The sequence below is a fragment of the Pteropus medius genome, unplaced genomic scaffold (assembly GCF_902729225.1).
Source record: "Pteropus medius unplaced genomic scaffold, Ma_sr-lr_union100, whole genome shotgun sequence".
In the NCBI taxonomy this organism is placed as follows: Eukaryota; Metazoa; Chordata; class Mammalia; order Chiroptera; family Pteropodidae; genus Pteropus; species Pteropus medius.
Genome location: NW_024347420.1, coordinates 13,297 through 81,621, shown reverse-complemented (window position 1 = coordinate 81,621; position 68,325 = coordinate 13,297). Strand labels below are relative to the sequence as shown.

Sequence of the window (68,325 nt, the reverse complement as noted above, 5' to 3'; positions counted from 1 at the left end):
GATCAAAGTGTTCACAAATAAAGGAACCTCAAGTGGGAGCTACAGTGCCATCTTTTAGGAAAAAAAAAGGATTTTCCTGCAGCCAGCTTGGTGAGTTATAAGAATAAAACACAATGGTTAGGAATTCTGCCATGAGAAGGAACAAGAGGAACGAAGCAGGCCTATTCATACTAAGCCTAGAAAATCCCAGAGAGGCCACAGCAAGGAATAGTGACACATCTGAAGATAACAGGTAAAGATACTTTAAATGCAAAGCAGCAATGCAAAAAGAAGAGAAGCTTTAAAAATCAGGGAAATATATTACTGTTAAAGATATCAATAATTTTCCAACAACTGAACCCAAAGACATAGAATACTGTAACCTAGCTGATAAAGAATTGAACATAGCTGTATTAAAGTAACTCAACATGCTATAAGAAAACTCAGAAGGACAATTCAATTTCACTAGGAAAAAGTTACATAACTAAATGAGCTCTTTGCGAAAGAGATAGAAATCATAAAAAAAGGAACAAACAGAAATTCTAGAGTTGAAGAATTTAATAAATGGGGTGAAGAGTATAATAGAGAGCATGTGAAGTAGAGTAGAGCAGATGGAAGATGGAATAAATGACTTAGAGAACAGGAATTGTGGAAAAACATAGCTGCAAGAGAACAAAGAAAAGAATGAAAATGAGCAAAAAGCCATTTGATTAATGAGATTCAACCAAAAAGGCAGACTACAGAATAATCAAAATTCCAGAAGGGGAAAAGTGGGAGGAGGGGGCAGAAATTTTATTTAAAGAACTAATAGATGAAAACATCCCTAAAATGGGAAAGACTTGGACATCCAAGTTCGATAACCTAATAGATCACTCTATTATCTCAACCTCAAAAGATCTTCTCTAAGACAATTACAAGAAAACTATCAAAAACCAATAGTAAAGAAAGAATACTAAAGGTCACCAGGGAACAAAAGAGTATAATTTGCAAAGTGACGTCCGTTCAGCTATAAGTGAATTTCTCAGCATAAACCCTACAGGCCAGCAGAGAGTGGAATAACATATTCAAGGCACTGAAAGCTGAAAACTGCCATCCAGAAATACTCTACCTGCCAAAGTTATTCATCAGGTTGAAGGAGAAATAAAGGCTTTTCCAGACAAACAAAAGCTAAAGGAGTTCATTTCTAGTACATCTGTCCTGCAAGATAGGCTCAAGGGAGTTCTTCAAGGTGAATCGAAAAGGCACTAAGCAGCGATGTGAATACTTATGAAAGTATATAATATACTGGAAAAGGTGAGAAATATATTGTCAGATTCAGAAAAATCCAATTCTATAATTGAATGTCATATTAACCACTGAACTATAGTATAAAGGTTAAAGGAAAAGAGTGTTAAAATACTTATAGTTACTATAACTCGTTAATGAATGCGTAGCATAAAAAAGTAAATTGTGACATTGAAAATATAAAATGGGAGGAGGAAAAGGGTGGGGCCATTATTGGCAAGTGAAGATAGGTTGCTATTAGCATGAAATGGACTATTTTATCGATAGGCTGTTTTATATAAGCCTCATGGACCTCAAGGAAAATCTCTAGTACAGATTTATGACACATAAAAATGGGAAACAGTATACTACCATGCAAAACTACCACATTACAAAGGTTGGCAGAAACAGAGGGAAAAAGAAACATTAAAAATAAGAAGCGAATGATAAGGTGGCAAAAGTACGTTCTTACACATCCATAATCATTCTAAATGGAAACAGATTGAATTCACCAATCTAAAGTCAGAGAGTACATGGATGGATAAAAAAGTAAGACTCTACTATATACTGCCTATAGGAGACTAATTTCAGTTCTAAGACATACATAGACTCAAAATAAAGGAAAGTAAGAAGATATTCCATACAAGTGGAAACTAAAAGAATGTGATGGTAGCCATACTTATAGTAAAGTAGACTTAAAGCCAAAAGTGGTGATGAGACAATGAAGATTATTATGTAATAATAAAGGGGTCAATACAATTCTAAGGATATAAGAAATGAAAATATATAGGCACTCGACATCGGAGCACCTAAATATATTATACAAATACTAACAGATCTAAAAAAAAAAACCAAATAGACAACAATTAAATAATTATAAGAGACTTTACCCCACTTTCAACGATGGTTAGATCATCCAGACAGAAAATCAACAACAAACACTGGAACTGAGCCATACGTTAGTCCAAATAGACTGAACAGACATATATAGAACGTTCCATTCAACAGTAGCAGAATACACATTCTTTACAAATGCACAGAATATTCTCCAAGATAGATCTTAGAATAGGACACAATTTCAGTAAAGTTGCAAGACACAAGAACAATTTACAGTTTCATGCCTATGCAATAAGGATGAAACATCAGAAAAAGAAATAAATAAAACTATTCAAGAATTCATAATAGAATCAAAATCAATGAATGCCTAGGAATAAATTTAACCTAGGAAATAAAGGATCTGTATGACAAAAACTACAAGACTTTGTTCAAAGGTATTGAAGAAGACACAAACACAGGGAAAGACATCCTCTGTTTAGGCATTGAAAGAGTTAATACTATTAAAATGTCCATACTACTGAAAGCCATGTATAGATTCGAAGAAATCCCTATCTAAGTTCCAGTGACATTCTTCACAGAAAGAGAAAAATGATCCTAAAATTTTCTTTGAATTGCAAGAGACCCCAAATAGCCAAAAACAATCCAGGAGAAAGAAGAGCCAGACCAAAAGCATTATATTTCTCCATTTCAAACTATACTCTAAAGCTATATTAATTTAAACAGTATGGCACTGGCATAAAAATAGACACATAGATCATTGGAATAGAACAGAGAGCCCAGAATGAAACCCTGCGTATACACAGTCAAGTAATATTTGATAAATAGCCAAGAACACACAATGCAATGGGGAGAGAATGGTCTCTTCAGTAAAAGATGTAGGAAAAACTAGTTATGCATATGCAGAAAAATGAAATTAGACCCTTATCTTATACCACTTACAAAAATTAATTAGATATGGATCAATGACTTAAACATAAGATCTGATACCATAAAACTCCTTAAGAAAATGTAGGGAAGAAATTCTTCGACATTGGTCTTGGCAATGGATATGACTCCAAAATATAAACAACAAAAGCAAAAATCACCAAGTGGGATTTTGTCTAATTTGAAAACTCTGTACAAGAAAAGAAACAATCGACAAAATGAAAGGCAATTACAGAACAGGAGAAAATATTTGCAACTATATATCTGATAAAATGTTAATATATAAAGAATCCATACAACTTAACAACAAAAACACCAACGCAAGAAAACCTTACAACTTGATTAAAAAAAGGGCAGAGGAAGTAAATAGATATTTTCCTAAAGACATTCAGATGGCCAACTGATACATGAAAATTGCTCAATTTTCATTAATCACCTTGAAAATGCAAATCAAAACTACAGTGAGCTATCACCTCACACCTGTTAGAGTGGCTATGAGGAAGAAAAAAGATAAATGTTGGCAAGGATGTGGGGAAAAGGGGATCCTTGTGTACTGTTAGTGGGAATGTAAATTGGTACAGCCACTATGGAAAATAGTATGGAGTCTCTCACAAATTAAATATAGAACTACCATATGATCCAGAAATCCCACTTCTGGGTATATGCTTAAAGTAAATGAAAATAGGATGTCGAAGAGATATATGCACTTTCATGTTTATTGCAACATTTATCACAATAGTCAAGATATGGAAGGATAAAGAAAATGTGATAAATTCCACACAATGGAATATTATTCAGCCACGAGGAAGAAGGACATCCTGATATTTTGCAACAACATGTTTGTACCTCGAAGACATTATGCTCGGTGAGTAAAGTCAGACAGAGAATGACAAATACTGTATGATTTCACTTACATGTAGAATCTTGAAAAAAAAAAAACAAATTCATAAAAACAGAGAATAAAACGGGGGTTACCGGGGGCTCGAGTTGGGGACAGATGTTGCTTAAGGGTACAAACTTGCAGCTAGTAGAGACATAAGTCCTGGAGTTCTTATGTATAGCATAGTGAATATAAACAATAATATAATAATCAAACTTGCTAAAAGAATAGATCTTAACTTTTCCCACCAGAAAAAAAGAAATAATTATGTGATGTGATAGAGTAGTTATTGCTACAATGATAATCATATTACAATATATAAATGTATCAAATCAACAGGTTGTACACCAAATTTTCCTAATGTTACATTTCAAATATATTTCAATATACAGAAAATAAAATACATGATTAGCACAAGATATTCCTCCCATTTCTTGCAACTGGTAAAAATTGAGAAATTTTATAACATGCCTGGTTATGACATAATGAAAAAAGTACTCATATATTGCTGGTAGAAATGCATAAAACTAAAGACTTTTGGAAAGCAATCCAAAAGCATTTATTTAAAAAAATTGATGCAAAAATTCTATTCCTGGAGTTTTATTCCATGGAACTAAAAGCACCAGTACCTAAACCTATGAGCTAGAATTATCACTGTAATTTTACATACAGCAGCAGCAATAAATAAATAAATTCAAAAATCAAAAAGTTAATGCTCATAAGTAAGGAAATGTCTACACAATGATATATTCTCCAAATTGAAAATTACACAGCTGTTATAGAGAATAAAACAGAATTATACCAGATAACAGAAGGATTTCCACAGGTATTGCTGAATAAGAAACTCAAGTTGGGGAAAGCTTCATAAAATTGTATTATGTTTACAAACAATACCGATTGTATATCTATTTATAATAGGTGTGGATATAAATCTATGTATCATCTATTTATCTGTAGCATAAGATTAATATATAGAAAATGTGAAAGAACAAACATTTTTTTTTAATACTGGTTTCTTGTAGAAGCGGTGATAAGGGGAGAGAAAATCAAAAAGAAAGAAAAAAATAATTATCAGAAAATTGTGATAACATTTTAAAAGCTATGTAAAATTATGCTTGTAAAAAAAGGAAATCAAACATGCTAAAAATATATTCACACTATCTGCTTTAATAACTAGAAAGTACCACCCAATACATTAATATATAATTTGATCTTCAGAACATGCTTTTCCCTTGTTGGATAGCATATAGACCTGGTACTGAGATGATCACAATTGCTCCTGAGTATTTGGAAATCACAGAAATATTATTCTCCTCCTCAGATGTCCCCAGTGATGAGAAAATTTACTGAGAGCAATCCCAGGCCAATGTGGCCTTGCTGTAACCCTCACGATACCATTGTACATGAGGAAAGTTAATACTATTCAAACAAAGTTGGTCTCAAACTAATGTTACTGCTCAATGAATCAGACTAGGGCACTATGCACCCCGACTCAGCATCTTTCAGGTGCCATTTAAATATTTTAAATACTTGGCAAATATGCCACATTTTTGCTCCCCAAGAATTCTTCCGATTACCGGGTAGCCTCCACATCACTATCTTAATAAGACAGAATTCATGGACCAGAGTGTCATATGTCCAGCTCTCTAGATCATATATGTTTTATTGTAATGGATACAATTTCCTTCCTCCCGCCCCTGACACTCTAAGTTGGGTGTCAGACTCCCTGGGTTTAAATCCTAGCTGTGGCACTTACTAGCTGTGTGATCTGTGGACTATTTTCTTAATCTCTCTGTGCCTCTTTTTCCTCATAACATGGGATGGTATGTGTTTCTTACTAATAGTAGTGTTGTGAGGGTTACATAAATACATGTTTAGAATAGTGTGTGGCACATAGAATGAGGCTATTTGTTATTTGTTATTTGTAATTTGTTATTATTATTTTATACAGCACTTGATGTGGCATTCTGGTAAATGTGCCAGACTCATGAGCTCTGTCAATGAGAAAAAAAATGACAAATTGGACTTCAGCAAAATCATAAAATTTCTCCTCGCAAAAAGCTTGTTTAAGAGGATGAAAACATAAACCCTTAATTAAGAAACATATTCGCAATCCATATTTGACAAAGGACTTGTATCTAGGCTATATAAGGAAACTCTCAAAACTCAACAATAGAAAAACAAAAAATTTAATTAGAAAATGGACAATAGACATGAACATATATTTCGCATAGGAAGATATATGGAAGGGAAATAGATGAATATATAATAAAAGATTCTATATCAGTAGCCATTAGAAAAATGAAAATCAAAGGCATGGGGAAATATCACTACATGCCTACAACAACTAAAATAAATAATAATAACACAAATAATGGTGGCGATGCACAGAATCCAAGTCTCTCATATATTTTTAATGGGAGTGTGAAATGATACAGCCACTCTACAAAATTGACAGTTCCTTATACACGGTTATTATATGACTCAGTACTTGCATTCCCCTAGGATTTATCCTAGAGAAATGAAAATTAAATTCACACAAAAAACTGTGCACAACTCTATTTGCATTTTTCTTTAACTGGAAAGAACCAAAATGTCCTTCAATAGGTGAACGGTTAAGCAAACTGTGGCGTACGCATATCATGGGATACTATTCAGCCATAAACAAGCAAACTTTTGATACGTGCAACAACTTGGATGGATCTTGAACATGTAATGCTGAGTGCAAAGAGCCAGTCTCAAAAGATCACACATTGTTTGAGTCCATGTATACAAAATTCTTGATATGACAAAATTATTGTGATGGAAGACAAGTCAGTGGTTTCCAGAGGTTAGGAACGGTGGGGAAAGGGAGGGGTAGCGTGAGGGAGATCGTTGTGGGGATGGAATGGATCCGTATTTCAATTGTGGTAGCAGTTACAAGAACCTGTGATAAAATAGCAGAGGATTACACAGACATGTACTGAACCCAATTTCCTAGCATCATATTGTACTAAAGTTATGTAAAGTATAACAATTGGTGGGAAAAGCTGATTTTAATGTAAATAAATGTGTTTCATAAATATTTTATTGTCTGTAACAGAGAGTACAGAAAAAGAGGAGAAACAGACAGAGAGAGACAGAGACAGAGAGAGACAGAGACAGAGAGAGACAGAGATAGAGAGGAAGAGTGAGGATGAGAGGGAAAGGAGAAAGATATACTGTGTATATTTTTTGTCTACCATCAAGAGTTTGATGCCATAATAAAAACATGAGATAACCCTTGCCTGTCTTTGATGCTCAAGGAGTCTATTTTGAGGTCATTGATACTCCCTAGCGCCCTCTGCTGTGCTAAGATGAGATCCGCTGTCTTGACAGTGGAGGTGAGCCTGCATTGAAATCCCAGGAGAGGACTTTTACGTCAAGAGCCATAGCTGGTGTCTTGACAGACTGAATGATAGGACACAATTTCCGTAAAGACTACTCAGTGAATCAAAAGATTCACAAATGGACATTTGATTATTTTCAATATTGAATGTTAGTAGATTGTAAATGTTCTCAGCACACAAACAAAAAATGGTAGCTGTGGGAGGTCATGGATGTGTTAACTAACCTTATTGTAATAATTTAACAATATATATGTATATCAAATCACACTGAACACTTTAGACTAACACAATATTATATGCCAATTATATCTTAACAAAGCTGGAAGAAAGAATTAAAGTTAAAAGGGAAAGTTAAATTTTAAAGGTTCTCTTGCAGCCGTAAAATTAATTTAACCTAAATTATAAAGTAGTTTTTCTTTATTACCATGAGCTTCTCAGGAGGGCAATGAAGATATGAGAATTTTAAGCAGGGACATTACTTTGACCCAAAGCAGAAAACATTAGTTCCAAAATTATATGTCAAAAGTGGATTTTTCTCCCATTCTTCACTGAACTACAATGTAAAATTTAACTGTAGGCTCTTAGAGTTGTGTTCTTCAAAATGAACAATATAAAAGACAAAAATATAAGGAAAGAATACATAAAAATTATAAAATGCCTTTGTGTATAAAGAAAAGTATTTGAAGGAAAGAGTGATAGTAATGAAAAATAAAATCGCAATATACTTATTTAATAAAATATTAAATTACAATGCATTTGTTTAAATACGTTATTTTCATCCATATGTATTTTAATCATTTATATTTTTTCCTGCCTTTTTAAAATTTAGTTTCAAGTATACAGTTCATATATATAGTTCATAAAACAATCCCCCCCATTACACCCTCCCTCCCCTGACCCTCCAGGAACCAATGTATTAATGCTAACTCCATTCCCTATGCCGTGCTCCTCATCCCCATGACCATACATCAGCTACTAATTTGTACTTCTTTAACCCTTCATCTCATTCTCCCAGGCCCCCAAACCCCTCTCCTCTCTATCTGACACCAAATTGTCCACTATATTTGTGAGTCTGTTGTTGATTAGTTTGTTCTTTTTATTCCTTAGATTCTGCATATAAGTGAAATCATATAGAGTTTATCTTTGTCTGACTTCAATACCTTCTTGGTCCATCAAAGCACTATCTTTTTCCATCCCCTTCCTTTTCATATGTACGGGTCTTGTTTTCTTATTCTTTCAGCCACTCTATCTTTTGGTTGGAGCACTTAATTCTTTTCCATTTAAGAATTAAGAGTTGTTACCATTCTTTATTTCTGTGTTTGATATTTGTTTTTTCTACTTAAAGAAGTCCCTCCAATAGTTCCTATAATACTGGTTTGGTGGCGATAAATTCCTTTAGCTTATTTTCGTCTGGGAAGCTCTTCATCTGTCCTCCACCTCTAAATGATAGCTTTGCTAGATATATTATTCTTACTTGCACATCTTGAGTCTTCATCTTGTTGAATATTTTATGCCAAGCCCTTTTGTCCTGCATAGTTTCTTTTGAGAAATCAGCTGCCAGTCTCATGGGTGTTCCCTTATAAGTAACTATCTGTTTTTCTCCTGCTGTTTTTAATATTCTTTCTTTGTATTTAATCTTTGGCATTTTAATTATGATGTGTCTTGGTGTGGGCCTCTGGATCCCTGATTTTTGGAATTCTCTGAGCTTCTTGAGGTTTTATGTTCGTTTTCTTCACCAGGTTGGAGAAGTTTTCCATCATGATTTCTTCAAACAGCTGTTCAACATCTTCATTTTCTTCAGTTACGCCAATCAGACAAATATTTGGAGTCTTGATAGTGTCCCATATCCTCCTTAAATTATTTTTATAGTCTTGGCATCTTATCTCTTGCCATTCTGATTGAGTGTCTTGATTGGCTTTCCTGTCCCCTAGATAGGCAGAGGTAGGGTTTCAGGGAATCCTCTGGGTGAAGGGACCTCTGTTACCCAGTTTGGTTACGTCACCGCTATGGCGGTGCTGCGTCTGCCCACTGGAAGGATCCAGGGCTCAAAAGGAAATGATGAATACTTCTTGTACTTCTGTACAGAGCGAGTTTCGCCTTGGCCTTCACTCCGACAATGTCTCCTTGTAAGTCCCTGGTGCCCCCTGCGTGCAGCCCAATCGGCACTGGTGCTCACAGCGAGCAGGTCCATCTCCACAAAGATCTGCTCATGGACGCGGCCCCTTTAAGAGGCTTCTGCCACTGCCACTTGCCACAGCCTCAGTCTCATTCAGCCGCTAGGAACTGGGCAGCCCCACGTCCTTTCCCCGTCCTACTTTCTGCCGTTGCAAGGTGCTTTCTTGGATTTCTCCCTAGATGTATGGCTTGCTTGTTCCTCTAGATCCCAGGTGATTTTTCTTTGCTGCTGCTCCTTGTTTCTGTCACAACTTTGATTTGGTCATCAGAGGAATGAACAGAGCCTCTATCATCTATGCCATTTTTTCCCCCTAATCATTCATAATTTTTAAATGTCATAAATCCTGAATTATATTTTACACTGTGAAATTTCACTTAAAAATTTTTTTCACTTTTTAACTCACAAGGTATGCTTTAAATTAGTATCGAAAGATTGCTTTCTTATAACTTGTGATGAATTTTTATATAATATATCTCTCCAATTATTTAAAACAAATAATTATGTAATATTTATACCGCAGTAAAATTTACATCCTAGTACTTAAGGATTAATCCATAAGCTTCTTTAAAAAATTAAAAATTATTTTATGAAGTTTGGATTTACATATATCCTCTTAGCCATTATGTTGTCAATAACTGGTAAAATTTGGAATAACAGGAAATGAAGATTCAGCATCCCTCTAACTCCAGTGTCATTAAGACTGGTTTGCTTCCTAGGAAGAGCTATAAAAGTAAGTGTGTCTTTTTCTTCTTTTTCTTTTAATGATGAGGCTTTATGTCCATAATGCTTTGTATTCTTGACATATCTGCTTGAGATTAGAAAACGCCAGCATCATATGTAAAATTATTACTGAACATATTGAAAGATCATATACTTAACTTTTTGAAACATTAAAGTTTCAAATTTAATGTTCTATTAAAGGAAATTTATGCATTTATTCTTTTGTTAGTTTACATGGCAATAGTTTGATTTGTTTTAAAAGTTGATGAAGGGGATATATTTAAAAGAAACACAGTATTATTTAAGTAAATGACTTCTACTTTATAGCAGTAGGTAATTAAGAACATTAGGATAAGTACTAAAAGGATTTTAAAACAATAAATATATTTGTGGAATAATAATTTTTTTCTTTCTGGTAATCTCACTTTCTCCAGGTGGAAATTTCTGCAACATGCTTTAAACTAATTTAATAAAATTTTCTATTTTTGTTAAAAACAGAAGTAAACCAAATCTAGTAGCCACGTGCAAAAGCTGTGAAACATTAAAAAAGGAAAAGATAATATGCTAGCTATTAAATTCAACAAACAGGAGATCCCAAGAACCAGAAAGGGTCAAGACTGTCAGCTTAGTCTCATTTGCCCACAGAGAAGAGATACTCCAAAATCTTTACAGTAAAATGGCAGAACATTGTTTATCATTGGCCTTTGAGATGAACTGTAAGTGGTAAAGAGAATACCTACTGCTTGAAAGCACCTCTTATTATCGAGTGATTCAGTGAGTTTTGTATATTGTCATTCTATGTCATTGTACCAGAAATGGGCTGTGTAGGTAAGATTTCAGTACAGTTATGACAGGTTCCCTAGCCTGATGTTCACACGAGGAGGTTAGAATTCTGAACGTAAGGTAGCATTCCCAACCTGTTGTGCAAGTATGTTATTGATTAGCACAAAGATTTCACAAAAATGAATGTTTAATGTTTCAGTTAGCCTTAATAGTAGGTACCAATATTAAAAATATCAGATAATATTCTAACAACCACAAAGAGAATAACTCTCCTTTTATGAAGTGGCTTCTGTGTTATACAAATGGAATAACAATCATATGTTGCTTCAGTGTTTTTTTCATTGTTCACACTGCCATTTATTCTTTTTACTCAAAACACTCTTGTTGTGACAATATGTTACACAAGTTAAGTATCTGTGTTTTTCATATCTTCACATGATAATAAATTTCAGTTTCTTAAAAATTATCAATTAATATTGTTTTAGAAAATGTTCTACAGAACCCAGATCAGTAGACCATACTACTATGGATTTTTACTTCATATTTTATAGATTTCTTTCTTTTTTGACTCTATTTTTCCAGTTTCCCAGGCCTGTCACATTTCTTGGCAGTTACATTTTCATTCATTTATTTAATTCATTCAAATGCTATTTTATTTATTTTGTTTCAGTTATCCACTCATTCATTCATTCTATACGTTTTAATTTTTACAGGGTGTTCAGTTATGTTGATCGACAAATAGACATTTTACTTTCACACACAATCCTTACAGTCTAATAAGGTAGATAGATACTGACTCAAAACATAACACATTTTGTGGTTACAGTTTGCTATTAATAATATAAGTTTTAAATGTGTTCTTTTAGACAGATAATTAAGCTGGTTAGAAATATATGCGAAGTAAAGTAATAAGGCACATTATATTTCATATGGGTTTATTGTGACAGGTCCTTTCATTGCACAGAGTCGATGATTAAATTATTCTCCACCTCACTTTGGAAACACGAGATTGTCAAATATGTATGGCACCAGTGTATTTAAGCTTTGTGGTAATTTCCATTATGAAACAGTTGCTTACAGAAAAACAACATGAGTTTGAAAGTTAAAATCTCTCAGGAAACACATATATGACCTACTCTTCCATAATTGTCGAATATGATGCCCTTTATCTGTAAAGTTTCTTCTTCTCCCACTATGGGCATTGCTCTGGCTTACCCTTTAATAGATTTCAGGAGAAATAAGCTCTAAAGCTTGTATGATTCTGGGTAGGGAATGCACAGCAATGGGAAATCCCAATCAACTTCTCCAAAAAGAAAAAAGTACAAATACTTCAAGCAGTATTATTTCTCTGCTCTTTCGTAAGCTATGTAGCATATCTTAAGCTGTTTCTCAGATGACGTTTATTTGCCACTGATCGAGGCGAGTAGTCTTGCTGAAAACACAACACAACAAAACAAAACAAAACAGAAGTTCAGTAAAAGGTTAGGGTAATAGCTGTATTTAGATACTGGCTTCAAAAATCTAAGAACCAAGATTAAACTGGCTGGAATAATAATAGACTGTCAGACTCTAAATACCAACTAGACCAGTTCCTTCATTGACCAAACACAGAAAATGAGTTCAGATAAATAACTTTCCCACGTTCACTAAGACAGGCCAGAACAACAACCCTTGTCTCTGTTGCACTCAGATGTCTTCCTTCAAACTATTTAATTTTGTCAGTAGATATATTATGTTCTCACTGAGGGAATTATTTTATTTATTGCACTATGTGGTAAGTGGAAATGCAAGGGGAAATATATATGTTTATTTATACATTAGTAATATTTAATAATAGGGACTATGCTAAATGCTTGAATATATTACCTTAAGAGAATACAATTAATTTGCAATAAGATTACATCTCTATTTAATAATAAATAATACAAATAAATTTAAAAATAAATTTATGAAGAATACATATAAAAATATTTTAGTATGACATATTAGATGAAGAGTGTGTGGCTATTTCGGATATTTTATTACAATTCCAATAGGAATAGAAATATATGGGAAAGAAAACTCATGAGATAATTGTGATATAATTGTAAAATAGAGGTATTTTATCAGCATTTATATTCTGCTGAGAAACAAGAATATTCAAGGAGTTTAAGGCAGTTTCTTGAGTTAAAAAGATTAAAGCAAAGAAAAATAAACATAGATACAGACCTTACACAGTCACAAAAATAGACTCATAAGAAACTTAGAAATAAAACAGAAAAGTATAAAATTTCTAGAAGATGAAATAGAAGACCTAGGTGACCTTGAACTTGGCAATGAGTTTTATATAACATCAAAAGTGTAATCCATGACTGAATAAACTGATCAGTTTGACTTCGCCAAAATTAAAAACTTCTGCTCTGTGGAAGAATGTCAAGAGAATGAAAAGACAAGTCACAGACCCAGAGAAAATATTTGCGGCAGACATATCTGGTAAAGGAATTTTATCCAAAACATACAAATAACTCTTAAAACTCAACAATAAGGTAATGAACAATTTGATAAAAATTGGGTGAAAGAGTTGAAAAGACACTTCACAAAAGAAGGTATGCTTATGGCAAATAGGCCTATGAAAAGAAGCCCAGCATCAGATGTCATTAGAGAATTGCATATTAGGAGATACCCGTACACACCTATTAGAATGACCAAAGTCCAAAACACTTGGCGACACTTAATGCTGGTGAAGCTATGGAGCAGGAGATCTCTTTCATTGCTGGTGAGAATGCAAAATGATACATTCACTTTTGGTAGACAATGTGGCACTTTCTTATAAAGCTAGTCTCTACTAAACAATCTAGCAATTGCACTCCTTGGCAATTACTCAATTGTTTTGAAAACTTACACAAAAATGTCTATAGTTTTATTCACAATTGGAAACACTTGGCAGCAACCAAGATGTCATGTCCTTCAATAGATGAGCAAATAAACAGACTGTGTACATCCATACAATGGAATATGTTCCAAAGAATAAAAAAAGAGCCACGAAAAGGCATGAAGAAAACTTAATTGCATTTCCTAAGTGAAAGAAGCCACTCTTAAAAGGTTACTTAGTATATGATTCTAAGTGCATGTCATTTCCAAAAGGTAAAATTGTTGAGGCAGTAAAAAGGTGAGCGGCTACCAGGAGTTCAGGATGGGCAAGCAAGAGGGGAGAGTTTGAATAAAGAGCACAGGAGATTTGTAGGCAGTGAAACTATTCCGTATGATAACGTAACGCTGGATATCATGCCAGATGACATTATGCATTTGATAAAACTCATAAAACTGTACAACAGAGTGACTGCTAATGTAAACTATGGGCTTTAGCTAGTAATAGTATATCATCTACTACTTTTTCTGAATATACCACACTAATGTAAATGTTAATAACAGGAGAAACTGTGTGGGGTGATGAGAGAGGGGTACATGGGAACTCTGTGCTTTCTGCTCAATTATTCCATAAGCTTAAAACTTCTCAAAAAGTCTACTAGAAAGCATAATTATGTTATTGTCCATATGTCTCAATTTGATGTGTGCGCACATTAAGTTTCAAAGAAAGTTTACCTATGGAAATGCGAAATCGACGCAATAATATTTTTCTTATTTCCGATTGTATATATTTTCATGTATGACTTGTATAATTTGAACCAAAGTAGATTATTGCCTCCCCCGCCCTGCTGGTCACAGATGTTCCTCTTTTGATGTTAATGCTGGCACCACATTGTCGTATGTGTTCTATTTCATAGCTATGAAAGAGACACTTGTGTGCACCTTTACTTCTTTTGGCAACTTGATTTTAAAAGGTACACTTCTGGAGCGGCATTAAACTCCCTAACCTCCTTTCGCCCTTCCCACCCAGCACAAGTCTTTTATTACGGATTAAAAATAAATTCAAACACTCCGAATAGCAGACATAGTACAATGAGCATCATACACACATATTACACAGATTTAATGAGTAAGCCCTATTTGCTTTCTCTTATTCTTTTGGTTAATTTTTAAAAATAAATTGCAAATACACGATTTCATAATTTTAACTATCTCATTAGATAGCGTCAAAAAATAATTTCCTATACCTCCAAATATTATCTCACTAACCAAGGTAATGGCAATTTTCTTTAATATTCCTAATATCTAGTTTATCGTCATGTTTCCCCAATTGTCTCTTGCAGCTGTTGTTTTTCTAGCCAGGATCTGATCCATAACCACGTTTTGCAATGTGTTTTTAGGCCCTGACACTGAAGTTTAACCCCAAACCTCTGGGTAGTCAAGAGTTTCCTGGGGCCAGGTCCAATTATCACGTCTTCCAACTGGTTAATGAAGCGAAAACGCTTCAAAAAATTACGTCCTGCGGTCCCAAAGCTTCATGGGAAACGTAGTCTTGAAGGTGTGGGGCTACCGCGGAGCCCTCTGGGAACGGGTCTTCGGCTCTCACTTTGCGCATGTGCCTACCCCGATCCTCCCGTCTGCCTCCGGTCTGAGAGGGGCGCGGTCACAGCGTCGCTGGGAGTGTGCGGTAGCCGAGACTGCGCGCCCCGCCCAGAGTGAGAGCACTGGGCCCCCGAAGGTCATATAGGCGTCTGTCTGAGGTGCGGGAGCAGGAATCCGGCGGACGGCCAGGTAGGCCCTCCCCTCCTCCAGTCCCGCGTGCGTACGGGATCCGCCCCTTCAGATCCCGCGGCGCCGGTGGGGCTCAGTCCTGGTCTGGAGAGGGTGCTCCTTGAGGCCTGGTGCGGGGAGTGCAGGTGGCGGGAGGAGAATGCATCTTTATGACGTTCACAATGAACCTGAGGCTACTTGGTAATGGTGGTTCGTGCAGTTCTTCTGAGAAATAAGATGTCATTTGCAAAACATTTTGTCGAATGTTTGTAATCACTGTAAGCAGCTATCAAAAGACTTTGTTCCCTTCGTTTATTTCACTTAATCTTTCTTTTAAACCCTCACATTTAGTTTTCGTTTATTCATTTAACAAGCCTACTTGTCGGTCTAAACGCTCCATTTCCAAAAGTGGAAGAACTTTCACGGGGCAGAATGATATACCCCAGGGCACAAGCTGGTAGGTGAGAGAGGTAGGACGCCAGTATAGATTTTATTCCCTATCTCTTTCTCTTCTAAATCCTCCCTGTCCCAAATCTAGAGTTGCAACCTTTGGATTAGTTAACAGAGCCTGTCCTCAAATTCCCAGAGATATATGTGTGACGTGAAATATATCCTGGGATTTGTGGGTTTTCTTCATAGCTTCTGGGTCAGACTGAGGCTCTTGCACCTTTCTGCGCTGTCCAGGCTGTCTCCATCCTCAAAGGCCCCATCTGATAATCTATTGCAGTTTTGGGCCAAGTCAAAGGTAATGCAAATATACAAAAAATATAATTAAAAAATTTCATTAGCAATAGTAAAAATTAAAGGAGATGAAGTTCATTTTACCGATATATTTAATTCAATACATTTAAAATGTTATTTTGACTTGTGACACTATCCACACTTTCGATGTAGTAGTTGCATGCAGCTAATGGCTACAGTACTGGTTAGTACATTTCTGGTGAATTCCAAAAGGTTTAGAGTGTGGGTTGAAAGTTTCAAATGAAAGAAAAGACCCCTCACCAGAGTTTCAGAGCAGAGGCAGAAGTTTCTGGAAAGGAGCAGGTACTGATTTGCCCCACCAGAAGCAGGTCTTGATTCCTGTATAGCACGAATGAGACTTGGTGATATCGACACTCCCAGAAGCCACCATAGACTGTGTGACAGTGGATACTGTGGACCAACTTGCAGAAGGCAGTAATCGAGAGAGATGGGTGACTGTCTCGCTACATAGGAAAAGGTACTTCACTGGGTGGCTAGTGAGGACTGATGTCCAGGAAAGGTATAACCAGCAGGGCTGATGAAATCCTAAACAGCATCATTTTTATTTTGTTTTTGCTTCGACTCTTCCAGATTCTGAGCTGCTCTCATACCATGTCCATCACCACATGTGAAATTTAGAGTTATGCTGTTGCTCCCTCTTTCCTGAACAAAGAGATAGCAAAGAGATAGTAGAAGAAAGATTTTCTATATTGGACATCTTAGGAAGCCCAAAAATATTGGGCCAAAAATTAATGATTTTTGAAGTCACCCAGAGCAGAACCAAACAGCAGAACAATGCTGTTTACTCACAGTTAAGTAATATAAACATCTTATTAAGATATCTTTTTTAGAAACTGCAACCAACTTGGGACAAAAAGTTAAATATATTTCTTCCATAAAGCATCCCATCTTAATTTCAGAGTTTTCTGTGAAAACTCTAACTCAAACTGTAAAGATAACAAGAACTGGATTAACAATATAGCCTGAGTAGTTTTTTGGCATTAGTTTTTTGGCATCCTCTCTCATTATTTTTTTTAATGAAAGTAGAAGGTTTCACCTCTGGTGTATCTAAATTTGTTTAACCAATCCTTTGTTTTACTACATATTTTAATTTTTTTGTTTTAATTAGTCAGAAGGCATAAATTGTTAATTTGTTGACAAAAAGCAGTTTGCCTTACTCAGTGAAAATGCAAGGTTGAGCCCACATAATCATATCAGACATGCACATGTTTAGGTGGTGCTGCCTGTGTGGTTCTTCCTGTTTCGTCTCAAGAATGTTAAAGGGACGTTATCCCATAGGGAAGCTTATTCTTCAGCTGTTATTATGAGATTTTTAGGTTGATGATTATAGGCAGTTTAGTCTTTCTTATGATCCCATTTCTCTTTCCTCCTCTGCAGTGGAATCTTCACAGTTTTTCACCTTCCAAGAGCAGTAGAAAATGAATATAGCTCAGGTGAGTTCAGTTTTTTAATAACCTGTTTATTTTACAGTGGATTTTATAAGAACTTAAGCTTCTCTGTGTTAACATGGAAAAGTAGATCAGATGAATTCAGAGAACATGTAGAAATACAGATGAATAGCAGAGCAAAGGTGGCTGTAGATATATGCAGGTTCTCATATTACAAATTTACCAAATTGGAGCTCCAAGTTTATTTCTGAGGTTTTTGATATCCATGTGAGAGTGTCAGATAGTACTTCTTTAAAGACCGACGTTGGTGAGAAGATAAAGCAAACTTCATAGAATGTAAAGAGAATTGATGACAAAAATATCTTTGTTGTTTTCAAGTAGGTTATCTAGTTAACATCTTTCCATTGATAACTCTAAAATAATATACTTGTTCTGCAGTAAAAGCAGAAGACTTAATGCTAAATGTAAACTCTGTCAATACTATATTTTTCAGAAACTCAAACATAGCGGTTGAATTAAGACATTTTCCTGATAAATCAACTGAATATCCATAAAATTACTCTGCATAAGTATTTTGAGTACCTATGATATTCAGGTTGTTCATCTGACAGTTTAAAATTCTATTTTCTTTCAAATATTTCAACACTTTACATTCATAGTTCGAACCTCTGCGTGATGCCTTAGTTTTTCTCCCCATGTGCCTGTGATCTTGAGATCAGTCTTGATTATAATCAAATCTAGTGGGTCTCATCTCATCCTTTCTTTACTTGACTTTCCTGTATCACTTGCCTCTACTTCTCACTCTGTCCTTCAGGAAAGTTTCTCTGTTAGTGTCTGTGACACCTCCACTATGTCTGTCCTTCCCCTGTTGCTGTCTTTATGGCATCACCTTCTTTCCCTTGTTCTTTCATACGGCTCATCCCCATTTTCATCCTTGGCCCTTTAATCTTTATTGTCTTGTGATAATTCATCCTCTCTCATTATTTTAAAACAGCCTCGTTGAGATTGAATTCATATACCATGATGTTCACCCATTTAAAGTGTAAAATTCAACGATTCTTTATAAAGTGTATTTGCAGATATGTGCAAACATCACCGTCAATTTAGAGCATTTTCTTTCTTTTTTTACTAAAAACAAATTTTATTTTATATATCACTAGCTATGAATTTTTTTCTACCTAGTGCCATTATCCAAGTAGTCTGACCATTTCGTGTTTATAATTCACTTCTTTATTTACAGAATTTTCATGATTTACATAAGTACATCTGTCAGTGAAGGTTTAACATTGAGATGCAATCTAGTATCCGTAATATCTGATGTTTTGCAGATAGCAGTGTAGAAGAGCTGTATTTTTATCCTTTTCATTTGGGTCACCTTATGCAAAAAAAATAATAATTTAGACATTTAGATATCAGTGCATTCTAAATCTCTATCTTTAGAGATTTTCCAGTGCACTCATAGAAATGGTTGCAGGCAGAAAGATTTTCAGAAACAACTTCCATGTCCACACCTTGTTGTAATTTCTGTACCATTTTGTTATCCAGCTGCTTTCCTTTGCATGCAAAAGGGGCCCGGATGAGAGGAATGTTTTGTTTGATTTCTTTGATGTCCAGAACTTGCTGCTGTTCTTTATTTTTTTTCAACCTGTTCATTATAAATTTAGCTTGGCATTTCTGTTTGATCTCCTTGACTCTCTTCATACATGAGTAGTTTGATTCCACAGCTTCACTGGTATCTTAACAGGTTCTATGTTTTTCAAATTAAAATGAATTATCCACTGTAAGCTTTTTATCAGCTACTTTACAGAATGCTTTAGTCCACCTGAACTTCTGAGTGTTGCGCTCCTTTTTAAAGTTTTTATGACACTTGGATTTACAGAATCTGAACAACTTGTAGTCATTGTGGAAGAACATCATGCTGTGGCCAGGTATATGGGCAGCAAACAGAAATAACACTTATGGATTCTCATGTGAATACCTGTGCGGACCTATCACTGATATGCTGAGCAATTCAGAGCACTTACATCACCTTAAAAAGCAAAGCAACTCTGTAAACTTTAAGTATCCCATCGTCCCATTCCCCCCAAGCCACTAGCTACTGTTACTTTACTTTGTCTCTAGATTTGCTGAATCACTCCCTATAGTATTTCTTGTAGGGCAATTTTGCCTTTGATGCATTCTGTTTTTGTTTATCGTGGAAAGTTTTAATTTTTACATATTTGCTGGGTATTCTTGGTTGACAACCTTTTTCTTTGAGCACTTTGAATGTTGTCTCACTGCTTCCTGTCCTCTGTTTCCTGATCAACTGTTATTGATGTTGCACATGATGAGTCATGTCTTCCTCTCTGCTTTCAAGATTGTCTTTTTGACAGTTTGATTATCATATTCAGGTGCAGCTCTCTTACTCCAAGTTTATCCTTCTTGAAGTTCATTGAGTTTTTGGTATGTGTAGATTGTTTTCATCAAATTTGGAGACTTCTTGGTAATTATTTTTTCAAATATTCTTTCAGAGTATGTCTTCTCTTTGTCTGGGACTCTCATTATGCATTGACTTGTAAACTTGATGCTAACTCATAGTTATTTTTCATCATTTTTTCTGTTTCTCACACTGCATAATTTCAACAGACATATTATACAGTTTGTTCATTCTTTCTTCGACTTGCTCAGATCTGTTATTGAACTCCTCTGGTGAAAGTTTTGTTTCAGTTATTGTACTTTTCAGCTCTTGAATTTCTCTTTGATTCCTTTTTATCGATACTCTTTACTTAGTGAAATATTATTCCTATGTTTTTCTTTTATCCTTAGACATTCTTTCCTAGGGGTCATTGGCCACATTTAAAACAACTGATTTAAAGTTGTTTCCTAGGAAGTCTAACATCTCCTTCCTTAGGAGCAGTTTCTTTTGATTATACTTTTTCCTGCATATGGATCTTACTTTCTTTTTTTTCTCCCCCTTGTTTAATAGTTTGTTGTTGTTGTTGTTGTTGTTATTGTTGATAACTGGACATTTAAAATAACATAGATGAGGCAGCTCTAGAAATCAGAATGTCTCCCTTCCATAGGGATCATCCTTGATATTTATTTGTTCAGTGACTTTTCTGAACTAATTCTGTAGAACCTATATTTTTTGTGGTCTGTAGCAGTAGAAGTTTCTTCAGAAGTTTCATTAAATGCCTGGAACCAGTAGTCTCCCAGTCTTTGCTTCAGGGCTCTGTGCATGTGAAGGCATTCCTTCAACGTTCAGTCAGGCAGTTTATAAGCCTGTAGTGGCCTTTACTTCTTTCTTATGCCAAACCTCATAGTCACCTAGAGGTTAGGGCTTTCCCATGTCTTTCCTGAGCATGCCGTCAGCCCTGGGCCTATACATAGTTCTATGCATGTGGGTAGCCTTTTAGATTCTCAGGAGTATATCAGAGCTTTTCAAAATCTTTTTTTGCCATCTCATTCTTCAGCATTTCCTATTTTAAGCTTCTCGATCAGGCCATTGTTTGCTCCTGCTGTTATCCACCACTTCAGTTAATACCCACCACATAAGTTAAACAAATGCCTTTAAATGTTTGGCCAGATGCTTCTGAGGATAAGACTTTTCACACACTGTATGAGCTCCAAATTAGCACACATAAAGATATCCTTGTAGTGGGGTCATTCATTGAACTACCAAACAGCCCAAATGATGACAGTTTTTCTGGCAATGATACTTTGATGGAACTACAACCCATCATGTAGTTGCCAGGCTGCAGGTTGGAGCCTGTGGATTCTCAAACTGTGGCAGAGTTTGAGAGGGATGGGAACAGGGTATATTAAAATGATACAACATCACTATACTTAGAGTGATTCAGCCAATTTTCTTGTATACTTCCAGAAATTATCTTTGTTAACTTCTATAATTTTCGCCAGTTTTTTCATTGTTTTTGTGGAAGAGAGAATTTTCTGGGGTTCCTACTTCACCATTTGCACTTCTGTCATTGTTAGCTTAATTTTTTTTTTATCCAGCTGTTTATTAAGTCACATATTAGAGAGATTGGCAGAAACGAATAAAAAACAACAGTTTTCTCACTAATGTTTTAGTTTTGGAAAATATAGTTAAATTTTATTTTATTTTTTATATTAAGATAAACTTAATGAGGGGAGTTCTTCATCTTTTATTCATTTGTTTAAGTTCCCAGCTACTGGCTCTGAACTTCACACAAAGAAGGTATTCACTCAGTCATACCGAAGACATGAGTGAGGATATAACCGGATACATAATACTGGAAAAAAACGTGTTTCTGTCCTCTTGTCTCTTAATCTACTTCCCTTTCTTTCTACTGTTTACTTGCGATAAGAACACTTAACATGGGATCTACCCTCCTGACAAATTTTTACATGTACAGTGCTGTATCATTCACTAGTGGCATCACGTTGTGCAGCTGATCTCTAGAACTTAGTATTTTGCACAAGTGAAACTTTATACTCATTGAACGGCAACTCCCCCGGCTCCCTCCTCCCACCCCCTTTAAAGTCTTTGTTGTGGAAACTTTCTCTTTTTTCAGTTTTCAATACTCTACTCCCTCATGATTCCATTATTACCTTCAGAAAAGTTCTTCTCTGGCTTTGTGGCCTCTACTTTTTCTGCCAGCCTCCTTAATATTCACGGTGCCTCAGATGCTGTTTCTGGTACTTTTTTTTTGTCCAATCCCTATGTGCTCAAGTTGTTGTCTGACTGCTTCTGTTAATTTCCATGACCACCTAAATTGCTAGTGTCTCCTTAATGCTTGTCTTTGTCCTAGAGCACCCGTCTGTGTTCTAAAACCATGCGTAGTTTAAGGGACAGTTCCAGCTTTTTGTTCTACAGACTAGTCAGTAGCAGCATGAACAGGTCTGTCTCATGAAAACTTCTAAGATATTTTTTTTTGTATGTCTTAAATATCGGTATTTGGCACCAGCATTCAAGAAGCTGCTCATACTGCTAGATTGGGTAGCTAATTGGTTACTGCTTCTGCTGATTAGATCTTTCTATTTATATCTGTCGCTGTTACTTCAGTGTAGGCAGTGTTCTCATACTAGTCTGTTTGATTCCATCTCCTAGGTAAGTCATCCTTTGTTCTCCATGAGCTCTAGATTTATATATCTTTATACGTTTATTGATACATAAGTTCAATCATGTACGGGATCTCCACAACTTACATGTACTGTTTCCTTGGCTCCCATTATTTATGGTATTGATGTCCTTGGAGGGATTGAACATCTTAGGATTCTCTAGAATTCTCTAGACTACCCAGGGTAATCCCTCGGGACGTAGAAGAGTTGTAGGAATTCTTTACACTGAAATTTTTCATAAAAATATATGAATGAATTACAGTACATTACAAACCCTTTTAACTAATTGAGTAACTCCAAAGTTAAAGACAAATTAGGGCACGAGTAGACATTCTTTATAGCTATTTGTTTTAGAGCCTTAAGAGTAAACAGGAAAATAGTAGTTCTCAAAGGTATTTTCTTTGTCACTTAATTCTGAACTTTGAACAAAATGTATCATTGCAGGGATCAGTGTCGTTCGAAGACGTGACTGTGGAGTTCACCCCAGATGAGTGGCAGTACATGGGCCCTGCTCATAGGACCTTGTACAGAGACGTGATGCTGGAGAACTGCAGCCACTTTGTCTCCATGGGTGAGCAGGTCTTACTATGTGACTCCCCTTGGAATTCAAATCCTTTTTGTTGTAATCATCAAAACACATGGACCCTTTGTAGAGATTAATGTTGTTCAGGCTTTTAAGAGGCCTGGGTAATTGAAACCTTTAGAGAAACAGAAACGATGTTTGTGTCATTGCTTTCCCATTGAAAACTGCAAATGGGTACTTTCATTTTGCTCTTGCTGCTATATCTTTCTCCACCTTCAGAATCTAAAAAGCACGTGGATCTGGTCTATATATAAAGTCTTTGTTGTGGATTGTTACGTTCACAGGGTATTGCATTACCAAACCCCAGGTGATCTTCAAGTTGGAGCAAGGTGAAGAGCCCTGGTCCTTAGAGGAAGAATTCCCAAACCAGAGGTGCCCAGGTGAGTGAGCACGGACAGAAGGAAACTCCTGGGGTAGTTAGACTTTAGAGGGAACCACTTTCGAAAGTCGTTTTTCCTTTTAAACAGCTTTATTGAGATGTAATTCACATATCATACAATTTACCCATTTAAAGCATACAGTTTTGTGGCTCTTAGTATATTCATAGATATATGTAAACACCACAGTCAGTTTTCTTCACCTCAGAGGGAGAAACCCCATGCCCTTTAGCTATTATCTCCTTATTTCCTGCCGCTTTAGCTCTGGCAACCACTAATCTACTTTCTGTCTGTATAGATTTGGGTATTCTGGACATGTCAATGGAATCACACATTATGTGTTCTTTTGTGATTGGTTTCTTTCACTTTGCATTACAAGGTTCATATTGTAGCATGTATTAGTACTTCATCCTTTCTTTGCGAAATAATATTCCTTTGTCTGGATATACCACATTTGTTTGTCCATTCATCAGTCCGTGAACCTTTTGGCTGTTATTGAGTAATGCTGATGTAAAACCCATTTACAAGTTTTTGCATGGACATGTGCTTTTATTTCTCTTGACCATACAGGTAGGAGCGGAATTTCTGGCTATGTGATAACTCTGTAGAACTGCCAAACTGTTTTCCAAAGGCGCTGTATCATTTCATAATCCTAATGATGGCATATGAGGGTTCTAAATTTTCTACATCTTCACCAGTACTTAATTATCTCACTTTTTGATTGTAGTCATCTGAGTGGATGTGAGGTGCTATGTCATTGAGGTTTTGATTTGCATTTCTGTATTAGTCAGCTGGACCGGCATAACAAAATACCATAGCCTGGGTGGCTTAAAAAACAAATTTATTTCTCAGAGTGCTGGAGGCTGAAAGTCCAAGAAGAGGGGGCCAGCAGGGTTGATTTGTGGTGAGGCCTCTCTTCCTGCCTTGCAGATGAGCACCTTCTCACGGTGTCCTCACCGGGCCTTTCCTCTTTGCATTCATGGAGAGAGAAAGGTGTCTGATGTTTCTTCCCGTTTTTATAAGGATATCAGTTCTACAGAAATAGGGCCTCTCCTTTATCACGTTAACCTCCGTTACCTCTCTAAAGGTCTTATCTCTAAATGCAGTCACATTGGGAGTTAGGGCTTCAAAATATGAATTTGACTGAGACATAATTTAGTCCTTAACTATTTTCCTGATCACTAACGATGCCAAGCAGTTTTTTCATGTGCTTTTTGGCCTTTGTCTAATCATACTGATTGGCTAAAAAAGATATCCCTCAATAGTATGTTAGAAAGGTTATAAAATAAAAGATTGGTAAAGTTGTTAAGTCAATAAAAATAAATAATTTAGGGTCTAATATTCTGTTATCATTCAGGTTTATATTTAGGCAATAAATTCATTATCTTTAAAGAAATCCTGATAGCGCAAGAGTATTTGAATAGCTGCACTAAGCAATATGATATCAATGATCATAAAACAAAATATGAATTTCTAAGACTTTAAGATTCGCTGAAGATTATGAGATCATAATTCTTCACTTAATGTTGTCAGTAGGTTCCTGGAAATTGACTTAAGTGAAATGAACTGTAATAAAACCACCTTTATTACAGTCTTCACTGATATAAAGAAGAACTGAGTTGTTAGGGCAGAAACATCACCAAACTTCAAAATAAAGATCCAAAACACTTCTAATATCACCATTGATGTAAATCTGAGCTAGACATACATTTAAGAAAGATTAATCATTATTATCTAACCCGCTTATTCCAGTTCCGTTTTTCAGGTGGCCATATCCCCGCAGCTCAGCTCAAGGCAGAAACCCACCCTGGGCAGGATACCATTCCATCTCAGGGTGCATTCACACACCACGCGCACTCAGACATGGGGTTAATGTAGACACACCAGTTCACCTAACATGCACATTTGGGATGTGAGAGGAGACTCGAGGACCCAGAGGAAATCCACACAGACGTGGGGAGAACATGCCAACTCCACACAGACAGTGGTCCTTGTAGGGAATTGATTTTTTTTTCTCATCAACGTTGTAACTAAATGACATTTAATGAAAGGAATTTATTTGAGGACCTGCTGTACCTCATCTGATGAAAGAATAAATCCTGTGGCATATTTAATAAATATGGCTATAGAAGACATAAATGATATTTGTATTAAAGTGGACCACATAGTTGCATATGTGTATGCTGAAATTAAAGGACAAGCCTTTCAAGTTCCCTTGGAATTATCATAAGACAGTGAGAATATAGTTTTATTCTAAACACCAATAAATTCAACTAATTAGAATCACCACAAATAATATTCTCTCAACATAGTTCGATAAATGTAGAAAGTAATGATAAAATGAGTAGACAAAAAACCTTGATATGGAACTTTGGAAAATTATCTCTATTAAACAGTATATTAAGAAGGAAATCAATTTCAAAATTGCGTGACATTTAGAAAGTAATAAAAATAAATGTGCATACTAGAAACTTGTAGTTATAGCTGAATTAGTGAACAGAGGTAATTTGTAGTCTCATTTATATTAAGAAACTAATCAAGAGCAATAACAAAAATATAATAATGAAGAATTTAAAAGTGAAATTTAAAATTGATCAACTGGAAGACAAATTATAGACTATATCTTAGAATAAAGCAATGAAATGGCTGCAACTTTAGTTAATCCTAAAAAAACCAAAAAGCACTTTTCCATAAAAATTCATGTGGAGACATACTTGTAAAGATGTAATATCAAACTAAATCCCTTTAGAAGAGCACTGTGGGAGGACTTGCTTTAATAGATATGAAGGATTTATGTAAAGCTCTGAGTAGTTAAGTAGTTTGCAGCTGGAGGTGGGATAGTTTAATAAATTAGTGAAACAAAAAGTTCAGGGAAACAAATATGATCCATAGACAATTGGTTTTGACATGTCCACTGTCCTATCAGAACAGTGGCTAAAGAATCCTGAGGTAAACTTATGGGTCAAAACAAAAAATCGGATTCAGGTGGCTTAGAGCAGAACTAGATATAGTCTATGTGATGTTAAGGAAAACATGTTCATAACTGTGCTTAGGAAAAGAATAAGATAGAAAGCATTAAATGAGAACGATGGCATAAACATTCTTTCCTATTCACTAACTACAGTTAAATACTTAAAATTATACATAAAAAACCAATAAGATTCTGAAAAATGGAAAGAAGAATGAAGATGAGGTAGTATTGCTGGCACTTAATGGAATACAGGGTGGTTAGTACAAGCAGAAGGCCAGTGAGAGTCCGATCTCTCAACCCTGCCCAGTGTTAACCTTCTCTATCTCTCCCATGGGTTTCAGTGGAGGTTTAGTGGGCAACCTCTCCCCACTTGACAGTAGTGAGCTGCGCTCTACTTCTGTTGGCATGGTTTCAGAGAAGTCTGGCTGAAACTGAACATTAACATTAATAAAGTACAATTTTTAATTTTCCGTAAGGACTATGCTTTTGTCGTCCTGTCTAGAAATGTCAGAACTCTTAACAGATTTATTCCTGTGATTTTTTTTTTCCTAGAAACTTTTAAATTTCACATTTTACACTTTGTGTTCCATTTGGTATTAATTTTTATAGAAAGTATGAGTTATATGTCAAGTTAAAATTTTTGAAAAGGGAGTCCAGTTATTCTAGCACCGTATGTTGAAAAGATTATCATTTCTCCTTTGAGTAACATTTGCATGATCTTAGAAAACAGATGAGTGTATATTTGCATTGCATTTCAGTATGTGTGTGTCTAAGATTGCATTCTATATGTCTGAGATTGCATATTTCTGTGGCGTCTCTATTTATCTCCATATCTTTCCTTATGCCAATACCATATTAACTTTCTTACACTAGCTTTTTAATTTTTGACATCAGGTAGTACTGAATCCACCGGAATTTTATGTTCAGATGACTTTATGAAATTTAAAACAAGCTTCTGATATTTATAAAAATGTTGGAATTTCAGCTTGAAGTGCATTGACTATAAATCAAACAAAATCAGCATAAAAAAATATAGTTTTCTAATTCCTAAATAACATGTACCTCTCTATTTAGTATTTCTTTGATTTCTTTCATCAATAGTTTTTAGCATACAGATACCAAGTGGCGTGTATTGGTGCTATGGTAAATTATGTTGTGTATTTGATTTCAAATTCCAGTTGATCATTATTTGTATATTATTGGCTTTCATGTATTGGCTTTGTATTTTTCCTTTGCTGAAAACACTTATTAGTTCAAGGAGCTTTTTTAAAGATCATTTTGTGATTTTGCTGTGTAGGCTTACTCTGTATCTTTCATTTTCATTCTTGCCTTATTGCATTAGTTGGAACTTACATTGCTGTCTTGAGTAGAAGTGCTGAGAGTAAACCCCCTTGTCTTTTCCTGAGTCTTAGGGTTAAAGCATTCAGGCTCTCACTCTTAGATGTGATGTTACCTGTAGGCTTTTCGTGGATTCCTTTTATTAGGTTGATGAATGGATTTTGAATTTAGTGAATTTTTTTTTTTCTGTAATTGATGTGATTGTGGTTTTAATCTTTAGACAATGAATATGGTGAATCACATTGATTGATTTTTTTGAATGTTGCAACAGTCTGCATTCTTGGGATGAATCTCACTTGGTCCTGATTTATTATTTATTTTAATATAGCACTGTGTCCTTTTGCTTACTGTTTTTCAGTATTTTTACATTTATGTTATGAGAAATATTACATAGGGTTTCTTCTTGAATTGTCTTTGGTTTTGTTATGAAGATAATACAGGCCTCCTAAAATGACTTAGGAAATATTCCCACATCTTGCATTTTCTTGAAGAGATTATGTAAAATTGGTATTATTTCGTCTTTCAATGTTTGGTAAAATTCACTAGTTCACACCATCTAGTCCTAGAGCTGCTTTTTCAATTACATATTTCTTGACCACATATTCAATTTCTTAAATAGATCTATTTGGCTTATTTCTTCTTCATGAGAGAGTTTAGTAGTTTTTTGTTTTCAAGGAATGTGTACATTTTATGTAAATTATCAACTTTATGGGCATAGAATTTCTCTCAATATTCTTTATTATCTTTTTAATGCCTATTATGTTGGTAGTTATATTTTCTTTTGCATTTATTTCTGATACTGAGAATGTGTCTTCTCGATTTTCCTCCACTGGCTTTTTATTATTTAAAAATCTTTTCAAAGAAGTAAGCTTTGGTTTGAGTGTTTTCAATTTCAATTGTATCCTCTGATCTTTATTATTTTCTATCTTTTGCTTTCTTTATATTTCACTTCTCTTCGTATAGTTTCTCAAAGCTTAGGTAACTGGTTAAAGGTCTTTTTTTCCTCAATGTATATAATTTTAAACTATAAATTTATCTCTATAAACTACAAAATTATCTGAGTACTACTTTAGCTGTATTTCATAAATTTCTATAGTTTGAACAGTTTTAGATTTCATTTACTTAAAAATATCTTACTTTTTTCTGAGATGTCTTCATTGACCCATGGTTTAATTGAAAGTATATTAATTTACAAATATGTTTTATTTTTCCAAATAATTTTGCGCACCTGATTTCCAGCATAATTTCTTGATGGCTTGAGATCACACTGTATATGATTTCTCTTCTTTTATAAATATTTGTTTTATAGCCCAGAATATGATCTGTCTTTATGAACACTCAAATGCATTTGACAATAATGTGAATTCAGCTGCTTTTTAATATATTGTGTCTTTGGTTTTTCAGGGTATGGTTTTCACAAGTACTGCTTCATCTCTTCTAGTTGTAATATTGGGCCTACTGTGTATTCCTGCCTTTTTTTTTTTTCTATACTTCTTTTTTTTCTTTTTTTTCCCTCCTACCTGCTCTGAGTTAGCCATGAGTACCCTAAAGCAACAGATTTGTTCCTCTTGCCTATGCAGATTTTATAGAGTAGATAGGAATATGTTTCCAGGTGGATTTTTGGCAATGCCTGCTGTTAACCATGTCCAAGAATTCCTTTTGAATGGGAATTTCTCAGGATTCTTCATGACCATTTCTATGCGCTCTTGCTGTGGCTCGTGGCGAAAAATTTTGCAAGAGTGTTCACATCCTTTATATTTATGGCAGAACCACAGAGAAGAATCTTGTCTTCTTTTTTCTTTTTCTTTTTTCTTTTGTTTTCTTTTTTGGAAGTAGGGAGGCTTGAGTATAGTGGATATTGTCAGAACAGTTCTTTGTTAGACCATCTTTTCCTCAGATCGTTGGCTAGAAGGAACAGGCTTTTCTTGGAACTTTTTTAGTCTCTGCCTATTGTTGACTTTGGTTTGCAGGCTTTTCCAGCAGGCCAGCACGCAGAAAGAAAATCTTGGAATTCTCTGTAGTGCCATTTCTTAAGTCCTAAAGTCCACCTTTCCATTTTGTAGCATCTTCATTTGTTTGTTAATTTTTTTTTTCATCTTGGCCAGCACTGAATATAATAGCTGTTTTTTGTTTAAACGATATGGATGAGGAGAGTGTGTGTGTCTGTTTCTGTGCATGAATTACTAATCTTTTGAAAATTACCAGAAACAATACAATAGATAACAAAACATGGCCTTAAGCTCCTTATGAGAAATATAAGGTTCATAAGATACTTTCAATTTTTCTCATTTTAGGATATTATAAGGTTGATGTCCACATTGAGGGGAATCAGGAAAAACAAGAGAAACCATTGTGGCAAGTAATATTCATTGATAACAAAACACTGAATAAAGAAGGTCAGAAAGTTTTAGGAAAACGAATTAACTTGGATTCGATTCCAGATTTTTCAGGAAAAATGCCTTGTAAATGTGACTCATGTAGAACGAGTTTACCATTTGATTCTGAATTAATTATTAGTGATAGAAATTGTTCCAGAAAGAAGGCCAATTACATGAATGTCTGTGAAAAGTTACAGTTTGTTATTAATCATGAGAAAACTCATACTGGAGAGAGGTCTTACAAATATAATAAAAACGTGAAAGCTTTCAGTCTTAGGCAGGATCATCAGAAAATTCAAACTCTGGAGCAATCTTCTGAATGTAGTGAGTTTGGAAAAGTTTCACATGATGAGACTGTTGTCTGTGTTACAGCTCAGAGTTCTCTAATAGGAGAAGAATCTTGTCAGGATTGTGAATTTAAGAAAAACTGTGACAAAGCAACTCTCTTTAACCACGCGAGAACCGGCACAAAGGAGAAATGCTTTGATCTTAATGAATGTAGTAGATCCTGTGACAAAACCACCACTGCGAAATACAATCAAGTTCACATGGTTATGATGCACTATGAATGTAATAAAAATGAAAATAACTTCAGTAAGAATTCACCCCTTACTCAACCTCAGAGAGCTCCTCCAGGACAGGCTTTTGCAAGAAGTAAATGTGAAGAAAACTTGAGCCAGAGCTCAGCCCAGAAAACACCAACTGGAGATATGTACTGTGTTTTTAATGGATGTACAAATGCCTTCTTCCAGGAATTAGACCTTAGAGTATATCAGAGAACTCAAACAGAAGAGAAATTCTGCAAATTTGATAAATATGGAGAATTCTGGCATCAAAACTCACCCCTCAGTGTACATCAGGAAAGTACCACAGGAGAGGAGTCATGAGAAAGTAATAAATGCAGGAGATTATTTTACAAGAATGCACACCTCATTCAGCATCAGAGGACCTGCTCAGGGGAAAAAACTCAAGGCAATGAATGCGGGAAATCCTTTTGGTCAAATTCACACCCTATTCATTATCCTGGAACTCATATGGGCGTTAATCTCTATGCATGTAATGAATGTGGGAAAACTTTTTGTCAGACATCAAACCTCAGTGAACATGTGATAGTTCATAAGGAGAAGCCTTATGATAACAATGGATGTGGGAAATCTTACAAGAACTCTGCTGTCTTAGTACACCACAGAACACACACAGGGATAAAACCCTATCAAACTAATGACTATGGGAAATCGTTCTCCAAAATTGCACAGCTCAAAGAACATGAGAGAATTCACAGTGGGGAGAAACCCTATGAATGTATTGAATGTGGGAAAACTTTCTCTAACAAGACCCACCTCAGTGTACATCAGAGAATTCATACAGGGGAGAAACCCTATGAGTGTAATGAATGTGGGAAAACTTTTGCTGATAATTCAACCTTCAAAGCGCATCACAGAATTCACACAGGGGAGAAACCCTATGAGTGTAATGAATGTGGGAGGTCTTTTGCCTATATATCTGTTCTCAGAACACATCAGAGAATTCACACAGGGGAGAAACCCTATAAATGTACTGACTGCGGGAGATCTTTCGCCCATTATTCAGCCCTCAGAGCACATCACAGAATCCACACAGGGGAGAAACCCTATAAATGTAATGGCTGTGAGAAAACTTTCACCCGTGATTCAGTCCTCAGGATACATCAGAGAATTCACACTGGGGAGAAACCTTATAAATGCAATGAATGTGGGAAAGCTTTTGTCAATAGTTCATCCCTCAAAATACATCAGAGAATTCACACAGGCGAGAAACCCTATGAATGTAATGACTGTGGGAGATCTTTTGTTGATAATTCAGCCCTCAGAGCACATCAGAGACTTCACACAGGTGAGAAACCTTATAAATGTAATGGCTGTGAGAGAACTTTCACCCGCAATTTAGCCCTCAAAGCACATCAGAGAATTCATACCAGGGAGAAACCCTGTGAATGTAGTGAATGTGGGAAAACTTTCTCCAAGAAATCATACCTCAGTAGACATCAGAGAGTTCACAAAGGAGAAAAACCTTATGAATGTCACGAATGTGGAAAAACTTTTTCTCAGAAGGCAACCCTCAGTATGCATCAGGGAATTCACACAGGGGAGAAACCCTATAAATGTAACGAGTGTCGGAAGACTTTCTCTAGTACTTGAAACCTCCGAGCACATCTGAGGTCTTGCACAGGGGAGAAACCCTATGAATGAAATGAATGTGGAAAAAGTTTCTCTCTGAAGTCATATGTTAGTGCACATCAGAGAATTCATACAGGGGAGAAACCTTATGAATGTAATACAGGTGGATGTTTATTTAGTCAAATCTTATGTAATTTACACTCTCCTTTGTTATTATAATAAAAATCTTCCATACTTTGTCCAAACATATTGAAAATAATGGAGAAAATATACATGGCAAATATAAATACAAGACTAAAGCTCAAATTTTGATAAAAGTTTGATAAAAGTAATATATTCTTACTTTAAGGTAAGGAGGAAGAGACTGAGGACCTTAGAAGCGATAGTAGATGCAGAAGATGTGCTCGTGAATGTGTTTATTCATAATAATACCATCAAATAAACTCAAGTGCTCTTGTTCCCACTAAAGCTGTATTAAAAACATTATGACCAGCAAGCAGGGGACACACATTACTTTTAAGTGCACCTGGAGTGTTAAGACAGATTTCCCATGTGAACTCCTCAGTGAATCCTTATGACTGCTGCTGAGGGGATGCAGAATTAACCATAAGAGAATTCTGTATAGGACTCAAAGCTATCTCTATATGCTTCAGGCTGGACTTGGGGTCGCAGGGGTCTAGAGAGGAGGGCGGGGGAAGGCAGAGCACACTCAGAAAAGAAGAATATGAATGAAACACACTAGGGATATCTGAAGAGACTGCTCAAGACCTGAATTAGCTCCAGGCTTTGAATCCTAGTCTCACCCTCCACCCTACAGACCTTAAGAGTTGGTACCTTAGCTCACCTTAACCCATTCCTGGCTTCTGGGTGTAGCACATGTGCATATGTATAAATATTTGTGTTTCTCCCAAAATTTCTATGCTAAAATCCTAACTCTTAAAAATGATAGGAGGTGGGGCCTTTGGGTGGTGCTTATAGACCCTCATTAATGGGATTGGTGTCTTATAAACGAGGCACCAGAGAGATCTCTAGCCCCCTCCCACCATGTGAGGACACAGCAGAAGGTGCTGGCTACCAACCAGGAAGAGAGCCCTCACCAGAAAGTGACTTGCTAGCACCTGATCTTGGACTTCTCAGCCTCCAGAACTATGAGAAGTAAATTTCTATTGTTTCTAATCGACCCAGTCTTTGGTATTTTATTATAGCAACTTTAATGGACTAAGACGTATTTCAAAACTTACGTGGAGAGTAAGAACTATCTTCATTTTGGCAAATACAAAGTTGGGTCAAGTCAACGAATAAAAAAATCTTAAGTAGAAAATTATGGATTATTGGATTTGAAAATACTGAATTGGTTTGTAAAAGGATGAGTGTGTGTGTGTTAATGTCCCAAAAGTCTTTGTGCCGTTGAAAGCTTTACGAACTCCAAAATTATAAATGATCCAAATTTATAAAGTTATCATTTAAAGGCTTAATTACATATAATTCTTTCATATTTAGATCTTTGAATTTGAATAATACATTTTTAATTTTTTGTATATAGGTCTCTCTGATTGAAAATGTGACAAAACAAACACTATTTAAAATTCACACAACTAAGTAAGTGTAAAAGTTCTGTGTCTGGGTTTATACAAGACAAAAAACATTATGTGGGGAAGCTGGAGCTGAGGAAATAGCCAAATTTTCCCCAGGAAATAGCCAAATTTTCAGAATCAACTTCAGATTTTCAAGGATTATGGAATTGGTGGGCCTCGAGTCAAGATCTCTAAGGGGCAATGGAACTAGGTGACATCTGGTTCCCACATGAAATTAAGAGAAAATCATCTAAGGTCTCTCTGACAGATTGAGGGTAGAGTGGAATGAGAGATCTAGAAGGCCCAGAAGGGTGCAGAGGTACATGTAGCTGGATGGTGAGAGAAGGGCAGTAGTTCAGCCTCCTCTTCTTCTTGTCCCCTCCCCGCCCTCAGGAACCTTTGTGACTAGGCCACAGCTCTGTGATGTGGGTGGGCCTGGGGTTCTGCTCCCAAGTGAACTTCCAGTGCTCAGTTGCCAGAAGGCAGCAGTGATATTCACATCATGGAAAATCCTCTCTCTTCTCTGAAGAGCATTATTGACACATGGATAAGCCTCAGTTTCACTCCCTGGGTGATTGATACCATCCTCACCTTCCTGTGTGGACTGGGGCTCTTCCTCCTGTTACTCTTCTGCTTCCAGAGTAATCCATCTATACCACCACCTAGGAAACATAGAAACATCAGGAAGGTAAGGAACCCTTGGCCCAGACCCAGCAAAGCTGATCTTTTTTCTTATTATTTCACCTTTTCTGAATCACCTAGAGAAAATGGTGAGACGGGAATTCTTGGGAATGAATAGAACATCACGTTCTAGGAACAAGCCAGGCCGAGCAGGGGTTAGAGTGAGCACACGGATTTTGATCTGAAGATCTTGGATCAGGAGTCCAGGTGTGGTGGAGGGCTCCAGGGCACAGTCCCAGATGCAGTGACCAATGATCAAGGACTGGATACTAAGTAAGAGTTGGATCTCTACAGAGTGACAGGCCCCTGAGCACTAGTTCACCAACTGCTTTCCCATGGCAGGTGTCTAAGTCGAGCCTCTCCTCTGTTGGGGCTGATCCGAGATCAGTGCCGAGCCACTGAGTGTCTCTGAGCAAAGGCTGGAGTGGGGCTCTGGCCTGGGAAACCAGAGTCCTACCGGACTGAGCTCAGAGGGGCCTGTAGTTCTGAGAATGTGTGTTTTTTTCTTTTTCTTGAGCAAGAAATCCATGGTGGGTCTCATCAAGATTCTTTTTTCCATTCATCCAAGAAGAAAAGCAAAATATTTTATCTGCTTTACAAAAAAAATAAAAGGGGAAAAATTAGAGAGTCTCATTAATTAAATGTAGAAAGTCACTTTGTTCATGAACACTGAGCTTCTGTAGCTTGTCTAGAGACAGGAGAGTAAGAATGAGTCTAGCTCCTCACATTTTCTTGTCTCAGCATTCGGTGGAGCCAAAGAGGAAGAGAAAGATCAGGAAGAAAAGTAGAGCTTCGAAAGGTGAGTTTCTGCCCCTCAGCCCTGTGCCAAGGGGTTTGCCCCCCACCTCTCTGGTCCCTGAGGGTCCAGGTCCAGGTCTCCAAGGATGCCAGCAGCGGAGCCTGTTTCACAGGAAACAGAGCCATCGGGAAGGCTCTTGGGAAGGAAATTAAAATCCAGATACATCCCAGAATTGTATTCTGAATGAAGCATCTGAGAGCCTGGAAATGGGTGTCACCCAGCAGGGGCATTTGGACTGTCGTAGATCAATAGTATCCGACTGAAAGGTGAGAACCCACCCCCCACCCCTCCGCCAGGTCCACCTTTGAACAAGTTGTTTATCATCACTCAGTTTCCTCTGTAAGGTGCCCCCTGACCTCTTGCTCCCCTATGGGGCAGTTGTGAGGTCCGCAGTGGGTAATAGATGTGGAAGCACTTTGTAAAAGACAAAGTTTTACCCTTCTTGAGCCTTGTGATCACTGTCAGGAATTGTTATCCTTGACCTGGATGCTTGGGCTCCAGAGATCTCCCTTCAAAGTGTCTCCCCTAAAGGGCCATTACCCTAGCCTCCTGTAAGACCCCTAAGGCCCTGCCTTAACCACATGACCCGGTCTCCTGATTTCCAGCTTGCAGAGATTGCCTGCAAGAACTGGAAGAGGCTCAGAGCCTGATTTCTCTTCTGCAAAGGTAAAGAATCTTCCCCTTCTCTCGGGTCCACCACCCTCTGGGCTGCTGGACACCTCGAACTGACATGGAAGGGAGGGCAATGGGGTATGGGTGTGGCTACAGCCCTGGGGTGACAGACAGCAGGAGCACTGTGGAATAAATGTCGGGGATGGGGAGGACCCTAGGCACCAGGTGCCTACCCTGCAGGATCTCCTGGCCCCACGTGCCCCTGGCTGCAGCTTGTGCCTCCGTGTCCTGCAGCCACCTGGGAAGGCTCCCTGACAAAGGCAGCTTTTGTCAGAGCTCAGGTCAAGAAGCCACTGGTGAGGCGTGCAAAGCAGTTCCTGAGGGAGCCCGCCAGCCCTGTGCAGAGCCTGTGGAAGATGCTGCTTCCGTCATGTCCCCGTTGGCTTCCCCAGCTCCTCCGACTGAACGCCTGCTACCTCTGGCCTCTGCCCTGTCACAAAGTCCTACTACCTCTTCAATTTCTATTCATTCACATTCATCCCTGAGTGGCTCTCAGCCACCAGAGCCTTTCTTTCCGCTGGACGACCTTTCACCACAGCCACTTGCACTTTCCCCTTCTACCTCATGCCTCCATGATTCGGAGGCCCACTTTCCACCTCCAACAGCCTCCTCTGCACCACCACTGTCAGACTCCACTATGACACCTCCTCAGTGTGACTTGATGGCACTCCCACTCAGGACCATCCCACAAAGCTCATCTCCACACACACCTTTGTCAGCTTCTCCTGTCGCAGTCCCAGCCATCTCAGGCCTTGACTACTCAAGCTGTTCCATTTTAACCCCGTCTCAGTGGCAGGCAGCTGCCAAAGCCTTGTGCCTCTCAAACTCATCACAGTGCAAATCCCAACAAGAGCACCTGTCCCACCACTCACAAGAGGCCTTGCTCAGGAGAGACTCCACAGACAGAATGGTAGAGGCTGTTAGCCCCTCCTTACTCGAATCCGATGACCAGAATCTCCTGGAGATACAAGTCACAGAGAGAATCAAGATAAAGATTTCGAAGGAAAAAGACAAAGACAGATTATATCCAAAACAAATGAGCCCAGACTACCACCTGAATTCTTTGGGGAAAATGTTGCCATCACTAGGTGCTGAGCAGGACACCACAATCCCCCAACCCTTCTGGACCGCGAAAGATAAGCCAGAGCAACTGCCTAGTCCTCAGCAGCTCTCATATCCTAAGGTCTTGGGGGACCATCTACAGCAAAAATACAACCAGCTTTTTTGGGGTCTCTCCTCTCTGCACAGCGAATCCCCGGTGGCTACTTCCTGGATCTCTGAGAATTCTTCCACACTACAGTCTCCCTCATTCTTATTCAATGGAATCTCAAATCCCTGCCCAATTCATCTGCAGGCTAAACTACCTCCACTGCTTTCCCATTCCCAGCCCCTGCCCCAGCTGGAGTTCCAACCTCAAGCCTTGATTCCAAGGATGCTGCAATTACAGGCCCCACCTCTGGCTCAGGCCCAGGCCCATTTCCAATCTCCTGTACAAATCCTAGGACCTTCTTCTCCATCCCAGATTAGAGCCTGTGGTGTGTCTTGCCCGACAGCCCGGAATGAGCTAAAATCTCTCACCTCAATTGAGATTCAAAATACAGAATGGCCCTTGTTGCCGAAGCAACTAGAAAGTGGGTGGGCTCCGCCGTCTGTGATCGAAAGATCTCAGGAAGTCTTTAATATCTTCACTCCCAACCTTCCTGAGGACAGCTGGGTGGGCTCCATCCTTCCCGAGAATTTTCCAATCAGTCCAGAGCTCCGGAAGCAACTGGAGCAACACCTCCAAAAATGGCTTATCCAAAACCGCTGGGAGCTACCTCGGAAGATACAAGAATCTCTGGAACTAAGGCAGCTTCAGAGCGAATTACCAGGGAAATGTCCGGTAAAGGACAAGCATGGGGCCTCACGGCCCTCTTCCTTCACAGGTGAAAGCAGCAAGGATCCGCAGAAGGTGGGGTTCCAGCTAAAGCAAGACATGAGCAAGGTCCCTAAAAACCTCTCCAGGTCCTCCGAAAGGCCTATAGTGGCATTTCAGGAAGTAGACTCTGAAGGGTCAGAAAATGACTGGATGCTTTTAAGAAAGGACTTGACAAGTGGTTTGCCGAGGAGCTTAGACAAAAATCTAGAAAACATCCCAAAAGGCCATTTAGGCAGGAATTGGGGGCAAACCAGCGAGGGTTTAATCCCCGTGAGTGTGCGTCGATCCTGGCTTGCTGTCAACCATGCTTCTCCCAAGTCCAACGCTCACATGGAAACCAGGAATTTGGGAATCTTAAAGGGTTGGGAACCCTGGGTGAACACCTCCCACAGGGTTTCCTTCCTCGACACAAACACTCAAAAGATGCTGGAAGCACATATGACAAAGTTTTGGGTGAGGCACATGTGGGGCCTGCCCCTCAAGCTCATCAAGTCCATTAATCACTTTACGTTGAAAAAGGTTCAACCCTCACCCACTCTGCAGTTTGCCTTTCGGCCCTCAGCTCCCTGTGTCCCTGGAGACCACTCGATAGTCCAGCTTGCTGAGGTCCTTGGAAAACTTCCTCAGCCCCATCTGGGAGAGAAAGCGATAGGAGAGGAGTCAGTTCCCACCCTGGAGAGGACTCTCCTGGCCCCCTTACCTGTGTGTGAGGAAATCCAGAGGGCTCTGGGACAGATCCCACTTGGTGATGACCATGGGACCACAAAGGCCTCTCTGGCTAGACAGGAGGGCAGGTCGCCACCTCAGGCCATCACACTCACCTGGCAGAGTGGGATTGTGGAGTGGGCCATGAAGGACAGCACAGAGCCCAGTCCAGGTTCAACAATGTCCAGGAACGAGCCAGGAGGGAAGAGTGGTCTACATGCCTCACGAGACCCCAGCCATCAGGTAACAGTGCCAGAGATGAACATAGGACCCCAATCTTTGAGGGCCAAGGAAGCCAGGGAGGCAGGGAAGGCCACATTGTCCCCTGCTTTTCAACCAGAGTCTAGAGACATCTTGGGAACCAATGTGCTGACAAAGTCCCAAAACAAAAATGCACATTTGGGTAGTTTAGAGGCTCCAGGGACCAGTAAAAGTCCCCTATACCCTAGAATGACTGTTCTCCAAGATCCAGGAGAGCCACGCCTTAACACAGAGATGGTTAGTGAGTTTAAGTCCAACGTAAAGGTACAGTCAGAGAACCTGCCACACGACTGTCCCAGACACAAGCCCCTTGCTACTGACAACTTGGCCTCTCAGGTGCCTCAGTGCCATCCCCAGGGAGTGCCCAATGGAAACAAGCTAGTTTTCCAGATGCTGTGTGGCCTCAAGGCAGCCTCAAGCAGCAGTCCAGAGCAGCAGGAGCCCAGGACCAAAAGATATCAAGGCTTTTGGAAGAATCAGAGCGAGATGTTTGTCCCTACTTATGAGAGAGAGGACTGCAGGTGGCCCAACCCAGGAGAGCATGCAGAAAAGCTCGAGAAATTGGGGACCTGTCAAGACAGGAGTATGAGTTCCTCTGCCCAAGCCAGAAAAACTGTAGGCTCTGTTGGGAAGAAATACCTCCAGCTGCTGCCAGAGAAAAAACAAAGTGTTTTACAAAGCTTCTTCAAAAGAAAAATGAGGATTTTCCCCCATAAAAAATTCCAAGGTCAAGATGCTTTGCAAAAGTGCAAGCCCAAATCAGCCACTGCCCAGAGCCAACAGTCAGTCAAAAGCAGATCAATTCTGGACAGCGAGAATGTGGAGGCTCAGGAGCTCATGACAGCTGTGGGACAGATTCTAGAGAAGAAAATGGCCATTCACCATGGACTTCATGCCACGAAGTTAAAGGAGCACAAACGGGAACACCCAGCCCCAGTATGTGTGTGTGTCTGCTGCCTTCCTTACTCCACAGAGCAAGCGAGAATGATGAATTACACCCCTCACAGTCAGCAGGCTGACTCCAAAGACCAAAATTGTTCTATCAGGGAAAAGCAAGTCAGACCTGGAAGTCCTTGAAAAGTGTCAGATTCGATGATGAGCAGCTGGAAGTGAGTCGCAACCCATCCCTGGCCCCCAAGAAAACACTGTCTCCAGTCAGTGCCTGCCAGTATAGGCCAAGGATGCCGTGCACGCCAGGCCACCAACCACACTGCCCACGGCATTATCTTTTTCGAGGAAGGGTCTTGCCTGGTCCGTGCTTCACTAACCTTTTCTAGTAGGCAAATATGTCTCCAAGAAAAAAAAAATCAGTCCATGTAGAGAAGCGTTTTCTCATTACTACATTCAAAATATTTACTTTTCCCCAATATATGTTTTTCTCTCATAAAAGGGTGGTGTAGTGACTTCTCCTTGTGCTTGCTAGGTGTGTGCTTTGGCCTCGAGAAGAAAGGGGCATGGAGGGAGGCTGATCGTGGCATTGCGAGCTTACTCCTTACCCCAAGTCCCTTCATTGCCCCTGATATTTTCACAATACTTTCATTACTCAAACAACAAAAACTACTCTAAAACAAGACGAAAAAAACCCATAAAAACTCCACTCGAGGATCTGGTTCAACCCATCTTTCTCCTGCTTCCACTCAGCTTTGAAATCGTGCAGCTGTAGGAAATAGGTTTACAGGGGCCTCACAGGGTTGGACATTCCCACTCAGGCTCCAAGAATTGTCAGGAAGTTTTGGAGTGGGGAGTTCAGAAGCAAGAGAAATCTTGCCCCTGGATCTCTTGGGCCCTAAAGGCTCCTTAAGGTCCCTTCTCACTCTAATGAAGGCTGCGATGGGGATGGCCTTGTGAACCCCTCTCAGCTTAGCCTGAATAAAATGTACAGCTCGCCCTCCCCCACCTCTGCCTTTCCCACATGTAGAGACCAGACAGATGGCACTTCCTGCTTTGCGTGTGCGTAGGTGTGAGCCTCAGGGAGGATGATGATGAGGGCTGTGTTCACTCCTGCCACAAATGAATGAATGGTCATGGTCACTGGTGACCTGCCTTTCCCTCTATTAACCCCAGGGGAGGAATTCTGGATGAATGGAACAGGGTGTGACTGTATGTGGGTAACTATCTGACAGTCGGATACCGTGAAATTTGGGTGGGATGTGGGTGAAGAATTGAAAAGGTTGGATCCAAGAAAGGAGGCAAAGTGACACAGAGTGTCCATAAATATGCAGCGACCGAGAAGCCCTGATGTCCCATCATCATCTACAGGTATGGGAGGAGGGAAGGGGAAAGGGCCCCAACCTCTGTCTCCACCTTCTTCAGCTCTGAGATCACAGATATAAAGAAGCCACCTCTAGGGCCAAATCTGCAGAATTAAAGCAAGTCAGGAATGGTTAATTGTCTCCACAATACAGTTTCTAAGCTTGCACATCCTTGCCTCCTGAATTCTAGAAAAGATGACTTAACAACAGGTGGAAAAGCCAGGACTAGAGAACTCAGTGTCACTCCCAGTCTGGTGACCTTTACATAAACACATGGCCCAAGGTCTGCTCCAGGGGAGAGTTGGGGACTTAAAAGGATGAGAGACTGGCCTGCCATCACGTAATAATTCTTATGTGATTCTAGCCTTGCTTATCCCAGAGCCCTGCAGGAGACGAAGACACCACACAGGATTTATCACACGGGAGCGCAGAAGTGACCTGTCCAGAATGGGTGGTGCAGTCCAGGATTGGTCCTCGGCGTGGCCTGCTCCTAGTGTCGCTTGCCTCCTCTCTGGCCCCAAACCACACAGAAAAAAGGGAGACCAGGAACAATCTTTCTAGAGTGATTCTGCACTTTGTGCCACACTTGGCACACAGGGGACCCAGCTCGGGTGTCCTTGCAGTGGTGGAGAGTCCTGTTCTAGAACAACCCTGATCTGATGACAGCAGGAATGGTCCTGCTCCCACACCTGTCAGGACCCCAACATGTGGGACCAGGACCAGGGTTGAGGGGTGCAGGAGCATAGGCATTCTCATGACACAGGATCTTCCTGGAGCTAGTTCCTGCTTCTGGGATCCTGAGCAGCCACCAGGCTGGGCACAGCAGTGCAGCCTGGACCTGTGGAAGGGTGGGACCCAGGGCAGGAAGTGCCCCAGGTCTTCGAGTGCTTGGGAGAGGGTGTCACACAGCTGAGACCTTGAGCCTGGCTGTGCTCATGGGTCGTCTCAGGCACCGAATGGTGAATTCTGAGAGTCGGGGGGGAGCTGGACATGCACCCCATGCTCCTGTCAGCATAAGTACCAGAGTGACTGGGATGCTGACGGAAGCAGCAGAAGGAAGGGGCAAGTCCCACTGCTCATCTGTTGTTGCTGTCTTTCATAAGGCACAGTAAGGCCAGCTATAGAGGGACCCACACAGGGACCTCTCACATAGAGATGACACACACAGACACCTCCTAACAGAGACCTGTCACACAGAGACCTAACCCCAGACACCTCCCAAAAGAGAACTCTTCACACTGAGGCCTCACAGAGATGCCTCACAACAGACATGTCACAGAGCCACACAACACAGACTTCACAAAGGTACCTCCCAACAGACACCTCTCACAGACACCTTCCAGAGAGACCTCTTGTTGTCCTACAGAGACTTCATAATAAGACCTCCACACAGATTTCACAGACATCCCACAGAGACCACCCATATAGACTTCACCCAGAAACAACACACAGACAGCACATGTGGCCTCACGGAAACCACCTGAGCACCACCCACTGACAATTCCTTCTTAGTGAATGCGCAACTCAGACAACTGACAGCAAAGAGAGGTATTACTTGTGTCCCCTTGAGATCCTCGAGACACTCTGACATTGTCAGGTCAGCATCATACTAAATGGTGTTCTCTACTTGGAGAAATGCTTGGGAATTTTTGTTCTTTTGTAATGTCATTGCCTCAACAAAAAAATAACAAATTCCACATGTAGATTTGCAAAATTAATTATTCTTCAGGTTTTCAGTAGCTTGACCTTCAGAATTCAACATACGGTACATCAAAGACTTTACATGAGGAATAAAACTTCTGTCATTGTCCTGATTGAGCTGAAGACCATTAAAATCTTAGAAACCTCAGGGAAAAACAAAAGCCTTTACTGTGAAGTTGGCTTCAGTAAACATCAAGTAAGATTAGACTAAAATCTTGTATTTTGGTAACTTACATTTTTGAATACATACTGAGTTTGTGTCATAATTTTTTTCTGTGGAAATGTATCAGTTTCAGAATTGAAGATAAAATCTACCTAGAACTAATATAACAAAACTACATTTTATATGTAATATTGTTTTATAGAAAATATATAAGAAAACACTTGCTGTGCACAAATTCACTGAGGAATGTGAAGTTTTAAAGATGGAAGAATGACATCACCAGTATATGTTTGTGGCCAGTTTCTGAGCTATGTGGTACATTTATATGCACCTATGTAATGGAGAACTCATTGTTGAATCTCATAGTCCATCAAAGAATTCACACAGGAGAAAAACCCTATGAATGTAATGAATGTGGGAAAACCTTCTCCCAGAAATCAAACCTCAGTAGACATCAGAGAGCCAGTTTCTGAGCTATGTGGTACATTTATATGAATCTATGTAATGGAGAACTCTGGATCTGTTCACTTTCTGTTTTTGAGTGACAATCTCTATCCTTCCTCTGTTGGTGTCCTTCAACTTAATGCTGTTAGATTTTTCCGTGCCTGCTATGTCAGAATGTTGATCTAGCCCTGTTTCTAGGATCTTGTAGATCCATGAGATTTCTCAAGGCTGTGTGTGTAGGTGGAGGGTGGGTAAGGGTGGGAGGGAGGTGGATGCTGATTTTTTAATTTAAAGTTTTCAATTACAATTTTTATTCACTATTTTGTATTTCAGGTGTACAGCATAGTGGTTTGACATTTATATATTATTTATGAAGTGATCCCCAGGTGTTGGTTCTTACATGTTCTTTTGGCTTTCATTTTATGCCATTCTAATGGTTCGTTTTTCACCGAGTAATTAAAAAGCGAGTCTTCCTAGCGGTCTTGTATGCATGTAACCTGAGCATCCAATCCGGGACCTTTTCCTTAACTCCATGATGCTTGCTCACACTGCAGCATTGCAAACCAGTTAATTTTACCTTGCTTGGATAGCAGGTTTTAGAATTGGAATAAAATCAATGCTACTTTCATGTCCAGTACCACATAGTATTGAAAAGTACTCACTTTTGGGGGAAACAGTATAGTATAGTCTTAGCCAAGAAAATATTTGGTCAATCGCTTGTCATTTCAGGATGTGGTTTGGTCAGCACAGAGAAGGACATAAATGGGATTCTCATTTTTAAACCTGGACCACTAAAAGTTTCTCTCAATCCTGGCAAATTGCTTTCTGCAAGTATGATCTGGTAGATTGAGTATGTGGACAATATGTCAGTCGATTCCCACGAGTAAGTTTTCCGTTCCCCATCTCCTTTCGATACGGCATGAGGGAAAATGATGGTATATCTTTAGCATTAATTGGAGGACAGGTATTTCTTCGACAGTGGCTTATTATCACTTAACTTAGTGGCATCACTGCCAAAGAAAAGAGCCAGGAGTAAGAACCCACCATTGGATGAAGGCTGTATCATAGTACCACTAGGACTAGCGCACCAGAGACTGGATCAGCACTCTTGGCAGGAGAATTCAAGTAGCTATGGGAATGTTTACTCCTCATTCTGACAGCTTAATGCAATGTGAGCTTACTGCACTGTACCAAAAGGGAAATGAAAGTCAAAAAGCATCTTTTTCTACATGCTTGATTTTTTCAGGAAACTTGACTTATAGAAAACCAAAGAAAATTATCTAACTTGGAATACTTTAAAATTTAAAAAAAAAAAATTAACTTCAGTTTAGAATTGTTGTAGATATAAAGAAAAGTTACAATGGTAATTCCTATATACTCCTCACACAGTTCCCCTTCTTAACATCTTTTATACCTCTGGTGCATTTGCCATAAGTAACTTTGATACATTATTAACTAAACACATTATTTTTCTGATTTCACTAGTTTTTCTCTAGTGTTTTTGTATTCCAGGATTTCATCCTGGATACCACATTACATTGAATTGTCATGGCTTCTTAGCTTCTACTGGTCCGTGACAATTTCTCATACCTTCCATGGTTTTGATTACCCAGACAGTTTTGAGGAGTCTTTGTCAAGTATTTTGTAGAATATCTCTCAATATGGGTTTCTATTATCTTTTTTATGATTGCACTGGTGTTACAGGGTTTTTGTAGGAAGACCACAGAATGAAGCTATTCTCATCCTATCAGTAGTATATGATGTCAATGTGAATGATCACTGATAATGCTAAACTTGATCACTTGGTTGGAGTAGTGTCCCTCAACTTAAAAGCAGGTAAAGCACCGTGCTTGCTACTTGGTAAAGATTTCTTTTATAAATTGTTTATCAAATTGTACATAAGATAAGATCAGATTTTTTACATGTTTCTGATTTTAATGTTGGAAAAAATATAAATAGAAAATAACAACACCCAGAATTTAAAAATAGCCTCAAGCCGATCCAGTTCAGAGTCCAAATTTTTGGTTTTTAGTGTTTATTAGAATATGAATGAATCGTTGCCCTTTTCTTTGTTCCCCAGGATTTAACTTTAGGATTTTATTTATCTTCACATCTCATTAGGAGAGAGGTATCCAATTCATAATACCTCTTAATCTTGGAGTTTAGAGCTTGAGTAAGGAAAGGATTGACAGAAATTTGTTTGCATTTTATGAGCCAATCAGCCCAGAGTTGATTATGTTAATGCAGAAAATGGAAGCAATACAAAAATGACCAGCCATGATAACTAAGAAATCTATGATGGTAGGAGAAATAAATCAGTCTTAAGAGCTAGATGGGGTATCAAAAGCCAAATGCCTGCATAGAGTTTTTTAAAAGCATTGATAAATTTATGGTACTAATAAGATTTTAAAAGAATGGCTATGTTATCATTAGTTTGGGACATATGGGCCACTGGCAGTTGACATAATGAGATGGATACATATAAGATTATGAGCTGATGGTCACTCCCAGATATTAGTGTAATAGTGAAACTATGGAAGGGTTCTAAAGCAGCAAGAATTCCTAGTGAAGCAAGAATACATGAGCATATGTTATTACACACATACAATGCATATCATCAGACTTAAGTGTGGATGAAAATCTAATAGGAACTCATAAAATAACACCTCTGGGAGAGAACAAAGTTAATTGGAAGAAATGTGGCAAGCAGTTCTATTGATAAACAACGTGTTTCCAAACAGGCATGCATTTATCATAGAGGATAATAACCTGGGCTTCTGATCAAGATGGTGGAGTAGGTAAATGCTATGCTTTCCTCTTCTCACAACCACACCAAAATTACAACTAAACTGCAGAACAGTCATCATTGGGAGTTGCCTGAAGTCTAGCTGAACAGAAGTCTTTCAATTGGAAACATACAGAAAAGGCTACCTTGAGACTGGTAGTAAGGGTGGAGATATAGACCGGGCTGGTCCCACATTTGTGTGTGGCAGTTGAGAATTGGGAGGGATATCTCAGCTATGGAGGTCCCCTGAGAGGAGCAAGAGGTCCTGGCCCCACACTGGGCTTCCCAGCCTAGGGTTCCAGTGCCAAGAAGAGAAGTCCTCATGTTTTCTGACTGTGAACACCAGTGAAGATTGTAGCTGAATGAAATAGAAGGTGAATGGAGTCATAGACATTCCTTTTAAGAGGCTTTGCTTGCAGAACTTATTTGCTAATGGACTCTGCATCAGCTCCAAGTCTGGGGCAGCAGATCGAAAGGCTCCAGGGACATAAGGAGAGGAAATGAGGTATCTAGCTTCAGTGAGGGGGCCAGAGGGACAGCTTTCTCAAGGCAGAAGTGCTGGTGGAGGCAACTATTTCTTCAGTGAGTCCTACCCATACCTGGTATGCACTTGCAGGTAGCCATTATGACTGAATTTCCATCAGTTTGGCTAACACTGGTCGATCCGCCCTGGTGATATCCTGATACCCTGCCTCACTGAACTTGCAGTCCCACTGAGCCACTTTCAGTAGCTTTTCCATACAAACGGCCTGCCTTGGTTCATGCTTCAGACTTTCCTAAAACTTCTCAAAGGATCTCAAAACCCAAACAGTATCTGGCCTCAGTGTACCTTGTAATTCTTGATGAACAGACCTAAGTCTGGCATTAGCAGCGCCTGCCTGGTTCATGGCTTGGCCACTTGATGTGCCCCTAAGCCTCGTGTGGGTGGTAGCCACCTACAAATTGCTTGGTGACTCTTGGCAGGTGGCCCTGGGTAGGGCATCGGCTACAGCTGAATGTGTCCTGCAGCTAGGCCTCGTGCAGGAGGCCACAGGGCCGGCACACCCAAGGGTTGGCTGTGGACCGAGTCTGAGCAGCACTTGGGGCTGCATCTGAACACAACACACATAATGGGCGGACCGGGTAGGCACTAGAGCCCTGGTAAAACAAATCCTTCTATGTGGGATTTGTCCCTCTGGCCCCCTCTTAAAAGGAATGTCTATGTGAGAACCGGCCAGTTCTCACAATGAATCAGCCTAAGGATCAATCCCTCTCAGTGATGTGCAAACAACAACCAAGGCTCACATACAATAAGAGACACACACAATCCATAGAAGGCACACAGCTGGAGCATCTGGCTCAGGTGACCAGGGAAGACTGTGCCACTGGGCCCCACACGACACTAACTATACAAGACCACTCTACTAAGACTGGGAGAAATAGCAGCCCTATCCAGTACATAGAAGGAAACACAGAGAAACAGCTGAAATGGAAAGACAAGCATCCCAAATGAAAGAACACAATAAAGCTCCAGAAAAAAAAATGGTGACACAATCTAACATGCAGAATTCAAAACACTGGTTTTAATGATGCTTATTGAACTTAGAGAAAAGAATAGATGAATTCTGTGAGAACTTTAACAAAGAGATAGAATATAAAAATGGAGATAGAAAACATAAAAACCAGTCAGAAATGAAGACTACAATAACTGAAATGAAGAATTCCTTAGGAGGAATCAATAATAGACTGGATGAGGCAGAGGACAGAATCAGCGATTTAGAAGATAAGGTAACATAAAACACCAAATTAGAACAGCAGCAAGAAGAGAATCCAAAATGGTATTTTAAGGGCTCTCTGGGACAAGACCAAGTGTACCAAATATCGCATCATAGAGGTACCAGAAGGAGAAGAGAGAGAGCAAGATTTGAAAACCTATTTGAAGAAATAATGATGGAAAACGTTCCTAACCTGGTGAAAGAAATAGCTATAAAAGCCCAGAAAGCACAGGGAGTACCAAAGAAGATGAACCCAAAGAGACCCACACCAAGGCACATCATCATTAAAATACCAAAGGCTAAAAATGAAGACAGAATTTTCAAAGCAGCAAGAGAAAGCAATTAGTTCCCTACAAGGGAACTCTCATAAGACTGTCAGCTGATTTCTCAACAGAAACTCTGCAGGCCAGAAGGCATTGGTACAAAATACTCAAATTGATGAAAAGCAAGGACCTATAGCCAAGATTACCCAGCCAAGCTATCATTTAAAATCAAATGACAGATCAAGAGCTTACCAGACAAGAAAAAGCTAAAGGGGTTCATCACCACCAAGCCAGTATTATAGGAAATGTTGGAGGGACCTCTTTAAGAAGAAGAAAAAATATTAAAAATATAAATAAAGTAGCAATAACTACATTATCTATCAACAATTACTTTCAGTGTAAATGGATTAAATGCTCCAATCGAAAAATAGGGTGGCTGAATAAGAAAACAAGACCCTTACATATGCTGCTTACAAGACACTTCAAATTGAAAGACATACACATACTGAAAGTAAAAGGATGGAAAAAGATATTTCAGGAAAATGGAAACAAACAAAAGCTAGAGTAGCAATACTTATACCAGACAGAGTAGACTTTAAAACAAAGGCTATATAACAAGAGACAAAGAAGGACCTAGTAATCCTACTTCTGGGTATTTATCCAAACACACCCAAAAGACTACTTTGAAGGGACACGTAAATCCATATGTTCATTGAAGCATTATTTACAATAGCCAAGATATGGAGGTAACCTGGGTGTCTATCAATAGCTGAATGGATCAAGAAGAGGTGGTACATATATACAATGGAATATTAATCGGCTATTAAAAAAGAATGAAATCTTGCCACCTGAAACAACATAGATGTACCTAGAAGGTATTTCACTGAGTGGAGTAAGTGAGACAGAGAGACATGCCATATGGTTTCACTGACATGTGGATCTAAAGAACAAAACATTTTGATGGTTGCCAGATGGGAGGGAGTTTGGGGGTGGGGTTGAAAAGGGGAAAGGATTAAAAAGTACAAATTGTTAGTTACAAAATAGTCATGGGGATCTAAAGTGAAGCCTAAGGAATATAGTCAGTAATATTGTAATAACTATATATGGTATCAGATGGATACTAGATTTTTGGCGTGATCACTTTGTAAGTTATATAAGTGTCTAATCACCATGTTATACACTTGAAACTAATATAATATTGTAAGCCAACTGTAGTTGAAAAAAAAGTTATTTTTAAAAAACAGCATAGGTAGAATGTAATCATGTCTCTATCATGATAAACAGGAATAAGACTTTATTGTTAGACTGCTCAGGAAAACATAACATTATTGGTGGCTAGAGAGCACAGCAAATCCAAGAGAAATAGAAAGCAACAAGTACACTGAGAAAATTGGCACAGAAAATAAGGGAAGGAACGAAAGAGATCACTGAATGAATAGCATTAAAAAAAAAAAAAGAACTAGGTTATGCACGTCTTATAGATACATAATTCGTTAGAAAGAAAAAGGTTACACATAAGAAAGTGCTTCAAGGTCTGAAACTATAGAACTGCCACATTCCAAATAATGTGGTGCACTAACAGTGACAGTTAAATAAGGTTAAATTGCTAAAGACTCAAAGTATCCCAAAGGGTAATAATTACAAATCTACAATTTTTTAAGGAAAAAAGGTACATTGCATCACTGTCAAAGGTTGCTTCACAGCAAGGGGTTTGGATGAGGGCCAGGCATGAGCTCCCATTTTCCTCTATTGTACAGACATGTGCACAGAGTACCCCAGAAGCCAAAACTTGATTCACTGCTGAGATTTCTTATCCTGTGCTGGATACACAGACATATTCTTGCCATGTAACCAGCCCCATCAGAAGTCTCTGAAGGTCACATGAGAACTGGTGTAAATTATCAGCATTGTTATCAAACACTGCTGATAAGCTGTTAAAACCTGCCCCCAAACAGCTTGGTTCCATGGTTACAAAGCAACACTATTAGTCAATGTATTTCATTTCTTGAGTAACAAATAGTGATATACAGATACGTTAGCTCAGGCCTATTCCAGGTCCAATGGACTTAACCTTCACAGCATATGTCACCCTCATGATTTTTAGTCAAAGCCTTTTACAAAAAAAAAAACCCATTACTTTGGTTTGATAGCAGTCATTTGCCTTTCAATAGATCATCAAAGTACACATACAGATTTTGAAGAGTTGTAATAATCAGTGAAGGATTGTATAATTTAAAACCATCCTAGAACACGGGCACAAATTGTCTCATATTTTCATGATTTTACACTTTTCCTCTTTTCTTTTTGGCTTCCCTGACCTATAGTTGTCTACACTTTATAGTATATATCTGTTGAATAATTAAGAATCCTAATGAATTTGTGAAGATTTAAGTCTAAATCTTTAGACCTAGTTCTATTCCATATACATAATGTTTTGTGAAATGAGAACCATACAAGACAACCACATTGGTATCATTCCATAGTCATTGGGCTCTGATCTGCTCATTGATTGGGGGGGTGGGGGGACATGGATCAATCCTAGAAATATGCATATTAGCCTGCCCATTGCATAGCTCCTTCATTTCTTTAAAAGTAGAGGAAGTTTTGGCAGTCTTTTGCCCAAAAAGCATCTGAGTCTAAGTTAATAGGGCATTTTTCACTTGTTCTAAGCCTCTCTTAAGGCATCAATGTTATTTTAGATTATTTGCTTTTATAACAACAATTTATTGGTTCCTCTCCACCCAGCAACAATCTCACATTGCCCTCAATTACCATTAATTTTAAAATCAGTCTTCCCCCTTGATGTCAGTGATAGTGATGGTAGCAAGATGAAATGACCAGGGCTTCCTCTTTGGGCCATTTCCAGTCACATAGGGTTGTGTTGGATAAGTATAGAGAAACATGGCAATCCCACCCACAATGCAACAGAATATTTGAAAAGTCAGGCCTAACTTGATGAAATATGGAGAGATTATCCATCCCATCAATCCTTTTGAGATTCTTGCCATTAGTCAAAGTAATACACAAAGTTTGGTTTTGGAAGGTTCTAGACTCTTGGATCTTAATTTTAGCCCCATCATAAGGACTTCCAAATCTGATATTGAAATAGAAAATTGTTGTGAGGTAGGGATGAGTTATATGTGATATCCTTTTTCATCTCCTGTGCAATAGACTGAATGTGTCGCCCCCCAAAATCTACATTTTGAAGCCCTATTCTCCAATGTGATGGTATTTGAAGTGCGGGACCTTTGAATATTTATAATAATGAGCATTTATTAAACACGTATAAAACAGACTTTATACAAGGTACTGGGAATATATTCTGCCCATGTGGACCTTATAACCTTCCTGGAAAAACAGTAGCCATGTATGTTCTGGCTGTTGCTGTGAAAGATATAGTACTCTGAAATTTAATAGGATTTGTTATATTTTAGCACAACAATAATGGAATTAAATTAGAAGCTGTTAACAGAAAGATCGCTAGAATTTTCTCACATACTTGAAGACCAAGTAAAACATGTATAAACAACTCATGGGTTGGAATAGAGCCAAACAAAATATATTTTGACCTGAATGAAAATGAAAAAGCATTTCAGGATTAGTGGGAGCTGCTTCATTGAGTACGTAGAGGGATATTTATAGCACTAACAGATAATGTTAGAAAATAAGATTTCATTTTTTAACTTATTTTTATCTTTATTTTTAAAACATTTTTATTATGATGACATTGGTTAACAAAATCCAGTAAGTTTCAGCTGTACATTTTAGCAGTAAGGCATATATATATATTTACATTGTGTGTTCACTGCCCATAGTTAGATTTCTTTCTGTCGCCACATATTTGACCCCTTTTACCCTATTTACCTTCCCCCCTCCCACCTCCCCTCTGGTAAACACTAGTCCATTGTCCATGTCCATGAGTCTCTGTTTGTTTGTCCTGTTCATTTGCTCCTTTTAGGTTTATATCCCACATGTAAGTGATATCATGTGATTTTCAGCTTTTTCTGTCTGGCTTATTTTGCTTAGCATGATAATCTCGAGGTCCATCTATGTTGTTGCAAATGGCAATATTTCATCTCTTCTTATGGCTGAGTAATATCCCATTGTAGATATGTACCACCACTTCTTTATCCAGTCATCTATCGTAGGACATTTTGGTTGCTTCCATGTCCTGACCACTGTGAATAATGCTGCTATGAATATCGGTGTGCAAATATCTTTTCGGATGCAAGATTTGAAGTCTTTGGGGTAAATGCCCAGCAGAGGGATTGCTCGGTCATATGGTAGATCAATTCTTAGTTTTTTGAAGAACCTCCATACTGTTTTCCATAGTGGTTGTACCAATTTGCAGTCCCACCACCAGTGTATGAGAGTTCCTTTTTCTCTACATCCTCTCTAACACTTGTTATTACTTGGCCTGTTGATAACAGCTATTCTACCAGGTGTGAGATGGTATCTCATTGTGGTTTTGATTTGCATGTCCCTAATAGCTAGCGATGTTGAGCATTTTTTGGTATGTGTGTTGGCCATTTGTATATCTTCTTGGGAGAAGTACCTGTTCAAGCCCTGTGCCCATTTTTTTGATTGGACTGTTTTTGTTGTTGTTGTTGTAATCGAGTTGTATGAATTCTTTGCATATTTAGGATATTAGGCCCTTATTGGAGGGATTGCTTGCAAATATATTTTCCCATTTGGATGATTGTCTCTTTATCTTGTTGACGGTTTCATTTGCTGTGCAGAAGCTTTATAGTTTGATATAGTCTCATTCATTTATTTTTGCTTTTACTTTCCTTGCCTTTGAGGTCAAATTCATGAAATCTTCTCTAAGTCCAAGATCCATGAGTTTAGTTCCCATATTATCTTCCATACATTTTAATGTTTCAGGTCTTATATTCGGGTCCTGAATCCATTTTGATTTAATTTTGGTGTGTGGTGATAGACAACAGTCTGGTTTCATTCTTTTGCAGATGGCTTTCCAGTTTTCCCAGCACCATTTATTGAAGAGACTTTCCTTTCTCCACTGCATGTTTTGGCCTTTTTGTCAAAAATTATTTGCCCATATAAAAAATGGGTTTACTTCTGGCCTCTCAATTCTGTTCCCCTGGTCCGTGTGTCTGTTTTTCTGCCAATATCATGCAGTTTTGATTATTGCCGCTTTGTAGTACAATTTGAAGTCAGGCAGAGTGATGCCTCCAGCCTCGTTCATTTTTCTCAGGATCACTTTGGCAATTCTGGGTCTTTCGTGCTTCCATACAAATCTGATGATTTTTTGTTCTATTTCTTTAAAAAATGCCAATGGGATTTTGATGGAGATTGCGTTGACTCTGTATAACACTTTATGTAATGAGGTCATTTTAACTATGTTGATTCTTCCAATCCAAGAACACGGAATATCTTTCCATTTCTTTGTATCTTCTTCGATTTCTTTAATAGGGACTACAGTGTTCATCATATGTCTTTCACATGTTTCATTAAATTTATTCCTAGATATTTTATTCTTTTTGTTGCAGTTGCAAAAGGAATCATTTTTTCCACTTCATTTTCTAACACTTCATTATTAGAGAATAGGAATGCTATGGATTTTTTAAGATTGATTTTGTGTCCAGAAACTTTACTGTATTTGCTTATTGTTTCTGGTAGTGTTCTTGTGGAGTCTTTAGTGACAGTTTGACTTCTTCATTTCCTATTTGAATGCCTTTTATATCTATCTCTTGCCTGATTGCACTCGCTAGGGCCTCCAGTGTTATATTGAATAAGAGTGGCTATAGTGGACATCCTTGCCTTGTTCCTTATCTTGGACTGTTTTTAGTTTTTCACCATTAAGTATAATGTTGGCTGAGGTTTTGTCATATATGGCTTTTGTTATGTTAAGGTACTTAATATACCAATTTTGTTAAGTGTTTTGATCGTAAATGGATGCTGTATCTTGTCAAAGGCTTTTTCTGCATCTATCGATATGATCATATGATTCTTTTTTAATTTGTTAATGTGGTATAGCACCTTAATTGATTTGCATATATTGAATCATCCCTGTGCCCTTGGATGAAGTCCACATGATCATGGTGTGTAATCTTTTTAATATGTTGCTGTGTTTGGTTCCCTAGTATCTTATTTAGGATTCTTGCATCTGTGTTCATGAGAGATATCGGTCTGTAGTTTTCTTTTCTTGTGTTATCTTTACCAGGTTTTGGTATCAGGGTAATATTGGCTTCATAAAATGAGTTAGAAAGTATTGCCTCCTCTTTGCTTTTTTGGAAGAGTTTGAGGAGCATAGGTATTAAATCCTCTTTGAATGTTTGGTGAAGCCATCTGGTCTTGGGCTTTTACTTTTTGGTAGGTTTTTGAATATTGTTTCAATTTCCATACTGCTGATAGGCATATTTAGATTTTCCAGTTCTTCTTGATTCAGTCTAAAATGGTGCATCTTTCTAAGTATTTGTGCATTTCTTCTACATTATTAAATTTGGTATTATATGCTTTTTCATAGTGTTGTCATATGATTCTTTTTATTTCTGCAGTATCTGTTGTAATTTCTTCTCTTTCACCCTGATTTTGTTTCTTTGTGTCCTTTCTCTTTTTTCTTTAGGGAGTCTAGCCAGGGGTTTGTCAATTTTATTAACCTTCTCAAAGAACCACCTCTTTGTTGCATTTATTTTTTCTATTGTTTTTTGTTTTCAATTTCTTTCAATTCTGCTCTGATTTTGATTATTTCGTTCCTTCTGCTGACTTTAAGCTTCATTTATTCTTCCTTTTCTAGTTTTTTTAAGATGAAGCATTAGGTTGTTTATTTGGCCTCATTCTTGTTTTTTAGGTAGGCCTGTAATTATGTGAACTTTCCTTTTTTTGACTGCTTTTGCCATTTCCCAAAGGTTTTGATATGTTGTATCATTATCATTATCATTATCATTCGTTTCTATGTATCTCTTGATCTCTTTTTATTTCTTCTCTGACCTTGTTATTCTTCAGTAGCATGTTGTTTAATCTCCATATATTTGTGGTTTTTCCCATTTTCTTTTTACAGTTAATCTCCAGCTTTAAAGCATTATGATCAGAGAATAAAGTTGGTATGATTTAAATTTTCTTATATTTGTTGAGGCTATCTCTATGTCTCAGCATGTGGTCAATCTTTGAGCATGTTCCATGTGCACTAGAGAAGAATGTATAAGCAGCTGTTTTGGGATGGAAGGCTCTGTAAATGTCAATTAAGTCCAGTTGGACTAAAGTGTCATTTAGGAATGTTATTTCCTTATTGGTTTTCTGTTTGGATTATCTGTCCATGTCCAGCAGTGGGGTATTTATGTTTCCTACAATGATAGTGTTTTGGTCTGTTTCTTCCTTTAGTTCTGTTAGTAACTGCTTTATTCATTTCGGGGTTCCCTGTTTGGGAGCATAGATATTAATAAGTGTTATGTCTTCTTGGTGTACGATTCCCTTTACCATTATGAAGTATCTTTCTTTACCTTTTTTATTTCAAAGTCTGTTTCATCCGATATTAGTACCGCTACTTCTGCTTTTCTCTGAATGCCATTTGACTGAAATATCATTTTCCACCCTTTCACTTTGAGTCTCCATTTGTCTTTGTAACTGAGATGTGTCTCCTGGTGGCAGCATTTTGTTGTGTTTTATTTTTTGATCCAATCTGCAACTCTGTACCTTGTTATTGGTGAGTTCAGTCCATTTACATTTAGGGTGATTATTTAAATATGAGGCTTTCTTATAGCCATTTTATCTTTTGCTTTCTAGTTGCTTGGTGTTTCCGTTGCTTCCTTGTCCTCCGTGTCCTTTTTTTAAAATTTTGGTTGGATTTTCTAGATTTTTGCTTTGGTCCTTGTTTTATGTTATATACTGCAGTTCTGAATCTTTGGCGTGTGGTTACCATTAGGAGTATGTAGAGGATAGTTATATATATATAAATATATATAGTCCATTTTCTTCTGCATGTGCCTTATCTCCATTCCCCTTTGCGAATTTGGATGTTTGAATCTTCTCCTTTTCTGTTATTGTTGTCTCAATTTGTCCCTATGTATGCTACACGTTCATTACTATCTTGCATAGCAAATCTCTTCTTACTGTTTAAGCTTTCAATGCCCTGTTCTTAGTAAGGGTTGCACTCTTCTGCTTCTATCTCCCTCCTAGTCACCTTACTCATAGTTATGTATTTCTTTTCATCATTTTATTTTTGGTGTGTTTACCCCTTTCAGTATTTTTGTAATGCAGGCCTCGTCATGGAGAATTCCCTCAATTTTTATATGTCTGGAAACGTCTTTATTTCTCCTTCATACCTAAAGGAGAACTTTGCTGGATGCATTATTCTTGGCTGGTAGTTCCTTTCATTTAATAGTTCGAATATCTGATTTTACTCCTTTCTGGATTGTAAGGTTTGTGCTAAGAAGTCCGACGATAATCAAATGGGTTTTCCTTTATAGGTTACCGTCTTCCCTGGCTGCCCTGAGAATTTTTTCTTTGTCATTGATTTTTTGATAAATTTAATATAATGTGTCTTGGAGAAGACCTTTTTGGGTTGAGATAATTGGGTGTTCTGTTGACTTCTTGTATTCCAAACTCCAGCTCGTTCCCTAGATTTGAAAATTCTCAACTATTTGTCTGAAAATGATTTCTAATCCCTGCTCCTTTTCTGCACCTTTGATAATGCCCATTAATCTTATATTTCCTCTCCTGATGATATCAGCTAGTTCTTGTATTTCTCTTTCATTATTCTTCATTCTTTAGTTTCTCTGGTCTTCCTTCTGATTTATTTCTAGATTTCTGTCTTCGATATCACTGATCCTTTCTTTCATTTTGTTGACTCTTATTTCCCAAGCTTGCTATTTCCTTTTTCATCTCTTTCAGTGTGTTCTTCATCTCTAGAAGTTTTCTCCTGTTTTTTGTTGTTGTTGTTGTTGTTTGAGGTTTTCAATCTCCTTGCTAAAAAACTCATTCTGCTGATCTAGTTTTTTTTTCAGTTCCTGGAATTGTTGATATGACTCGTTTCGGATCTCATTGAGTTTTTTCAGAAATACCATCCTGAATGCTGTGTCATTTATGTAGCATATTTCTAAGTCTTTAAGCTTATTTTCTAGAGATTTTTCTCTTTCTTTCTGAGCTGCCTGTCACCTCGGTTGTTCATATTTTTTAATGTACTATTTCTCTGCCTAGGCATTAATGGAAGTGTATTCTGCCTTTTTTTTTCCAGAAAGGTTTATTATATAAAGGTCTCTCTTTATCCTGTTGCAGAGAAGGCATTTTTCATTTTGTTTCCAGTAGGTGGAGTCTGAGCCTGTTGGATCTCTGCTTTATATAAAGTCTTACAATGCCTTTTTTTTTTATTATTATTACAATTATTTGATCATGCTCGCTACACTCAGACTCAGTCCTTGTTAGTGTTAGGGATAGTTTGGTAGCATTTGTTCAGATTCCCCTGTGGCTCCGTGGTGTTTGGTCTTGGAGGATATGTGTGGAGGGGCTCTCTGGGTTGATGGATGTGGGTTGCGTCTCGGCCTCGCGTTTTGCAACTGTGGCTGGTAATAATCAACTGTCGCGTCTTTGCCGTACCCACTTCTCTGCCATCCTCACTTCTCTGCTTTCTACCCTTATCCCTGGGTACTGCTGCTGCATGGAACTCAATGCTCTTCCAGGCAGGGCTATTCAGGGAATCCACTGTACTGTCTCCACTCCCCTGCCTCCTTCAGGGAGCTCCGGCTGTGAGAGGCAGCTTCTTTGTTTCTCCCAGTGTACCTCCCCACTTTCGTGGTTCTGTCCTGTGGTAGCCTTTATTCGCAGGTCCCACGCTCAGACGTGCTGATATGCAGGTTGGGTGTTTTTTGTTGAGTTTTAGAATATCAACTCGTTGTTTCTAGGGGAGAGATCTGGGGACATCTCTCACTCTGCCATGTTTCTGATGTCACTCAGAAAATAAGCTTTCAAATCAATGACCTTAGCTTCCATCTTAAAAACCAGAAAAAGGAGCAAATAAAACCAAAAGTATGAAGAATACAGGAAATTAAAAACAGTGCGGAAATCAAAAAAATAGAAACAGGCAAAAAATTATAAAAAAATAATGAAAATAAATCTGTTCTATGAGAAATATATATTATTTATAAACATCTATTCTGGATGATCAGAAAAGAAGACAAAAATAGCATGTTGGGAATAAGAGAATTAACATAATAGATTCTACAGTTATTAAAAAGATAATGTAATTATAAAGAGATTATGCTAACAGATTTGATAACTAAGATGAAATGGATAAATTCCTCAAAAGACAAAACTACCAGATTTCACTCGATAAGAAATAGCCACAATAGTCCTGTGTGTATTAAATTGAATCTGTAGTTTAAAACCTTCCCACAAAGAAAACTCTAGGTCCAAGTTGCTTCACCAGTGAATTGCTTCACCAAACATTTGGAAAAAAATAATGCCAATTCTATATAACTAAAGAGAAAATTGGAAGAGATGGGATTACTTCTCAATTTATGTTACAAGGCCAACAGTACCCAGATTCTAAAACCAAAGACATTGAAAGAAAAGAAGACCTCAGGCCAATATCCCTTATGAATATAAACAGAAACATATTTAACACAATTTTAGCAAATGGAATCCAACAATCGTTAAAAACGCTAGTACTTACACAAGTAGTGTTTATCCTAGGAATGCCAGGTTGCTTTTATCTTTAGAAAGCAGTGTGATTAGATTTCAGAATAGATTAAAAAGAAAAAAAGCCATTCTGAATAAATACACAAAACTCATCTGCTAAAACCTTATTGCAATTTCTAATGAAAACCTTGAGCAAATTAGGAAATAGTGAGAAAAATGTCAGTATTCTTAGAGCTGATATTCAGTTGGCACACAGAAGTGAGGCTGTTCCAGTTGTCAAGTTGTAACAACATTCCTACACTTTGTACTGGTTGGCGAAGAGCTTCTTCCCTGAGCCTTGACTGCCCCCTGCTGCTCTGTGCACTGTCCTCTCACCTGGGACTAGCTATAACCTTTGCACCCTCTAGGCAGCTAAATTATCGAGAACCCCAAACCAGCCCTACATCACTGTCCTTATTGGTTATTGCTTATCCATAGTAGAGGTTAAATATGTTGACTATCATCTCTATTTATATCTGTATCGACCTGGACATTTCGTTTTGAAATCGTTTAGAACTAATCACTAGTTAATCATACAGCTTTAGCATAATAAAACCATGTCTAAAACTGCTGGGGACACAGAAAGCGTCATGTTATAACTCCATACTCTGAGGGCTCATGAGCCAAAGGAGCCAGAGGAGAAGGATAGCACCCATCCTCTCTCTGCTTAGACCTGGCCTCTTATAAAAGGCTAGGGGTTGGCGTTTTGATTGTGTGTCTAGGGAAAGTCATGGATCTAAATGGTTCCTATAGTTTTGAAGGAGGGGTGGCTTATGGAGAAGGACTGGGCAGCCTGAAGTCTGAAAGACTGTGAGTTGGAGCAACTCCAAGGGTATACCACTGTCTTTGAGCCTTTCTAAGTAGTTGGCCGTTTAATGAATGTAATTGATTTTGTGTACCAAGTTGGAAGTTTATGTGGGCTATAAACTCAAAGTATAAATCCATGCATGATGTTAAAATGTATAATCAACTAGAAGAAAAATTGCTCTCTTGCAACAATTTCAAAGTAACTGGTTGAAAATGGAATACTAATTTCACTTATCTACGTGAACCAGTTTTATGTTTATAGAACTGTGCAAATTGTTCAATAATCAATATTCTTAAAAGATTGGAGATAAACTATTTGAACAAACGTTCACTGTACCGCTCTCTATGGCGCTACCAGCACCCCACAACAACAACCATTTAGGAAAAACTTTATGCCTTGGCTTGTTGAATAAAATAAGTGTCGTTTTGTTTGATCATTTGATAAAGATGAGAGAAAAATTGTAAATATCTAATGCTAACAATGTTTATCTTTGAAAATGTTGCAAAAGAATAGAAATTTATAAAAAGAAAAATGCAAGTAATTTTACTTGATAAAGAGAATAAAGATTAAAAAGAATAAATACCTTGGACTGTAGTACATCTTTAGATTTCAGATAGCCATTTGATCAATCTCACAGTCTCAGGTGAAAAAGAAGGACTGTATGATGAGAATTTGCTATGTCACACTGCCTGTGAACCGTCCTGGGCAACAAAAGGATGCAAAACTGTTTCTTTAGGCTGGAGAAATATGTGAGACTTTTTTTTTCGAGATGGTTTACCTTTGTACCTTACTTTTTACCTTTAGGGCAACATTTTTATTATATTCCCCAAGTCAGTTATGTTTGTGGTAATGTTTCCAATCCAGACAAATTGATCAATTAATAAAAAAAGAAAAATGCTACAAGGCATTCTGTTGTTTGAAACATTGATGCAATTCTCGCTGACTTTATTAGAAATGTAATCATCATGTTTTGAAACACCATCCAAGAGTTGCATCGATTGAGCACCTGGTGACCTTTATTGGAGATAAAGCATAAATAAAAGTTAACCTCCATTTTACAGAATTGTATGATATGTGTCAATTGATCAATTGGTGTAAAGAACTTGACATAAGAATAAAAACAACCTAGAGAACAGATGGAAGAAACTTTTGTTCGTACTTTTATAGGGAATGTCTTCTGTGTTTTCAGTTTATTGCAGATATAATTAATAATGTTGATATGGCCATATTCAAAATGATGCTGCTAGAAAAGGTTAAAGAAAGGAACAAGAAAAGGATATGGCTATTTGGCATCCTGGATGTTGGCTAAGTGGCAATTTAACCACACAAGAACATATTTTATTTCATTGGATAAAACATATGTAATATATGTTAACACATATTTATGTCATATGTAATATAGATTTTTTTTTTCAAATCAAATCTATTGGGGTATAATTTCCATACAGTTAAAGGTACTCATGTTAAGAGTATAGCACAGTTAGAGGAATTTTGACAAATGTATGCAGTTGTGTAATCACTACAGCAATTGATATATAGAAAATTTCTGTTACTCAGTTTCCTCGGGCCCCTTGGAGATCAACCTCCACCTTTGTAAAAAAGCAAAGCAATTATTTGCTTCCAGTGACTATGATTTTCCCATTCTTGAATTTTATGTAAATAGAATCTTACAGTGTGTACTCAGTGTTCATTTTCTTTCTCTCAGCATGTTTTCAGATTCAACCACGTTGTTGTGCATATTAACCTTCCAGTCCTGTTTATTGCTAAGCAGGAATATGGATATACCAAAATGTATTTACTCATTCACCAATTGATGGACATTTGAGTTGCTTCCAGTTTGGGGCAATATGAATAAAGTTGTTGCTATGAACATGTGTGTGCTAATTTTGTGTGGACATAGGTTTTTATTTCTCGTGTGAATTTCTAGGAGTGAGATTTTCTGGGTTGCAGGGTAAATCAGTGCCAAACTGTTTTCCAAGTAGCACTTCATTTTACATTTTCATGAGCAGTGGATGGGAGTTCTAGTTGTTGCACATCCTTAACGCATTTGGTATAATCAATCTTTTTAATTTTAGTCATTCTAGGGGTGTGAAGTTACTTTCATTGTGGTTGTAATTTTTCTTTGATGACTAATAATGCTGAGCATGGTTACATGTGCTTATTGAGCATTCACGTATCTTCTTTGGTGAAGTATCTTATTAAATCTTTTGCCGAGTTTAATTGAATTGTTTGTCTATTAAGTTGTAAGAGTTCTTTATTACCTGTAGTGTTTGACTAAAAGCTAGGAGGGAAAGCAAATTTAGCTGGATCCCAGCAAGCAAGTGGGGAGAATGGTGAGGCCAGAGAGATATGGACAAGGGAACGAGATCTGGCAGGACTTGACATACGGGTAAGCCTTTGGATTTATTACAGTTAGGTGGGATACCACTGGATGATTTTGAGTAGGGAGTGGCAAACCACTTTGACAGCTCTGGGAACAGGCCAGGGGAACTGGAGTGAAACTGGATCCACTAGGGGGCTACTGCAGCAGTTGGACAGAGAAAGAGAGAGAGACCGCTCAGCTGCAGTTCTGAATGTTCCTTCCCCACTTTTGTTCCTGATGTCCCAACTACATAATTTCAGATGTGAGAGACTGAGTGTTTTCCTTGATCTCTACAGAGCATGACTCACTTAAGTCCGTTTCCTGGAACACACTTTACAGAGGATTGAGAGAGGGCTGACAATGGTGGCTCTCTTAGCTTAACCCCAGTTCTTAGTTGTAGTTGAAATATTATGGTTGTTTTTGTGGCTCTTTGATTAGTGTTTGCTTTCTCCGTCTTGGGCTAAGATCATCACTAGAATGAGAATGTTATTTCTCTTTTAACTCACTATTATATCCCCAGTTCTAGCACAGTGCCTACCTTGTAGCCTTTCCTTAATGTGTTTTTTTTTTTATTGGAGAGAGTTTGTGCGTGTGTGTGTGTGTGAGAGAGAGAGAGAGAGAAAGAGAGAGAATGAGAGAGAGCCAGACAGACATGGGGGATGGGGAACAAGAGCACATTGCAAAGAAATGGGGCAATGTTTTCTGAGAGTGGAGTACGTAGAGCCTGTGTATTGTGTTCTTTTCTACCTTCTCAAATTAGATTTATCACCATAAATTTCTTTATCTTATCAAAAATGATCTCCATGTTTTTCCCTTATACGCATAAAAAATTGTTTCTGGGGAAATTTTAAATGTCTCACAGCCATTCAAGTACTATATTTAGTACATGTTTCTTTTCTATTATTTGGTTATCTTGAAAATGTACCAGCATTACTATCTTACATTAAAGAGGCACTAAATAAAAATTTGTTCTTTGAAGCATTGAGACTATAAGTTTTAAGGGGCAAAAGCCACATTTTCATAGTTCTGTTACTCTGGCATCCAGGTCAATGGTCTTGTAGTGATGGGATGGCAGTGACCATGGGGCCAGGCCACAGCCGACATGGGAATGCAGTTTCACTTTAAGCCCTTTGAATTAATCCCCAGAAGGTGAAAATTTCTCTAAAGGAGGTTTTTGTTTTTGTTTTTGTTTTTATTTACATTATAATTTTGTCCTGAGAAAATACCAAATTACAATAAATTATAAATACTTATAAATATCTTTTTAAAAAAGTTTCTGTGAATAAAGATCACGTGCATCATGTTACTGAAGAGAAAATAAAACATCATTTTATGCCACAGAAAATTGCTGGAACCCCTTTAAAATAATACTGACTAAAGACTGTGAGTTCATTTAATATTCATCATAATATACTTTGTGTATATATTTTTAGTATTTGCCATCTTGATTAATAAGCATCTGATCACTCTTAAAAATTGTTTCACAAAGTTTTTGGAATTTCTCCACAAAGCAAAGCAAAACAAGGCAAAATGATACAACTCAAATATGTTTAAGGAATATTATAACGCATATGTCCATCATGTATATCATAGTCTCTGACAATCCAGCCTAAAAATATAAAACACTAATTTTTGCTTTGCTTTACCCAAAGTTTTCCACACTCTTTTGACAAAGCAGTATTCTTTAACACCCACTTATAAAATTATGGTATATCATCATTAAATTACTGTGACCTTTTAACTGAAAGATGATTATAAAATGGAAGAATCACAGTAGGATAAAAAAAATGTAAATGAAAATATAAGAATGTTTACTTTTTGGATTGTAGACTGTTTCAATTGTTATTTTAAAATGAGCAAGTCTACCCTGCTTTCATGTAATAATAATTCTACTTTTAAGCCATTTCTGATAAGACATTTATTATCATAAAACAATGTAGTGAAAGTTTGTTACGCTGGGGGTAAGACATTAGGATTTTACAGCCCCTCAGAGTGGAGGAGGTGTTTTTAAATTATTTGATTCTATGATATGAGTCAAATCTTGGAGCAGCAACCTCTGTGCCTTACCAAATCTCAGGGTCTTTGCTTCTTAATATGTATCAGTTACCAGCTGTCATTGCTTAGTTCTTATGTCACCATGACCTCTAGTCAAGTCTCTTCAACAGACTCAGTTCACTTAAAAACTAGGTTAGACCACTATGATGGCAGAATTATGTCCCCTTCCAGCTTTCATATGTTGAAGTCCTAATTCTCAGGACCAGAGAATGTGACCATATGTGGAATAGGACCTTGAAAAAGTATTAAGGTAAAATGAGTTTGTATAGAAACGCTCTAATCCAATGACTGGTGTTCTAATAAGAGGAGGATATTAGGACACAGATGTGCACAGACTGAGGGGCAACCACATGAGGACACAACGAGAAGGTGGCCATGTGCAAGCCAAAGACAGAGGTCTCAAAGAAACTAAACCCACTGGTACCTTGATCTTGGACGTCTAGCCTCCAGAGCTATGGGAAAATGTATGTCTGTTGTTAAGCCACCCAGTCTGTGGTATTTTGTCATGGCAGCCCTGACAAACCAATAAGATAACCACTCCTGTGGGGGAAAAAATCATGTGTTTTGTTATTCAAGTAGGATGACTTAAACACTGATTACTTCTACCTTGAGGTAATAAAAGGCAGTGATAAAGAGGACTATAGAGTGCCTGAACCGCGTCTTGTGAAACAAAACTAGTTAATAAACACCTGTCAGCTGTGCATGATGCTGTGCCGTCCATCCGACAGCAAGCGGGCAAGAGAGGAAGGGAGCACCTGCCTTCAGACAAGCAGCTTCCTGGCTTGTCCTGAGTCTGACAGTGAGGACAACAGCTTGGGGGCCAGGACGGCAACAGCCACACAAGGCCTGGAGAGACCACAACAAAGTTGTGAAAGAATATTCTGTGCCATGCCCAGAAGCATCATTTCCTCCCTTCACTGTTCTTGTGTGAAAAATTCTTCCCAATACATATTTCTGTCCCAAAATGTAGTGTTGGATGCTTTCCCTACTAGAAAAGTAGTAGGGAATTTGTTTTACTAGCATCTCCGTTGTATAAACTTTCGTGGTTGCAAAGGCACTGAGAAGAATGCATCTTTCCCACACCACTGTCCCTCAAAATGTCATCTGATCCACAAATATCAAGGAACTCACCACCCAGGTAACAGGTGCTTGAATGTGATTTAACACTCTGCATCTTCTCCATGGTCTCCCTGTGCAATCAGGTCACCTCACAGCATTAAAGCATCTCTGTGAGAAGCCCTGAAGGCGTTGGCTATTATCAATTTTGGCAACACTCTCTCCTGCTGGTTTCTCTGAGGTACCTAGAACCATCATCTCCACGCACAACTGTTCTAACAATGATTGAAACTTCTTTGAAACTTCATTTCAATGATTTGGCTTTTAATTCTCAATTTGTTTCTGTTCCTAAGCTCATAGGGCTTTTTAACCATTTCATGAATAACACCTTTAAGAAAGTAAGGTGACCCTCAGATCTAACATGCTAAGTTTTAACCTGGTCAGTCCTTAAGGCTGATGTTTTCCAAGAGACGAAACTTGTTTGTTGTGAAATAATAGAGGTTTGATATAAAAATAAGTATACAAAGTAAACCAACAAAAAATTGGTACCTTCACAGCTTAATTCTTAACATATTTTCTCATGTATATAAGAGATGAAAATTGGCAAATATTTAAGTACCAATATTTAAAAAACAACTGAGCTTAAATCTCTAGATTTACAGATTTTATCAAACAAGAAAATAAGATTTCATAAAATTTATTTCATAAAATGCACTTGTATAAAATTTTAAATCTAAGCATCAAATGACTTGCTCAAGTAACACACCTAGTAGATGGTATCCTGGGCCTACATTCTACAAAATAAATTTATTGACACTGTCAGTTGGTATAAAAAGTGCTACTAGTATAAAGTTGAGGTGGCAATAGAAGGGCAGTGATCTTCCTCCTGAAGTTTAAGAGTGATACCTGACCTGAGAGATGGTTGAATTGAGGTGGTTGTTGGATACAAATGTTAGAGATTGTGAAATCACAGGGAGCAGATGGTGTCAATTCCAGCTTCTGGACTCAGAAAGAGGAAGAACTGCAGATATTATTACTACAGTGAATGAGGGTGAGAAATTCTAATATCAGCTGCATTTCCAGATCCAGGGGTGAGCTAACAGACACACATGCCTAGAACCAGAGAGTTATGTCACCCATATTTCTTCCAGTAGAATTTATCATCTTCTAAAAAGCTCATCTTTTGTGCCTGGCGTACATTATTTTACAGCTTTTTGGAAGTTCCATCGGCACCACTTGCATGTCTGTGAGAGGATGTGGCTGTGGAGAGCACGGAGTGTGTGTCCCTGGGGAAGCGGCTCCTGGTCACTATAATTCATGGGCACCGGGCAGCAGCAGGCTGAGGGGCAGTGGCAGACCTGAGTAGGGAAGATGACTTGTGCCCCTTTGAGAAACGCGACAATCCAAGTGGCCAGGGACACAATCATAAAGACTGATCCTGCTCCAGGCATAATCATGAATCTTCCCAACCTCAAAGATGTGGCCACAGCTGTGGATCCCCTGGGTCATTCTGGACCTGGATGTTCCCTAATGTTCCCTTGGCATGAGCACCTCAGAAAGTGCAGCTGTACGTATCTGGGACACTTCCCCAAGTGTCTTCCTGTGAACATTTGTTATAAAGTGTATGAAACTGAAAATAATATTGTAACCTTTCAAGGGGAGTCACTCTTAAAGTTAACACTGCGGACCGATTACTCTGGGAAAAGGTCTGTACCCCCTGGAGTGTTAAGAAGTCATCACATAATAGCCTCCCTCCACATTGCGTTCTACAGTGCCTAGTTTATTGCAATCAGTGTGAGACCTGTTTTAAACAAAACCTATTTTAGATCCAAGTTTGTAATATATCCAAAATATCATGTAGAGAGGCTTTTATCTGTAGATTATAGATCATTGTTTAATCAATGACCTCATAAGGGAATAGAGTAGAAAAATGGATAGTTATACATTTTTTAATTATGGAGAATAGAAAAAGTGAATATCTTGTTGAAATAAATAGGTCAGAACAGTCCTCGTGTCAGCCCTGCTCCTCTTAGAGAAAGGACTGTGATGCTATCATCCCTAAGGATGAGTTGAGAGACTTAACCAATGATACATGTTTGACAGGTGTCATGAAAACAGATTTACCGAGGCAGGGACAACAGGGTGGTTATGAGCAGTGTGAAATGAGTGGTCTTATCAAAGTGCACACGTTGGAAAGTCCTGGATATATGAGAAGTGAGGCCTTTCATTACTATCATAATACAAATGTTGGTTAAATGTACAGTCTTCAGAAGTTAAAATGGCCTTTCTCATTAACTTTGTTAGGCTGTATGTATCTCAAGCATAGACTTAGAGATATATCTTGTAATATTTCAAAATCATTTTAAACAATGTCTTTTTTAGCTCTTCAATGAATACAAAAAGGATCCAGACTGTCTCCTGACTCTCAGAAAATGTGCATTTCATAGAATTACTCAAAAATAACCTGTCTTGAAGTATGTTAGCTGAACATTAGGACAGTGTCATATCCTAGAAATGTGTAATCTCATCATCTGACGGATTACTACATTTTAAGAAAAATAATATTACGTATGATTTTGTCAGATGATATAATAGGAATGTTGCTAGGAATTTGACTTATTTGTAAAAAATCCTCACATTTGTTACTTGTTAAAAAATAAAACAAACTCCACAATCAAACTGTATGTGCAAAATGTGGTAGTTACCAAGCCCTCTGGGAAGTGAGTAAACATTCAGATGCCTCTTTCCTGGTTTATTTCATTCCTAGAATCCATTTGTTGCACATCGACATTATGTTTCCAAAGTAAACAAATAAGCCATCTCAAGTTCAGGTGTAGCCCCCAACAACAACAACAAAAAAT

At 38.0% G+C, this 68,325-nt stretch overlaps 1 protein-coding gene, 1 long non-coding RNA gene and 3 pseudogenes across 2 annotated transcripts; 3 read left to right on the top strand and 2 right to left on the bottom strand.

Annotated features, from left to right (window-relative positions):
- The first annotated feature begins 9,983 nt into the window (after positions 1–9,983).
- Positions 9,984–11,937, top strand: LOC120614199 (uncharacterized). The gene is made up of 2 exons (XR_005655884.1): positions 9,984–10,157; positions 10,582–11,937. It is a non-coding gene; the product is annotated as an uncharacterized LOC120614199 (long non-coding RNA).
- Positions 11,938–15,481: 3,544 nt separating this feature from the next.
- LOC120614196 (spermatogenesis-associated protein 31A6-like) lies at positions 15,482–45,065 on the top strand (annotated as a pseudogene).
- On the bottom strand, positions 18,997–19,977 carry LOC120614198 (probable ribosome biogenesis protein RLP24; annotated as a pseudogene).
- On the top strand, positions 31,428–32,826 carry LOC120614197 (zinc finger protein 658B-like). The gene is made up of 2 exons (XM_039876985.1): positions 31,428–32,109; positions 32,278–32,826. The coding sequence occupies exons 1-2, from the start codon at positions 31,458–31,460 to the stop codon at positions 32,598–32,600; spliced, it is 975 nt and encodes a 324-aa protein (XP_039732919.1). The 5' UTR covers positions 31,428–31,457; the 3' UTR covers positions 32,601–32,826.
- A 23,136-nt stretch (positions 45,066–68,201) lies between the features above and the next one.
- LOC120614195 (spermatogenesis-associated protein 31A6-like) overlaps positions 68,202–68,325 on the bottom strand; it is an 8,347-nt pseudogene continuing 8,223 nt past the window's right edge.

Bases quoted from the DNA above. Each gene is read 5' to 3' on its own strand.
- LOC120614197 (XM_039876985.1), top strand. From the start codon at position 31,458: ATGGGCGTTAATCTCTATGCATGTAATGAATGTGGGAAAACTTTTTGT. The intron at 32,110-32,277 runs ATCAGAGAATTC...CCCTCAGAGCAC, and splicing joins TGATTCAGTCCTCAGGATAC to ATCAGAGACTTCACACAGGT.